Source organism: Aegilops tauschii, chromosome 4 (assembly GCF_002575655.3).
Source record: "Aegilops tauschii subsp. strangulata cultivar AL8/78 chromosome 4, Aet v6.0, whole genome shotgun sequence".
Classification (NCBI taxonomy): Eukaryota; Viridiplantae; Streptophyta; class Magnoliopsida; order Poales; family Poaceae; genus Aegilops; species Aegilops tauschii.
In genome coordinates, this window is record NC_053038.3 from 447,301,060 (window position 1) to 447,373,148 (window position 72,089).

Here is a 72,089-nt window from a genome sequence, read left to right on the forward strand (position 1 = left end):
ACGCACCTAAGCATTTTCCTAAGCACCTACACTAAGCGCAAAAGAGCTCACTCCAGACCCATGGCGGCGATGCGCGCGAGCGGCCAGCGGCTGTGCCAGATGGTCCACGACGTCGCCCTGCGGCATGGCACCGAGGATCGTCTCCAGATGGTGTTGGAGACCGGCTGGTGGATGGCCACCGTCGACGCCAACTACGACTCTTAGTTGGACCAGATGATCGTTGCCACCACCAACAAGTTCACCGTCCTCAAGAAGCTCGCGGACGACATCGCCGTACTCCTCCAGCCCGCGCGCCCGGGCTCCTCATTGCCTACCACCCTAATCGGCCTCCATGGCCAGAACCTCTTTCAAGCACTGGTGGCCCGGCGACTGCCCGCCGACGCCACGAAGAATGTCCACCTGGAGGTCGCGCTCGCCGTGAGGCGCCTCGCCCTGCAAAAATTCGTCGACCTACACATCCACGTGTACGAGCAAATCATGTACATAGGTATCTACAAGGCAAGTGAGGACACTACGACGTTGGCCTTCCTCAACCGGCTGGAAGCCTTGGATGCCTTTGCTGAGAAGCACCCCGACCTCGCCACAAAAGCCGCCGCTCCTTAGCCACCGGTCGGTGGCCCGGCGCACTAAGTTGAGGAGGAGGAGGTCGTTCGTTGATGGATGCATCTTTCTTCTTGCCTTCTGTAACCACCACTGCGATCGCATCATCATCGTGGCCTTAATTCTTATTGTGGTGTTGCATTCTCGTTCTAGTCAATACCGACATGTGCGATCCCTTTGCTTAATTATATGCATCGCTGTAACTAGTACTCCATCCGTCAATTTACAAGTTGTGCTTACCTTTTCCATCAACTTCGTGCAACGCGCGGGCATCTTGCTAGAAACACTAGAACATGTCGGACCGCGTGTGACCAAACCAACGATGCGCCAACCTAGCTACTACGTACCCTGCTTATCTGGCGGAAATAGCCCCGCCCTAGCGTTTCCAATCGTTATTTCTATCTATCGATCATGCCAAGGAGCAGAACCAAAATGTTACAATTTATACATGTTTCTCTACTCCTACTCCTACTCCTATACAAGACTCAGTTGATGATGGTGGTGTGTCTGCCATCCGTCGTTTCTGACCATTAGATCTGCATCTAGCGGCTGTGAGGTAAGTTGTGGCATTTTAGCAACAATAGCCCACTTCTCTGCTCCAATTTTTAGAAAACCCCTTATTATCTTGAAAGCAACCACATCCCTCCCTCACCTCATCAAAACAGCCTGAGAAATATATACTCCTATAAAAGATTCAGTTGGTGATGGTGGTGTGTCTACCATACGTCGTTTCTGACCATTAGATCTGCATCTAACGGCTGTGAGGTAAGTTGTGGGATTTTTGCAACAATAGCCCACTTCTCTGCTCCAATTTGCAGAAAACCCCTTATTAACTTGAAAGCAACCACATCCCTCCCTCACCTCATCAAAACAGCCTGAGAAATATATTTTGAGTGAAAAGTACTCCCTCCATTCCTAAATATTTGTCTTTCTAGAGATTTTTCAATAAGCGACTACATACGGAGCAAAATGAGTGAATCTACACTTCAAAATATGTTTATATAATCCGTATGTGATAGTCCATTTGAAATCTCTAAAAAGTCAAATATTTAGGAACGGAGGGAGTAATATATTAGGAGTATATCAAAACAAGAGTGATTTCTTTCAAGTTTGTGAACAAGTACTACTATTCTACTACTTTGGATCCGTCGCAACACACGGGCACATTGCTAGTAAAAGGAAAAGGCCTGTCGCGTTCGCGTCGCACTCCCCCCACACACTCCCGAGAATCGGGACTACTCCACGGCCCGTCCGGCACGACACATAGCTTAGGGAAGGCGTGTTGCCTAGCATTTTCACTTTCATGTGGGACCGCCGTTGGGCAAACCGACTATTGGCAAACCGCACCCCGCCCGCCGCCAGGTTGGAAAACAGAAACGAGGGGAAGATCAAGCTGTAGCACAGAAGCCAAGAAACTTGGTGTCAGATGGGGCTCATTGATAGAGTAGGAGCATTCCGTACTACTCTGCTCCTACTAGTACCAAGTTTGTACTATACAACTAGTACTACCACTATACAACTAGTAGGTACGTGCACGGCACAGCATCGTAGGAACAAAAAACGGAAAGATCTTGTTTTGGGTGATTTATCTTTTTTTCTGTCAACGTAGTATGAATAATATGATGTGGGGGCACCCATGAAGCTTATGTGGCTTGGTTGCATGGCTACGAAAGGTTAGAGAAAAATAAATAGATAATGTGTTTAGAGTGCACTCCACTAAACAGATATACTTTGGATCCATTGCAACGGGCCGGCACATCTATATCTATACCCCCTATATAGTGTGTGAATAACTTTGAAAGTTGGTCGTTGGATGAAGCCAATATGACGGTACAAAGATGGCAAATCCGAGCACTACTGGCCGTTGGATATCATCTACATTCCACCAGATTCTGCCACATGTCGAATCTAGAGAGACTCCATGGTTGAACTTCATTCATGACTAACTTTGCCACAACTAAGCTTAGGCAAAGTGTGTCTGAAACAAAAAATGTGGCTAACAAAATGTCCACCACAAGTGTGGCAAGATTTGGCAAGAAGTTGAGTCTATGACATGTGGACCATGTAGCTAGAAAAGTGTGGCAAGCCACAAGTGTAGCAATGAACCAAACACATGCCTGGTGTGTTTGGTAGGGTGCATGATCCCAAGAGTTCCCTTCTCGACCCATTTGTGGGTGTTTGGTAGAGTGTATGGAGGGTGCATGAGTCCACACTAGATTAGCACAAATACACTAGAAGCATGCATGAAGAGAGCATACATGAAGAGGGGTGTTGAGTTGAGCATGCATGAAGAGGGAACAACTATGCTGAGACGAGAACGCAACCAAACACACTTGTGGCACGCCTAAGCTTAGGCGTGGCCACCTTAGGCTCCAAACCAAACCATAACTTTGAAAGTTGGTCGTTGGATGAAGCCAACCCGACGGTACAAAGATGGCAAATCCGAGCACTACTGGCCGTTGGATATCATCTACATTCCACCAGATTCCGCCACATGTAGAATCTAGAAGACTCCATGGTTGAACTTCATTCATGACTAACTTCGCCACAACTAAGCTTAGGCAAAAAGTGTGTCTGCCACAAAAAATGTGGCTAACAAAATGGCCACCACAAGTGTGGCAAGATTTGGCAAGAAGTTGAGTCTATGACATGTGGACCATGTAGCTAGAAAAGTGTGGCAAGCCACAAGTGTAGCAATGAACCAAACACATGCCGGCACGCCTAAGCTTAGGCGTGGCAACCTTAGGCTGCAAACCAAACCATAACTTTGAAAGTTGGTCGTTGGATGAAGCCAAACCGACGGTACAAAGATGGCAAATCCGAGCACTACTGGCCGTTGGATATCATCTACATTCCACCAGATTTTGCCACATGTAGAAGCATAATGCACAAACCACCACAATCTCATGCGTGCAATGCACGTGTACCTTACTAGTAGTTGGTAGTAGTAAGAAACAAATTCCGGGTTTGGCACGAGCTCGTACTACAGGAGCACCACAAGGCCTGTCGTAGGAGTTACATTTCCCTCTCGGGGCCCACAGGACCGAACTTCAGTGGCTTAGTGCCCGGCCTATGAGAGCAAGTACAATAAGGTGATGTAGGCGGGCTGTAAGACATTAAATATTATATTTTTGCTTAGTTGGACGAGAGAGAAGATGAAAGAGAAGAGAAGCGGGCTACTAGTTAACAACCGGCTGCAGCACGTGCTCCTAGGCATTTTATGAGAGAGCGAGGTGGGTCATGTAACAACAAAGTAGTACATATTAATATTCAACTATTGTACTTGCTGGCTACAAGCTTGGCTATATGTGACGTGGCAACATCATATAGCCAGCAGCTGGCTATATTATTAACCATGCTCTGAGTCAATGACATGCGGACGTTAAATGTGGCTGGCCCACATGTCATTCTCATGGTGGTGGTGTGGTTCGCGACTCACTCGTTCGAGACGAACCGGCCGGTGGTGGCGTGGCCATGGCGAGGGTGCCACAGCTGGGCGTCGGGGCGTTACGAGGCGTAGATGGCCACACCGGCGGGTACTACCTGTAGTACAGAAGTACTCCAGCTGAGGATTGATGCCCGGGACGAAATGTGTCACAGCCGCTGGATGAAAATTCGATGGTGCGGGACGTGTGGTGTCATGGGTTCGTGCGGCGTCGTGGGAATCGCGTGTGGCTGTGGTAGAAACTTGATGCTCGCCGCATTTAAGGTGGCCCACATGTCATGCACACAAAGGCAGAGGGCGGTGCGGCCGAGAGGGGTGAGGCGCACGTCGGGGGATGTGGTGCCGTGGGTTGGAGCGGCGTCGTGGGAATCGCGAGTGGCAGTGGATGAAACGTGATGGTCACCATAGTTGAACTTCCATGGACAAGCTGTCTTGTCTATGGACACATGCATTGCATACCGATCACTAGAAGGAGTAGTAGAGAAAGCTAGGCGGATAAATAGTTCCTTACAGTCAAGCGGACCCACGCTACTACTTGTTCCAAAGACATGCACACCATCGAAATAGTCCATCTATATCAATATACATAGAGAGGGAATATTTTTTTGACAAGAGAGGAAGTAGTTCATCCATCCATAATGCCCTACTGCTGGTGCAACATCTTCTTCTTCTTCTTCTTCTTCTTCTTCTTCTTCTTCTTCTTCTTCTTCTTCTTGTTCTCATTTTCTGTGGGAGACGGCTTCGCAACAAGCTCTCTGGACCTTGCAGCTATCTCGAAACTCACACAGGCATTGAGGGCAGCATATTTTATCCGCTCGTACGTCAAGGGATAATTCTCCCATCTAGACGACCTTAATGCCAGCGTCTCGTCACCCTTCTGAAGATTTGTTCCTAGCACAAAATTTGCTACGTCGAATAGGGATGGTGTCGATTTATCACAATCTTCTACAGGAATTTTTATTCTGGTTTGTAGGTCAGCGATGCTTCTCAAATCAAGGTTGTACGGCTCCAACTTCTGTTTGTCCCCTGTGATGGCTGCCCCACAGAAGTATATGTCCTCCCGAGACAAGAAATCGTGAAGCTCACCTGGTATGGAGGGCGCGTGTATGATGTGGTACACCAAAACATCATCTTCGAGGCACAGCTGAAGGACAGCGGCGCGTTGGATCTTCCCAGTGGCACGCTCCATGTACTCTGCGTCGAGACCGATGACATTCATCTCCACCTTTTGAAGGGAGTTGGATACATTGTTGATCCACTTCCGAACAACCCTTGGGTGGTCGGTGACTGTGGAAACTATGAGCAACGAGCCTTCGACGAGGACATGTTGGACGCTAAAAACCTGCATCTCGATCTCTTTCGCCATTTGGAACCGCTGGACCGGAGGGCTATGGTTTGGAGAATTAGGATTAGATGGCTAATCTAACTGAAGAAGATGATTATTTATAGGGGCTTCGGAATTACTCCAGGAGGATGTGAAGAGGTTAAAACAATGTGAATGCAGTGTGGTTTGGATGCAAATGAAGATCAAGGAGTAGTGAAAAAGCCGAGGAAAATCGGTTCCCAATGGAGAAGTAAATGGGAGAAGTTATGCGCATGCATGAGGAGAGGTGCGGTGGTTTGACTGCTGCATGCAATGGATTGGACGGGCTCTTTGGTTGCCTTTTCTCTCTCCCATGCGCACAGAGTGGCCCACTTGCATGCTACAGTTTATTCGCTGGAGTCGGGCTGCGGCTGCTCATGCGTACGCTAATTAATGCTGTGAATGCGGGGCATGGTGGGAAATGGGCGCATGCAAAAGGGTATATATGCAGACTAATTAGAGAAATACTGAAAAAAGTTATGCGCAGACAAAAGAGGACCGGAGGGAGTACTACTCATGTTCCTACTACGGTTAAGGAATATGCGGTTATCCTCAAAAAACAAAAGTCCTTCTTCGCGCTTCCGCATGCACGAGAATTTGGTTCTGCTCGCGATATGGATGATAGCTGGAGGATGAAGTGAACCCAGAGGCATGCTAGCACGCGAGTGTACTCATGTTCCTACTACTCCTACTACTACTAGTAGTACAACTGTGATACACTTGATGGTCAAAATACTATTATTCATTCGGTCCTCACAGTGAAGTGACAAGACCCTGCGCTCGAGGTGACACCAGTCCAGGCGGCATGTCCGGGTTACCAAAGTCAGCCTCACCTTGTCACTGTCACCGCCGCAGTATAGCATGCCTCGCCTCGTCTCCCTCTCCCCTAGCACCACTCCATCTCCATCTCCGTCTCGCCGGAGATCCTGAGGTCACTCTTCATTATCTCACTGTGCCCCCGCATACCCTCACCTCGCTCGCCTCCCCCAGTACCACTATTCCCTCGCTAGCCGCTCCAGCACCGACAGCCTTCTCCCCCGTAAATCAAGCCCCCCAAAACCCCACCTTCCAAACTCCACCATGACCGAACGCGAACCGCGCAGGATCCATATGAGCCGCGATTGGAGCTATCGTCCTCGACCTCTGTTGTTCGTGTATGGATATGTTGAGCGCCATGCGGCTGGCTGCATGCTCGAGGGGCATGCACACGGCCATCGTTGAAGCGAGGCCTAAGCTTTTCAAGACACCCTGCTTGCTGCTATCTGGTCTTGCGAGATTGGCTCACCATGATACGGAGGCGTACATGATGCCCCTCGACTTCAATCCGATCTCCATTAGCCGAAACTTCTTTGCAGGTATGTAGTGGGTCGCCGTACATCATTTCCCTCGACTTCCATCCGATCACCATCGCCCGAAACTTCTTGGCAGGTATGTACTGGGTCGGCATGAACTCCCACTAGATGGCTGCCGTCAGATAAGACGGTAAAAAGTTGGTGCTCGTGAACTTCCAGACCTCCCATGAGATTATCCTTCCTCCGTTGGATTATATAGAGTATTACCATCGCGGTCCTAGTCATCTAGATTACCGCGTCAGTTGGCTGGACCTTGTTTTAAAGAAGATTGTAACCTACCAAGTGCCCACACGACATGCAGATTACGCAGACTTCAAGCTAATTGCCTTGTTCGACAAGGGACTCGCCTATCTTTACGCCGGTGCCTTCTTTAGATGGAGACAACTCAGCTCGCAGTGGATCGTCGTCAAAGCTGATACACACTTCTGTGATGCTATTGAACACAATGGCATCATCTACGCGATGGACAAAGCAGATGGCACCACGTATTGCTGGGACGGCGCGTGTAAGTTGTTTCTGTCTCATGTTAATGATGACGCCATGACACTGTTTGAACTTTTTGTGATGATTGGCATATCCCTGTTTGAGCAGAACTATGGCAATGTATTAGAGACGCCGTAAATCAGCTATATTTGGAATGAGTTAATTCATGTGATTGTGATCATGTCATTACAGCCAACTAGCAGGGTGACCCGCGCATTTGCGCGGCTAGATTTTCTAAATATATCTATATACTAAGTGATATTATATTTGGATTATGTCTCAAGATCAAAAGTTTGAACATTATTTTCCATATGAATTAGACAATATAAATATTACCAATATGCAAGCAACTAACTTTATAAAATTTGATAAGACACATTACTCTCGGTCTATTTTTACTATACCTCATGAGTTGGCAATCACACCAAAGGAGGCATAATACTTAATTTAAAAAAATTATGAATAAATTTGACCAAGAACTAAATCTAAGTATTCATGTCTTTCGTTTCTGTATAGTTTTTTTTCTTCCATCAGATGATCATTATCATTGTGGTGGCTTACCCAGTCGTGCCTTCAACCCTAATTATTATCTGATTATATTTAGCTTTTCATTGGCTTTTCATATGGCCAAAATAGATAAATTTATATGAAAGTTATATTCAATGGAACCACCCTAATTAGCTTCATAGAATCAATTTATGTATTCAGCCCATGTGGTCAAATGTGTTGGCTTGTCTTTTCCCACTTCTCTCACCCCTTGGTCATTGGCACCGTTAGCTACCTCATATGTCATTGAGGTCACCAATCGGTGTATTCAACGTAATTACTACTGCAAATCAAACTTATCGAGCATAAATGATTGAGATATTCATAGGAACTCTAGAGTTGTGCATTTTTTTCATGATAGTTGTATGTGTTGCTCTTTCACCTCCCTCACTTCTTTCCAGAAATAACTCAATAGTTCACTCGTCCCTCCTAGTCTTCGACATAATTTCTACAACAAATTATGCTCATCAAGCACACACGATCGGTATATTCAAGAGATGCTACTTTTCCATGATGATTGTACGTGCCATCTAATATAATAATAGTGTTCCATATGTTCCAAAATGTATGGTACATTTTATTATTTCTAGTTTGTAATTCACCATTTTATCTGCAATTTTCATTTATAATACATCAAAAATTTAGTAAAATGATATACGACAAAAGTATTTTTCAGTCAATACGACTGTTGTCATTCTCACATCTCCGGTCCATGTACTTGTGTGTATGGTAGTGGTGAAAGTTTTTAAGCATGTCCTCACAAAATGTTTTAAAACATCTTCGAGCAATAAAATGTTTTAAAACATCTGGTTGCATGTTTAGTTATGCACCTCATATTTTTAAACAGGTGGGTTATTTTTCTTATACATGTACATTCCAGATGTTTTAATCCCGTGGTCCTTCTAGTAACATTTTTCATGAGGAATATTTAATGTAAACTGAAGCATTTGCGTGCCTTATTTCTTTGTATTGGTTTTCAATAGAACGAAAATACATGTTGTCCATTCATGATATTTACGGAAAACATCATATTGTAGGCATACTCTACTAATATTAGGCAAAAGTATTTTGCTTATATCTTTGCGTACACCTCTATTTTAAGTCAGAATAGATAGTCGTTTTTTTTTTTGACATGTGCTGGACGATGCACGCTGCGCCAGCCATATCCTCTGAAGCTCAGCTTGACTTAGTCACAAAAAAACAGCTTGGCTCATTCACAAAAAAAATGCTTGCCTTATATTTACATGATATATGTTCGCTGGACTTACAACCAACGTTTGTCTACTAAAATAGTAGATGACACATCTTTTTCTAAATCGGACACAGCATCTCTTTTGCTGGGCGCTCCTGCTTCATAGTTTTCTCCGAATAGGACTCCTAATTAGTAGGCTGTCGTACTTTTCCATACCAAAATTATTTATACGTGTTCAAAAAAAAAATATTGGTACGTGACATGTGACATGTCAAAATTTTAGCTCTGAATTCATATAATAAATCAAAAATTCAAAAAATAACATATGGCAAAAGAAAATGTGTATTTTGAAATCAATACTATGTTGTTAGTTTACTATAAAAAAAGTATTCTGATAATCTCTTGGCCCCACTCTCTTTGGTATGTATATACGTACATTTTTTATCAAATCTATTTTTCAGTCTGAGTAGGAAAAGTTTGTTATCCCAACATGGAGCACTAAGCGGCAGTACAGATTGCTCTTTTGTTTGTGCGTGAAGGAGTCTGTATTAATTACTTTGCTAGACCATGATGCTTTTTTTAGGGGACGTTTTTTTTTTTGGTTGGCAGGACGCTTTCTTTTATTGGGTGGAGTTGCTATGATCGGTCTCTTCCCTACTATTCCGTTTTGTGAACTGGGCACTTTCCTAGTTGTCTTTTGTATCTTTTTTGGTTGCCGTACTTTGCTACACCAACGAAAGGCAGTTTTTTTTATGCAGACCTTTTAGTAGAAACGCATATGAATTAACCAAAGACGTGTTGGTTCTAAGAAAAAGACTTGTTGTACGTGACATGTCAAACTATTTGTTCCTGGTAATATTTGCATGTAACGCTGCCTCTTTTAAATCTTAGCCGTGAATCTCTAAAATTTACGGTCAACATAATATAATCTATGTGGACTAACGTGATGGCTTGTTTTACTTTTGTCTTAAGTATATAATAGATAGATAGATTTGTACCCCTGAATAATCAAACGGTTAGGAATATATGGATATTCTCCTATTTTACAGTAATCTATATACTACTACTAAATATGAGTGTGTATCAATGGCTATGTTAGTTTCCTCATTTTCATGATGTAGAAACATGCATCACACTGTTGGTTTCATCTAACCATACATTAGGGAAGTAAATGTGCATATGAAAAACTCTATATTTGGAAGTAGTGAAATCCTGTAATGCTTACCATGTGTACATACCTATATTCGCCCTTCAGCAATCAATGGCTAGAATAATATCCTCACAAAAAATTTGCCCACAGAACACGAGTATATAACAATGCATGGTCTGTTAGTTACCTTAAAGAATTTGTTTGTGAGGACAGAACATGATTCCATAACATGCATGACATGGTAGTTCCCTGTGAAGAATCAATTATAAGATAACATGAGTATAACCATGCATGGCACTTCTATATTTTCGAACCCAATATACATTTCCCTGTATCCCCCCCCCCCCAGTTCCAACAGGGACATATCAATGTTGTTTCTTGCATTATCCTACTCATACTCTGAACAATGTTGATCTTACATTAACAATGCCTGTCCTTTTTGATATGATGCAGTGTCCCTACAGTTACTGCCCTTTGTAATCACACCACCTTTGCCAAAAACAGAAAAGCACAATTGGTTCCTCGCTTGATCAGACGACGGCAAAAGACTGATGATCATTCGGACACATGAGCCGGAAAAGTTATATTGCAAAAACCCCACTGTATATAAGCACCGTGAAATACGTGAGTATCCGGACAGTGGCTGTACGTCTATGAGCAGGATACCAGCTTGTTGGGGCCTTCAGGATTTTTTAGTTGGAGGCGGGTAAACAGCCTTGGTTCACACTCTCTGTTTCTCAGACTCAATTATCCGATTAACCAGGAGATCACCGTTGGCAAGGACCTTGATGGCAGAGAGGCTCTGTTTGCTATGGAAAACTGTGTCTACACGGCGAGCCCTAGGAGTTCGGGAGCAAACTCCCCTGATTGTCAACGATACAGCCTGCAGCCAAAAGAAGGTGAGAATGACAAAGGCATCCGGATTAACTTTGATCCTTGGATGTCTCAATTACGACAGGCAGTGATGTGGTTCAAATCTTCAGGTTGATAGGTAATTGGGCTGTTGCGTCGAAAGGGTGGAGTATTGGTATCTCCGGATCATTGGTCGCTGAAGCAGGGCTGCAAATTATGATGGTGTTGGATCATCTCTTCGAATGACTTTGTTGTCTTTGCTGCTTGTTCTGGATGGGTAGTTCTTTCTTTTGTTATTCATATTCCTTGTCATTTGGTCATCCTCCTCTATGTCACTCTTACTATGTAATAGTTGGCTCTGTTTAGAATGTCATTCTCGTCTGGATCACGAGAGTCTGAGCGCTGCAGATGGGTACGTTTTGGTGGTGTAGCAAGACTTCTTATGAACTATCATGTCTTGTTGTTTATGTCAGTAGTAGTCACTAGTCAGTGTTTGAATGTTGTATATATCGTTGTTTCGAACTGTTTATTATCTCGAACTACTGGTGGGCTAAATGAGGGCATCACCATTCTCCAGTGTTCAGAGTGTATCTCCTTTTTTCAAGTTATAATTTGAGCTCAGTGTCTTTTCGATGATGTACACTTGTTTGGGCCAGTGAGGTGTCATTGAATATGGGCCAAGTAGTAACGCAAGCCAAACAGGTCAATTATGACTCTCAGGTCGGGCTCTCAAAAGATCCTTCAAAAGGCCGGGCTCTCCAAAAAAGAAAGAATAAGGACTCTTAGGCCGACATGTGGGCGCCACCGGTGTTTTCGTGCGCTTGCGCGCCGAGAGCATATTGGCGCATGTTCGAAATGCAAGCTACCTTTTCATCCCCAATCTCCCGCCCCTCCCCCACCTCTGGAATCTCGATTCCTACTCCAGTTCCCCCAAATCCCCCTCCTGTACTCCCCGTACTCAAGCTGACTATCATGTCGCCGGTCAATGCGGATCTCCGAGCCGGAGATCCTGAGGTCCGTCCTGCCTTCGGTCGCTGCGTGCTATCGCTCAACAGTGGCATGTCGGCGCTTGACGACCAGTTTGCCGGCAAAGTGTTGATGCTAACCATCAACGGCGACCGGCCTCCCGTCTCGCCAGACGACCTTGTCAAAGCTCTTGGCATTACGCACGGCATCCAAATAAGTGACTTGCTCGTCGAAGTCTGTCCGCTACCGGCTGATTTCTTCGTCAGGTTCCAGACAACTTTCGACTGCAGTCGTGTGTTCGAATCTTCCCGGCGTTTGTTCTGCGATGGCGCGCTGGTGAGCTTTGATCGGTGGCACCCAGGATGAGGCTCGATGCCCTCTGAGCTTGAGTTTTTAACAAAGCTTACCTTCCACGGCATGCCTCGACGTGCTTGGAACAGCGAGTCCATGAATGAGCTTATCAATGACCTTGGAGGTGAGCTCGTAAGTATGTTTGTTCCTCCAGACAGCTGGGCTCTGACGGTTATGGCATGGATGAAAAAGCCGTCCACCATACCGAAGGTGATTGGTGTTGAGATACCGGTGCAGGAACCGGGGTTGTACTATTCGTCGCCACCAAGGCTGCCGCGGACCACATTAGGGATGTACCTGTATCGAGTGTTCGTGCATGTCGAAGAAGTGGTCAATCCATCAATCGAAGTCCTGCCGCAGCCGCTGGTGCCAGGGTCCGTCGACGACGTCCATTACAGGAGTCAACGTCAGACTTTCCCCGTGTTGCTCGGAACGATGGATGGCACAGGGCCTACTCCATCGCGCTGCAGAGGCCACTGCTTCTTTGGGAGAAGAGGCAGGGCTGGCTGCCTGGATGTGCTCTAATTTGAGGTAACAACTAAATCTTGTCAGATACTAGTTAAATCCGAGCTATGGGTGTGAAGCACTGATGTGCCAGTAAATTTGATTGTGACCTGTTCTAATTTTGTGCCTGAACTTTGTTTAGAAAGGGCCGTACATCAACTTAATGTGCTAGCAGAACTTATTGTGTTGTCTGTCTGTTTTTTTCACAGCATTCAAGATATTTCCCTGTCATTGATAAAGTAGATGGAACATTATGTACGAGTTCGTTGGTTTCAACATAGCCCTACCCGTAGCAATCCACTGCTTCCATCCTGATTGTGCCGCCTGCGTGAGATTTTTGTATGCAAGTTAAGTGTGCTATGATGTTCTATATGATTGTGTCAACTATATAAGTTTTTACTGAGCATCAGCAATGCATATGGCTGAAAGATGTATTTACAAGCATCAACCGATGGGTCTCTCTCTCACACACACACACGCGCACAAGTGGGACCCGTTGAATTATTTCTTTGCTCGTGACAGCTTTTAATTAGGTTCCACTGTAATCTAACTTTTTTCTTAAGTTATTAATTGAGCTCAGTGACTTCAAAAAGTTATACAGAAGCCTTGTTTGGGCCTTTCCGGCGTCGCTGAATGTGGGCTGAGTAGCCATGTTAGGTTGTACTGTACTACACATGCCTTTTTTTCAACATCAGCAATGCAACTGGGCCGACAGTTGTACACAATATCCGGGTCAACTTGTTATTCTCCGCCCCGCTGGGCTGCAAACTTTCTTAGGAGGTATGCATTAGGCTTAACAAGAAAATGGACTTTAAGAAATAATAAATGGGATATAATTATAATAACTGGGCAGTAACTATAAAAAGATGCACCAAACGCGTAATTAGTTTAAAAAATATATTATTTTCGGAATTTGAAATTTTTAATTTCATTACTTGTTGTGCGCGCAATATTTCGTTGGATTTTAACGTAATACAACTTTATTTTGAAATTATATTTAATCTGACTAGAAATTTCGGATAAAAATATTTGGGATCCCATAAAAATGTGGGAATTCTTTTTGAATTCTGTTTTGAGCAGTTGGTTGAAATTATTAATCGTTGTCCTAGCTAGAAAATGGGTTGTACTTTTAACAAACTGTAAATGGGCTGTAGTAAATTCTATTAGAATTAAAAAATGGGTTGTACATTCTTACAAATCGCAAATGGGCTATATGTTCTCTGTCACACACTTGTTGGCCTTCTAAGTTGACGCGTCCCCTAAAAGAAAAACTAAGTTGACGCGTATGCAAGGCTTTGTCAACAACACACGGTTCTGGCAGTTGTGGCCGTTGGATGTCCATCCAACGGATGTCGTGCTTCTTCTTCAATCTCGGATATTCTTGCTTCAGCCGCCCAAAAAATGGTTCCTCCCCCTGACATCTGGGGCGCACCGTTTCGGAGGCTGACCTGTGGGTCCACTAATTTGACGCGTACCAAGGGCTTTGTCAACTTAGTCAATATAAACGATTCTAGCTGCAGTCACCGTACGATGTCCATCCAACGGCCGTAGTGCTTCTTCAACCTCTGGTCTTCTTGCTCCAGCCGCCCAAAGCAGCGCCGGTCGTGCCGCGTGCTCCTGCCTCCCGTCGCCGGCTGTGATGCCGCGGAGGCCTCACCGCCCCCTACTACTCCCACCGCTGGCCAGGCCATCCCTCTACTCACTCACACCCCCTATTATTCCGCAGCGACGGCAGCCTCACACCGCAGCCGAACCAGTGAACCCTCGTACTCCTCTCCGCACGGGCTTCCACTGCCGCGTCTTCCCCGGCTCCGCGTCGTCCCCTTCCTAGGCCTCGCCGTCGTCCACCGCCCTGGTGCTCTCGGCACGGTGTGCTCAATGTGGTCAAGGAACGACTTCCATCGGAAGAGTACTGTCGTGGAGAGGCTGACAGCTGGGTCCACGGCAGCCGCAAGGAAGTGCCTCCTTATTACGTGGGAAATAATTATTCCTCCACCCGACAGCAGGGACCCACCGGACGGGCAACTGTATTTCACGAAAAAAACGTTTCCCCTGACTGCTGGGACCTACCAGCTACATCTTCGCACGCAAGGAAGTGCGTCCGGGCAAAAAAATGATTCGCCCCCCTGACTGCTGGGACCCACCAGCTACATCTTCGCAGGCAAGGAAGTGCCTGACAGTCAGGACCCACTTGGTCGAAGCGTACGTAACGTTGTCATTCTGGTCGCGAACGTGTACGTACATACTGGTCGATGTAGAGGTGCGCACGTGTCGTCGTAGAGGCGCCCACGTAGCATGTACACGTACGTACAGCGGCCAGTGTTCAAGAAAGAAAATACGGCCACGTACGTACATACGGGCAGGGTCTCGAACGCCTGCTCGCGCATACGTACGGCCAGGGGTCATGTACATGGCTGGGTCGGAATGGAGAAACAGCGTCGTCGTCGTGTTCATGGGGAGCCAACTAGCTGGGTCAGAACAGAATGCGTCGTCGTGTTCATCGGGAGGGCTTGGACGGAACAGCCGATGGAAACGAGGTCTGGCGTACCGCAGAACGGAGGAAACGGCCTTGTGTTCGACCGGCCACGCGAAACGGGATCCTATTCATCGGGAGGGGTCTAGCGTACCGCAAAACGGAGGAAACGGACCTCATACGGTCGAAACGGGGGTCCTGTTGATCGGGAGGGGTGTGGCGTACCGCAAAACGGAGGAAACGGACTTGTGTTGGAGCGCTACGGTCGAAACGGGGGTCTTGTTCATCGGGAGGGACCGCAAAACAGGACTCCACGGGATACTGTTCATCTCCACCGTCGACCCCTCCAGCCTCCACGGGCTACTGTTCATCCACCATCAACCTCCTCCAGCTTCCACCTACGACTGTTCATCCACGGGCTCCTGTTCATCCAGCCTCCACCGCGCGCTACTCCACCGGCTACTGTTCAACCATCCCTCTCCACGGGCTCCTGTTCAACCACCCCTCCACGGGCTACTGTTCATCCCGCCCTCCACCGTCTACTGTTCATCCTGCCCTCCACGGGGTGGTCCTGTTCATCCTGCCCTCCACGGGGTCCTGTTCATCCAGCCCCAAACGGCTCGAACGATCGGGGTCCTGTTCATCCACCCCCACCGGGAACTGTTCATCCAAACCCCCCAGCAACGCTCACTGTTCATCCAAACCCCCCAGCAACGCTCATTGTTCATCCAGAGGCAACGCCACGGGGTCCTGTTCATCCACCCCTACCGGGAACTATTCATCCAAACCCCCCAGCAACGCTCACTGTTCATCCAGAGGCAGCATCGATCGGCTTCAGTTAGCAGCAGTAGCGAAGGAATCGCTCGATCGGGTTCAGTTAATAGCCATCGATCGATCGCTCGGGTTCAGAAACGCGTAGCCTACAGTGCAATCGCTCGGGTTCAGTTAGAGCCCAACGCCTCGCACACACGCGCGTACGTACGAGAGAAACGCGCATCGCTCGGCCCCCGACCATCCACCGTAACCAGGGACTCCCCGATATTTTCCGCGCCCTCAATTCTACCACGGTTTTTTCCGTCATGGACGGCCCAAAGAATGTCATGCAGCTGCGTCTCCGGCCCGCCCAGGACGAAAAGCCCATTTTCTGTCATGATTTTTTGTCATAGAAGTAGGACCCCACCACATCTATGATGATACCGGGTTTTGTCACAATTATCATCATAGAAGTGTCATAAGTATGACAGAAAAGATTTTCGTTCGGCCCAAAATGTCACGGATGTGTCTTTTTTTTGTAGTGGTGGGGAAGAAGAGGAGCAGAGTGGGCATCAGGCTGAGGATGACCTAGCGATGGTGGTGGCTGACCAAGGGCAAGAGATGGTGGTGGCTGACCATGGGCAAGAGATGGTGGTGGCTGAGGATGACCTAGCGATGGTCGTGCCATTTTAGTTAAGTATGCTTACTTCTTATTGTCTTCTTCTTCTTCTTCATTTTATTCTTCTTCTTCTAACATCTTGTTTATCATTTTGCAGATTTGATTTAATTCACGGAAGCTTGCATGGATGGAGTGCTTCTTTTCCATTTGTGCTTTTATTTTGTATCAATGAACTTGCATGGTTGGAACTTGTTATATGGATGGATGGATAACGGTGTTGGATGAACAATGTGAAACTTTTGTAATATGTAAGGATGGAACTATATATGTGTTGGTTATGTATGTATATATGATGAAACTAGTGTGTTGGATATGCTTGTTGTGTATATATGTATATCTGTGTATATCCGTGAATTGCTGTCAAATTGAATGAATTAAATTAAAAACAGGGTTGTACAGGCTCTTTGCCGTCATCTAGATGACGGCAAACATGCCACGTGGTAGCTACCTGTGATTCCTGGGACTGGCATGTTTGAGCACTTTGCCCAGATTTAATGACACACCCATACCCAGATCACGAGTTAACCTCTTCCGAGAGATGAACGAATGTCACCAAGTTGCTCCTCGCAGGCACTTACCCCAGATCAGTCGGGAAGCGCAGTGTCGGAATCCATTGAGATTTCGTTCAAACCTTGGTTGTCTGAAAGCACGATGACAGGTACCGAGTATTTCCGTAATCACTCGGGCCAAATTGTGTCTTTCACAAACTCGTTTTGCAAAATCTCAACTGATTCAGGGGCTAATGTTGGGGATACACATAACAGGTAGGCCCACGAAGGGCCAATATATATTAAAGCATGGGGTCCACACAGCAGGTGGGTCCAGATAAATTTCATACAGACATACTATCCACTCGGACAAGCAACGTACTACCCACTCGGATGACAGTCGACCACTTGGTCGTATGACTCACTCAGATATGCGAAGACCAACAGTCGACAAGGCACTCAAAGCATCATCTTAGTAGTAGACTGACATTATGGCATCAATGCCCCACTTTGTAACATAGGAGGTGAGGGGGTGGCGCACTCTATATAAGCCACCCCCCCCCACACACACACACCACTAGACTTGGGGGGAGGCCCTCATTCTTCTCCTCTAACTCTCATCTCTCTCACCACTAGTCTCAGGACTTAGCTCAAGCATGGGGATCCGTTCTCCTCTCTCTCACACATTGTAATCTCTGGATACATACTCAGATAAAACAAAGCCTCTCCGGAGCACGAGACGTAGGGCTGTTATCTCCATCACGAGAGGCCCGAACTCGCTAAAACTACCGTGTCACCCATATGCACCTCGATAGATCATGCTCCTTTACCATATCCCTTATTATTGTCGCAATCATTCCCACGACAGGGAGTTCATACGTCTCCATCGTATCTACTTTTACTAACGCTTTTGCTCTTATTTTGGACTCTAATTTGCATGATTTGAATGAAACTAACCCAGACTGACGTTGTTTTTAGCAGAACTACCATGGTATTGTTTTTGTGTAGAAATAAAAGTTCTTGGAATTGGACGAAACTTTTTGGAGATTTATTTCAGAATAAATAAAAATACTGGAACCAAGAGCCACCGGAGGGGGTGCCCTGGCTGCCCACAAGACACCATGGCACGCCACCCCCTGGCGTGCCCTGGTGGGTGGTAGGGCCCTCGGGGCTCTGCTGACCCTAATCCCGACACTAGAAAATCGTATTTTTAGAGAAAAAATAGGAGAGGAAGTTTCATCGCATTTTACGATATGGAGCCGCCGCCACCTCCCATTTTTTGTCGGGAGGCCAGATCTGCAGCCCATTCGGGGCTCTGGAGAGGGGGATCTTTAGTCTTCATCATCGCCAACCCTCCTTCATCACCAATTCTATGATGCTCCCCACCGGGAGTGAGTAGTTCCTTCGTAGGCTCGCTGGTCGGTGAGGAGTTGGATGAGATTCATCGGGTAATCGAGTTAGTTTTGTTTGGGCTTGATCCCTAGTATCCACTATGTTATGAGATTGATGTTGCTATGATTTTGCCATGCTTAATGCCTGTCACTAGGGCCCGAGTGACATGATTTCAGATCTAAATCGTTTATGTTTTCACCATTATATCTATGTTCTAGATTCGATCTTGCAAGTCATATGCACCTATTACGTGTTATGATCTGTAAACCCCAGGGTGAAAGTAATTGGGATACTTTCCGGTGATGAACGTAGTTTGAGGTTTCCTTATGGACCCGCTGCCACGGGAGGGTAGGACAAAAGATGTCATGCAAGTTCTTTTCCATAAGCACGTATGACTATGTACGAAATACATGCCTACATTATATTTATGAACTTGAGCTAGTTCTGTGTCGCCCTAGGTTATGATTGTTATATGATGAATATCATCCAACGAATTCACCGATCCAATGCCTATGAGTTTTCCACATATTGTTCTTGTTAAGTTACTATTGCTATACTATTGTTACAACAGCTACAAAATCATTGCTATCACTGTTACTGTTACTATTACCATTGCTATCAAACTATCATATTACTGTGCTACTGCTCGCTTTACTGCAGATATTTAATCTCCAGGTGTGGTTGAATTGACAACTCAACTGCTAATACTTACAAATATTCTTTGGCTCCCCTTGTGTAGAATCTATAAATTTAGGTTGAATACTCTACCCTCGAAAACTGTTGCGATCCCCTATACTTGTGGGTTATCAACCCCATCACCGTCCACAAAGCCTACGAAGGAATTACTCACTCTCGGCGGTGAGCATCATGAAATTGGTGATGGAGAAAGGTTGATGATGACGATGACATCGAATCCCCCTCTCCGGAGCCCCGAACGGACTCCAGATCAGCCCCCCCCCGATGAAGAACAGGAGGTGGCGGCGGCTCCGTATCATAAAACACGATGATTCCTTATCTCTGATTTTTTTTACGAATAGGTACTTATGGAGTTGGAGTTAGGGTTGCGGGAGCTGCCAGGGGCCCACAAGCCTGCTAGGTGCGCCCCAGGGGGTGGGCACGCCCCCTGGGCTTGTGGTGCCCTGGTGGCCCCCCTATGGTAATTTCCTTCGTCAGTATTTTTTATATATTGTGAAATAATTCTCAGTAAATTTTCAGCTCAATCCGAGAAAAAAAATTCTGCACAAAAACAACACCATGGCAATTCTGCTGAAAATAACGTCAGTCCAGGTTAGTTCCATTCAAATCATGCAAATTAGAGTCCAAAACAAGAGCAAAAGTGTTGGGAAAAGTAGATACGTTTGGGACGTACCAATGACGTTTGAGCAACCCCAAAGTCCATCCTACGGTAAGAAGTGACTATGATATTTCCATGGTCTAAAGAACTAAAGCATATGTTAACTCTCCGTGCTTTAAGGACTGACTTGTGTCGGTTGTATCTCAAAGTATAACAAACAAGTTTGGGTCAATTCAATATGACCATTCTTCTAACGTCACATTCTCATAGTTATTTTAGGACCATCGTTACATTTAACGATATCCTAAGATCTGGAAAACATGATCATAAACAACACTTCACCTACTCTTAGAGGCGAGACTAGGAATCAGGTTTTACCTTTTATCATTCCATAAGTGCATATGAGTTTTCCAGTGAATAGCATATTCCAGGATTATAGCAGTTATAGCATAGAATATAAACAGTTGATTATAGACATGGAAATATAATAATACAAATTAATTGCCTCCAGTGCATACTTTCAACAACATAGTCACATGTCATCCATTGGATGGCGACACTTGTTCCAATGAAGAGCCGACGTGTGGCTCCATTGGCAAGTGAGAAGCCAGCGCATGGAGGATCTTCATTGGTGAACATCGTTAATGGGTATCAGATCCGGAACATGTTCCCGATAGCTTAATAGTGACCCCTTATAGTCACACGTGTCAGTTATCCTTGCCGAAAACACTTAGATGAAAAAGTGATTATTGCCACGGAACACATCTACGACAACACAAGTACGACTATCTTGATGCTGTCATAAAATACAGATGTGTCGTTTTTTATAGTGTGGACAGTTACATTCATCCAAAAGCTTTCTTCTTATAGTGTGCTCCAGTGAAGTTTGTACAGGTTCGACGATCACCTCAAGACCAACCACTAGTAGACTAAGTTCCTTCCTTTGGGGTGAGCACCGAGAAGAATAGAGTCAGCCTCGATGGCATTCGTAAGCTTTGGTTCTTGCAAAACATGTGCTTCTAGATTTTCCATATAGGTTGTTCTTACTTTGGTTGTGTATCTAGAGAACTCATCCACTCCCATCCCTAAAAATTGTTAGGAAAAGCTAAAATCCCTACCCACCCTCTCTTTTCGACCTCTTTGATCCTTTCATGCTTGACTCTAGCTACGATGTTCGCTTCGTTTCTTCCTCGTTTTTTGGTCTTTTGTATTTTGCTTCTCTTTTTCCTTCCAGTTTTTTTGTCGTTTCTTCTTTATTTTTACTTTCTCCTCATTTTTCAGTTTTTATTTATTTTATTTGGTCTATTTTCTCATTTTATTCATTATCTTTTTTATAATATGTGCTGAAACTTTTCAAAACATACTATGAACATTTATCAATATGCAAATACTTTTCCTATATATTTTTATACATTAAATTCTGTAATAAGTGATTAAAATTTAAATGTACAATTTTTTATGTAATATGCGGGAAAAAATTAGATACACGATGACCATTTTTCAAACACAAGGTGAGATTTTTTTTAAATACTCGTTGAATCACTTTTCAAATACATGATGATCATTTTCTATACACACAGTCAACTATTTTTAATACATGGTGTTTTATTCAAATACTATAAGTGATGAACATTTTTCAAAATACAAATTCAAGAAAAATTATGAATTAGTACATATTCAGACAAAACAAAATAAGTCCGAAACCTATAGTGGGCCGGGCCACGTGGTGAGCGGCGTGCGCGTTACCGAGAACGATACTAGATTTTTTGCAGCACATGAACCCAATCCTATATCCCTCCAAAAGAAAAAACATGAACCCATACTAATTCGTCTGGAGGCAACCCTAACATTATTTAATCCGTAAACAAAAATCCGGAAAATATAATTTTCCCTCGTAAAGAATCAGGAAATCTTAACAACTAAGGCTAGATTCAGATTTTTTTTTAGGGTGGCTGGATTCAGAATTATATTGTTACGATTCCCGCAAAAAAAAAGAATTATATTGTTACGAAAAATCCTAAAAATCGGTTAGCTTCTCCATATTGTTTCGCGCTATATATATTGCCCTACAATCCACATCAAAAGCCCTTGTTACCAGAGAGCGCGCGAAGGAAACACACGCACGCGAACGCGCAGCTCATCTAGCCCTAACCCATCCAGCCTCCACCGCCTGCCTCCCATGGCGGCTCTACTAACGAGGAGCATCGCCGTCTTGGGGTTGGTGCTCTGCGCCACCACCGTCGCTGAATCATGTAAGTACAACACACGCCAGAGCTTTCAGAGGTTGCTTTTGTTGCGCATCTAGTTCGATCGCTCGTCGTGTACTTGCATCTGCCACATCGATCTATTACTTAGATCGTTGTCACTGTCATCGGCGACGGAGATCAAGCTTAACTTTCTCTTTCATTTTCCCCGTCGTTGCAGTCAACATTCCCGTGATGTTTCACGACATGTGGTTCCGTCGCAGCATTGCGAGGTCCTCTTTCCAGGAGAAGGCCGCGTCGCCTTCCACCGCTCCGTCGAAGCCGCCGGTGCCGGCGCCCACGTCACGGTCAGCAGTCCCGCCCGTTCTGCCGACGCCTGCCATGCCCTTGCCGCCCACTACGGCTCCGTCGTCCAACGCGCCCATGCCGACGCGCACCCTTCCGTCGAATGCGCCCGCTCTGGCGCCTATGATGGCCGTGCCCCCCGTGCATGCGCCCTCCGGCGGTCCTGCAGCGGCGCCCTCTTCTGTCAGCTCCGGGCCAGCGCCCGTGCCGGCGTCGTCTCCCATGGCCGCTGCTCGGGTTCTGCTCGTGCCGCCGACCGCAGCGCCGGCTCTTGCTCCGTGGATGCCCGCTTCCGCACCGAGATCCAGCGCGCCATCGCCGATGCCCACGCTTCCCACTACGCCAGGTACGCTTCGTGATCGTGTGCCGCGGTTCATTGTTAACTTTGTCCGACGGTCTGCGTAGCCCGCGTCCGATCGGTTTGTGAGATTGGGCTCATGCTGAAATGGCCCGTGGCTATCCATCTTGTACCAATAGACGGCCTGGAGTGGCCCAGTTAGGGTTCCCATTTTGTCTGTTACATTTTTTAATCTGAAATCTTTTTGCGATGTTTAATTTAAAGTTGTTGTTAACCCTAATTTTTTTAGGATTAATCCAATCGTATTTTTATTAAACTCTATAAAATCTAGATCTGTTACACAAATCTTAACAGAAAGGAAAATATCAAATCTTGGTGCATTTTTAACCGATTTCCTGATTACTATGCTTGTGCAGCTCCCGTTTCGCAACCACCTGCATCGGCACAACCCAAACCTGGTATGTACTCATCTTCGACGACGAACTAAAAATGGATCCACGAAATTGCTCTACTGTGAAATAATTTTCTCGAACTGAATAAATACGCTAGCTGTTCAGTTGATTATTGGATTTGTTTTTTCTAAACCGAATTGAAGTAAGAATGTTCATCACTAACGGCTAGCGCAAAATATTGCCTGCAGGTCCAGTGCTCCCGTTGCCGCCGACCCCAGCGCCCGCCGCCATGCTGCCCGCTGCCATCAGCTCTCCGTCTCCTGCGTCAACGCCGGCGACCTCCCCGACCGCCCCGCCGGCTGCTTCTGCCGCTAATTCCGTCGCTCCCATGGGAGCCATGGTCGTTGGCGCGGCGCTTGCCGTTGCAGCGCTATTTTAGGCCCCTCCGTTTTCAAGTTAGCTTAGCGGACTGGCTTTGTAGTTAGCCTTCTGTTATAGCCAAGCGGATTCAGTTTGTAGTTAGCCTTATCACGGGATACCAACTGAAGTACTATTAGGTACCTTTTGTTAGGATCGATCCACTCTAGAAATTTTTACTCCGGTTGTACTCTGCTACGTACGTGTGTTAGCCTCGGCTCTATCTATCTATAGAAGAAAAGTGAACCCCCCGTTCACAATCATTCGTTATTTGCTGTGTTTCCTTGTTGTCAGCGTTTTTGTTGTAATCGCATACCGCAACTTGCAGTCGATCGAACACGTTATGCCTTGTATAATGCAAAGTGCTTAAAGAAATAAACCATTTTTTCTTAAGCACCGTTGCTTATTTCTACATGGAAGCACCTTGTATTGTACTCCATTTGTTCGGAAATATTTGTCGAAAAAAGGATAAAAATATATGTATTTAAAACTAAAATACGTCTAGTAGATACATTCATTTCTCTGACATCTATTTTCGGACTGAGGGAATACAAGGCCTAGGCTAGCGCCGTTGCTTGGCCGTGACGTGAGCAATTCGACGCGGCGGCGTAAGCAGCCATTAGGCCATACATCGTGGATTGCATTCAGACCTAGAAAAAGGAGGTTCATACCGGCGTTGGTAACATTGCTCGGTCGACGTGTGGCCCAGCTCTCGGAAAGTCTCGATTCCACTGCCCCCGTGCGGTCGTGCGCTCGGTTTCTTTTATTTTCTCCCGTGCAACCGCCCACCCAGCTACCCAAGGCTTTCCCTAAAAGGCTTCCGGCCCTTTTATCATGGTCGCCGGCCGACCACGGCGACGGCCGACGGCGGTGACCTTCTTTTGGCTCACCCCCACAGCCACAGGCCACTGCCACCATTCGAACTTCATCATGTCGGCACACCGCCGCTTCGGAAAAGGAATGACACGCCGAAGCCGCCCTTTCACTAGCTTCTCTAGTGGCTGGGACCAGAAGGGCGCATCAATAGACCGATCCAAGGCCTACAGACGCCATGATTTCTCAAGCACTTCGCAGCCGTGCGCAGACGTCACTGTCTCGGCCAGAGAATCGCTGCTATATGCCGCCATTTTCTTTGACCTAGGATGAGGAGGAGCAATGAGTTCCATTTCTGTGTCTTGCCAGTGCCAGTGCCAGCACAGTGCAACACTAACCAAACTTCCCACTGATGCAGTGGTGCATGCGGTGCTGGCAGCCCATCGCAAACATAAAAACGCCCTCCACGCACCCCCTAGCAATCTCACACCACATTCCACAGACCATATCACACGTTCTGAAACCACTGTTGTAGATAGCTCTAGTGCATCGTGCACACAAGTTACAGCGGCAGCCGGCGAGAATGGCAGCTAGGACGTCGATCACGGCCACGAAACGGCCATGGCTGCTGCTTCTCGCAGCACTGGCCACGGTGGTAGCGCACGTCGACGGTGCGACTGTAGCCGCTCCGGCGCCGGCTGTTGACTGCAGCGACGCCTTGATCAGCCTGGCGGGGTGCCTGAGCTACGTGCAGGAGGGGAGCACGGTGGCGACGCCGGAGGGGTCGTGCTGCTCGGGGCTCAAGGACGTGGTGAAGAAGGAGGTGGCCTGCCTCTGCCAGGCCTTCCAGGGCGGCCAGGACTACGGCGTCACCCTCAACATGACCAAGGCCCTGCAGCTGCCCGGCGCCTGCAAGGTCAAGACGCCTCCCTTCAGCAAGTGCCACAGTGAGTAATTTTTTTTCTTCTTCTTCTTGTTTTTTCCACAGCTCGCAAATGCAAAAATACGACGCCTATCAATAGCTGACTGAGAAAGAAATTCTCTTCTGTCGGATTAAGCCATAGTCACTCCATTTTCTGGTCCATTTATGTGCGTCTTTGGTGGAGAAGTCGTGTGCATAAACTGAAGTCAACTACCTTGGAGCATCGGTCATGTTTTCTTGTCTTGCAAATTCTTTGAAACAGTTAGTTGTTGTTGGGTCCGTGTATGTGCAAATTGCAACTTTAATTTTAATTTAGTGACCAAAAGAGTAATCTGCACTGTTCAGTCGGTTATAGTACTCTATCTTTCAGAATCAGAAGTAAAATCTTAGTCGAATGACACCTTTTTTTTTTGCGGGGTTAAAAGGGATTTTCATTGCTCAATGGGGAACCAGGTCGTCCATACAAAGTTGGGGTACATCCGTAGGGCCTGACCTCAACCAAACTAACATAATTAGTCGAATGACACCTAGCAAAACCATTGTTAAATACTGAACCTGACATAATTATGAACTGAGAAAAAACTGACGGAACCATATTCTGACGACCTCTCTCTTCGCTAATGCAGTTTCCATTCCGGGCGTGGCCGGTGGGTCTCCAGGTGTGTTCACTAACCACTCTTTCTCTTCCCCTTCTGATTCCGCATATATCATTCGACGATATCTCAGCAAAGTACCAACATATATTTATTTATTTTTGCGAATAAAATACCAACATATATAATCCTTTCTTTTTTGGGAGTAAAAAAAAATCGCAACTCTTTTAGTACTCTACTGACGTTGCCATCATTCCAGCACCTGCACCTGCCCCGTCTTCCGGTGCTCCGTTCTTCGGGGGCTCGCCGTCACCATCCATGCCATCGGCGGAATCACCAGCCGAAGCCGGAACCGGAAGTGGCGACTCCACCACCGCTCGAGCTCCATCCCCGTCGGCCTCCGCCGCGGCCACCTTCCCCGCTTCAGCAGACGTCCTCCTAGCCGCAGCGACTGTCGCCGCGACACTGCTCATGTGAGCAGCTGGATGCGCCTGTAATTCAGCAAACCTGTTCGTCGTTCATGCGACCATTACCGCTGCACCCGCCCGACACAGCTGAGAAAGCGCAGACCAAGCCTTGTTGCTGGCTTGCTGCATGTACCGAGATGTATCTTATCTGAGAGTTTCCATTCCATTTTTATACAGATATATTATTTATACACGTTTAAACGAGTGTCTTTCATAAACATGACTCATTTTTTCATGCATGGTGACACTGCTTGGTTTGATCCCAATATTTGGCACGCAAAAGCTCATGTGTTGTGTTGGCTACTCTAAAAACTGACTACCAATTTCTCTTGCCAACCTCTATAAAGCACACCCTATGTTCCCAAATATAAGACGTTTTTGGAGTTCAATTTAAACTGACAAAACGTCTTATATGTAGAAATGGAGGTAGTAGCCAAAATTTGGTTTTGCCAAATGCTGGCATCAAACCAAGCAGCCAGAAATGGGGCGAGATTGTAAGAAGTGTCACGGCGAGCATCTCATTCAGAACAGAAACGGGGTGATTAGTATATGTCCATTTTCTGGAGGCCAGAAACGGGGTGAGATTGTGAGAAGTGTCACAGCGTGCAGCTCTCTCAGAACAGAGAGGAGCGTGAATATCCTTTTTGTTTATATTGTTGCTTGGTTCTCTATTCTTTGCTTAAGCTATTGTGTCGTGTAGATGGATGACATCTCCCTGTTCACACATCCCGGATATGATTAATGCATGGAATCTAAAGAACTGGGTCATTCTTCAGCTCAAAATGCAGGCATGGAATTGGGTCATTCTTCAGCCCAAGATGCAGGCATTTGGACTCCATCCGAATATGGCTCGCAACTTGCTGCGGCCATGGCCATGAGATATAGAAATACAACTTATCAACAGTCTATAGTTCAGATTTCCGAACAATGGACACGACAACTGTTACATCATCCAACTTGCCCCCGGAGTAACCCAGGTAGCCTTCTGCGAGCGCCGCGTCCGAGAACGGGCTCCTCCCGGACCCGGACCTGCCCACCTCCTTTGCTCTCGCAGCCAGGAGCTCCGCGATCTCCTGCACAAGTTACGTGAAACGAATATGTCAGGATGGTTCTTGGTTGACTTCCTTCTGTAGGTGGGTTTATTAGGTTGCCTTCTTCCCAACAAGAAAAGTTATTAGGTTCTGACCGTAGGCTTGCGGTCGGCTTCTAGAGATTTCGAGACAATCGCTGCTGCCTCATGGTCGTAGACGTTGTCGAACAGACCGTCTGACGCTGTTATGATGGTATCACCTTCTTGTAAATCGATAGTGTAATTCTGTGAATAAAGAGAAATTCATATATTAAAATCTTAGAAACCTAAAAAGAAACAAAATAGTAACAGGATTAATATATAAACCTAACAAGTGCTCTGTCACCTGTACAAGTCTTGAAGGATCAACACCATTTTCTATTTGCAACGGGAAATTGAAACCGTATGTCATCGGCTTTGTTTGTGTATATACTTGTCCATTTCTTATCACCAGTAATCCTGAATCGCCAATATTAGATACATGAAGGACCTGCCATACCAATCAGTTGATGAGAAAAAACTACATGTACAATTAACCACCAAGAAATGTGACAGTAAGTGTTTAGGCATTTTAAATCTTGATGAAAGAATTCACATTTTTTTTGTTTGACAAAAGAACATACCTGCCCATCAAAGTGAGCAACCAAGACAGTTGAAGAACCAGGGGACCGTGCTTCAACTGCCGCCATAGCAAGAACTTCCTCGGTTCTCATCCCTGGTGGCCCTTGATTCTCCATAACAATTTTTTTGGAACTATCCATTAGCTCTCTCGCATACAACCCCGCATTGATTCCTGAGGAACAAAAGTCAGATCCACAGTTCTGAGCGATCATATTCCCGAGAATAACAGTGTATGATGAGAGCTTAGATCCATCAAAATTAATGAAGACAAAGACGGCAAATAATTAGATATGGACATCTGAAACACACTGATGTTAACTGCTAGCTAACAGACACTTTCAAAGAGTGAACGCAATAACATAAACAAGGTGTAAAGCGAAATTCATACACCCAGGAGTTCAGTTCACTCACAAGATCACACAACAGTACTCTAGCAGAGAGGGTATGGTTTACCTTCAAATGACCACTGACCAACTCCATCTGCTACACCAAACCAGCCGTCGCAAGCTATGAAATAAGCATCTTCACCACCTGTGCGCACCTGTTTTTTTAACAGATGTCAACGTTAGAGAAACTAAAGAGCAGCATGAATTGATTGCATGCATTTTATTTTTAGCACATAATATAACAGAATACAAGCACATGGAGAGTAAATATCCCTCCATGTATAGTGGAGTATCTGCATGAAGGAACCAGTAGATGCAGTTACAACTGTATATATGTCTGACAGCAACCTAGAGTTGTTGTTTGTTGTCGGCCTTCTAGGAACTATAGATGGCATATACTAACATTTGGAAGCACACTAAATATGAAGTCAAGAAAAGCAAACATATGAGTCCAGATAAGTATGTGCAGATCCAGATGCCAAAATCTTCACAAAGAGTTGCTTATACCACTACATGAGTTAATTGAGTAATGTTGAGCCCAATTTAATCTCAAATTATGAGCAGAGAAGGATCCATGTAACAAGTGCCTCAGTTCTTTACATTTAACTATTTGACAATGCCTTAAACAGCAACTTCCAGAACATTGAGAGCAGAATGAACATGACAGTATTTCCACTGATCTACTGGGTAGAATAAGTTTAGTCAAATAAACGGTACCTACAACAGACTGAAAAGAACAACTATTAGGTCCATTACCTTTGAAGGATGAGGTAACATGGCTGCACCTGAAGCCAGTACAAGTGTTGATACAGCTACTGAATCCATCCTGTATATGAATTAAGCATGTCAAAACACGAATAAACCACCTTCCCAGGCTTCAAGGGTTAGAAAGGCTAAAGAAAAAAAATAACAAGGGACATCTTGAATAACCCTGTGCATGTGTGCCAAACAGATCAAGCTATACTCAGCGCAAGGTGCTTATATAAGATATAAAGAAAAATAATAGTACCTATCAGAGCTCTTCGTCTCTGAAGCGTTGTTCTCCCTGGCCACCTCACAGGTCACTTGTTCCTACAAAGGGGGAAAAATACAGGTATCGCCTAATCAGAAGAATTCCACTATAGCAAACATAGATCTTCATGTAACAGCACAAGCTAGGTTTACAGACACGGCTGCAGTATTGGACAAAGTCAATGCTAATTTTTTTTGAGGAACCAAGTCAATGCTAATTTGCCTTGAACAATCCATGTGCTGTTAATTTATGCAAACAGGGGTGCATCCTTTTCATGTAGTAGGACCTAATTTCCTCAGTTAGCTGAACAGAAGGCCCTTTTAGTACAACTGTACAAGCGTGGTCCCTTGCTCCATTACTAGGATATAAATGAGCATATCAAAATAGCATAGCCAAATACTAGTAAGTAACCAGAAACTGAAACTAAATATCAACACATAATGCAGATTGTATACAGAAAAAAGGAAGCATTGCTACCCTGCGCCCAGCCGCCCACTGCCTAATTTCTTCAGTTAGCTGAACAGGTTGTCCATTCGTACAAGCATGGTCCCTTACTCAATTACTAGGATATATAAATGACCATATCAGAATAGCCCAACCAAATAAGAAACCAGATACCAAATATCAACGGAAGAGCAGAGCACCACATAAAGCAGATTCTTCTACAACGAAAAGGAAGCATTGCTACCCCACGCCTACCCTCTAATGTTCCACAGATTGCAATTTTTTGCAGCTTGAGTGTGTTAGTATACAGAAAAAGGAAGCATTGCTACCCTGCGCCCAGCCGCCCACTGCCTAATTTCCTCAGTTAGCTGAACAGGTTGTCCATTGGCACAAGCATGGTCCCTTACTTAATTACTAGTAGGATATAAATGACCATATCAAAATAGCCCAACCAAATAAGAAACCAGATACCAAATATCAACAGAAGAGCAGAGTACCACATAAAGCAGATTATTCTACAACAAAAAGGAAGCATTGCTACCCCACGCCTACCCTCTAATGTTCCACAGATTGCAATTTTTTGCAGCTTGAGTGTGTTAGTATCGCGGACAACTGTCAAAAAAATCCAAATGAACTAACTTGGAGAAATCAAAAGGCAGATTAACAGAGTAGTATACATCATCGGATCATCGGTGTACCGACGCTAAGCGTATAAACGTGGATGAGTAGCACACAGCTCAGATGAGAGGTTTGCACGGAAGTCGTACCATGAGTGGGACGTGGACGCCATATCCCGTGTCCTGTTCCTCTACGCTGGAGCTGCTGGACTCCGTCTCCACGTCGGTGTCAGAGTCCTCCTGCGTGGTCGAGCCGTCCGAAGCCTCGGAGTCATCCAAGCTCGTCTCCATCCTGTCCACTCCTTCCTCAACCTGCGTCGTGGAGGCCTCTGCCCCTTCGCCACGCAAGACGCCGCCGCCGCGACCAGCACGCAACCCCAATTCCCCTTGGATAAGGCCGTTTTGACCGTCGAAATCCCCTCTGGACTCGACTGCGAGCTCGCTAGAGGCCACCGCAGCTGCAGCGGCAGGCGTCCCACGCGCGCCCGTTGGCTCTTCGTGTGCTGCCTCTGGCTCGCGTCCTCGAGAATCAGCTGCTTCTGCTTGGGATAGGGACAGGGACCCGTTCGCAGGGGAAGAAGCACCACCACCGATGGCCCCAGTGGTGGTGTTGGTGTCTGAATTCGAACTGGCGTCTGACGAGGACGGCTCAACCGGCGAGGGGATATGGCTGATTGCGGCAGCTTCATCGGAACCCGTACTCCCGCAACCCAAGTTCTGCCCGTGGATTCGCGCCGCCGGAGCTTCTAATCTCGCATCCGAAACACCCGGCTCCGCCGATTCGAGCTCGGCGCCGGAACACAGACCAGCTGCCTTGTCGGCGTCAACGGCGCCGCGGACCTCCGAACCTCCAGGAACCTCCTTATCAGCATCTACATAAATAAACCAAAGTAAAACTCAAATCGAAGAACGAAACTCATAAAGGAAACTATCATCGATCAGCAGTAAACCGCGGCGCCGTCCAAGGAGGATGCCTTACCGACGGCGGAGCAGAGCTCGCGGGACGGAGCAGGCGCGCGCTCTGGGGCGTCCACGACCTCCCGGGGTGGGGAGCCGACGGCGCCGGCAGCTCCAGGGACCTCGGCCATGGCCTCGCGCAAGGGGGTGCCGAAGCGGGAGGCTAGACAAAACCAAAAGGCTGTGCTCTGGCCAGAAACAAGAAACGATTTTGCGGGGAGCAGCGGCGAGCGAGCGAGCTAGCTAGGGGCCGGAGCGCGGCGGCGTTGGTGGGACGGCAGTGAGGGGCGGGCGAGCTGAGATTGGGGCGGAGGGAAGGGGGAAGCTTAATGGGGAGGGGAGGAAGCTCGTGTCCGAGCTTTTGAGGTGGTGTGTCTCCTCGGGCGGGGGCGCGGCTCGGGGGGTGCCTGCGCGTGCGCTGCTCGGCGGCCGGACGGCGTCGTTTTCTAGGGAGGAGCTCGTCTCTGCTTTTGGGGCGGTGGAATACCGATTATCTCTCCCGCATAGTTTGGCCCGTCGCTCTCGGCGTCGTCGCTTTGGGACAAAGGGCCTCCTGGAAGTTTGTATTTGGCGGGTCGGGTGCGTCTGCGTGCGCGCACCTCCTTTGGCCGGCTATACCGCAGCTCGCTTGTCCATGGCCTTGTTTTCTTGGTCGGGTTTGGAAGGACTACGGGGAAACGGGGGAAATGCTTGTGGCGTCGAAATGCTGGAAAGAGTAGGTGAGGGGCAGGTAGCGCAAAGTCTTGGTACTATTTAAAAAAAAATCGGTTCACATGTGTAGGACTGTAGGTCTAGTAGTTTTACCAATTGGTTCAAATAAACTAGACGAAATTTATTGAAAATGCTTACAAATTATATTTTGGATCCACCAAAAACAAGAACAAGTCTCGGGGTTTATCATAGATCGTTCTGAGCTGACTTTCAGTTAAGAAAACCATCTTTGTTCAATTGGTTAAGTTAACTAGACAGCATCGAATATAATGTTTAATTCAAAGTGCTTACAAAATTTAAATTTACACCTTTACTGGAAAAAAACAAGTCTTGACCCTAACCGGGGAGCTAGAATAAAGGTAATGTTCGAAAGCTGGCTAACAATTAAGAAAAACATCTTGTTTCACATGAGATTGCGAGCATTTTTTTCTTGTTTACTGTAAATTGATGGTTCTAGGTGTTTTGTTAAGCGCATGGCAGTATTTTGAACATCTCTCTTCAGAGAACCTTTCATTTAGAGGTAGAGTCGTGGAAGTGAGGACATGGAAAAGTTCATTTTGGCTAGATCGTGCAATAGTTTGGTTTGTATGCACTTAGTGCGATGCCATTACTTCTTGTCATGTCGACATTTTATTATAGGTAGTAAGCGTTCTATCGCGTAGTTTAGAGTCACTATCAGTAGTTAATGTGGTGAAATGTTCTCTCTTTTTTTTGGCAAATGTAGTGGAAGTTGCGTTGCTTGTGTGTTGGCGATGTTTTTTTTTCTTCCAAAAAGGTTTGTTAGAGATGATGTGCACGTAAATTGTTCTGGCCATGTGTGCAATATAAGAGGACGGGAAACTATAACTAAAATGTACTCCCTCTATACTAGTTTACGGAGGGAGTATCAAAAGTTGGATTGGAGTATGAGCATACACAATGAAATGATTACTTGCAGCGTTTTGTTTTTAGCTCTATACATATCGTTATTTTGTGAAATGAATTTGTTTATTTATAATGGCATATAATGCCTGGCTATACCGCAGCTTGCTTCTCCATGGCCTTGTTTTGGTTGTTGGTTGGGTTTTGCGGGACTTGGGGGAAATGTCACGGGGATTGAAATGTTGTTTGGAAGAGTAGGTGAGCAGCAGGTAGCGCTAAATCTTACTATTTTTAAATTTTTTGTTCACATGTGAAGGTCTAGAATTTCTATTCAATTGGTTGAAATAAACTAGGCGGCATCGAGGTAATGTTATTCGGATGCGCTTTCAAGAAATACATTTTAGACCTTTGTGAAAACATTAATATGTCTCAACGCTATCCGGAGAACTAGAAAGGTAATGTTCCAAAGCTGACTTTCAATTGTTTCTCTAAAAAAAGGAAAGCTGACTTTCAATTAAGAAAACCGTCTTGCTTAACATGAAGTTGTGAGTGCTTTTTTTTCTTGTTTACTATCAGATTGATGGTTCTGGTTGTTTTGTTAAGCCCATGGCAGTACTTTGAAAACCTTTTTTGAAAGAGCTTTTCATTTAGAGGTAGAAATGAGTTCTTGGATAGGTTAGCATTGGCTAGATCGTGCAATGGTTTGGTTTGCATGTACTTAGTGCAATGCCATAACTTCTAGTCATGTCGACATTTAATTATAGTTAAGTAAGCATTGTCTTGTGTAGTTTGGAGTCACTGTCACTAATTAATGTGGTGAAAGGTTCTTTTTTCTTTGACAAATGTGGTGGAAGTTGCGTCATTCGTGTGTTAGATATTATTATTTTTCCCCAAAAGGTGGGTTAGGGATGATGTGCAGTAAATTGCTCTAGCCATGTGTGCAATAACTATAACTCAAATGTATGGAAAGTTAGATTGGAGTGTGAGCATACACAAAGGAAGTATCATTTGCCTCGTTTTCTTTTTAGCTCTATGCATTTCGTTATCTTGTGAAATGAATTCGTTTATTTACAATGGCATGTAATGTAGTATATCATTATTTTTCCTTGAAAAATATATGGCTGTATATTCACTCAACCACTAAATTAATATTCTTTTACCCACTCGCTGGCATCTCAAAACGCAATGTTTAAAAGCTATATATTTTGGAACTCCACAGAAACAAAAACAAGTCTTGAGGCCAATCGGAGATCTCCAATCCAAACATGAGTGAACAATGATATAAAAAAACTCTAAGTTGACTAGCAATTAACAAATCCTCACAAAAAATATCCTTTTACCTAAGCTCAAGTTGCAAGTTTTTTTTGTCTATTATCAAATATATGGCTCTATTTTATCGCAAAAAAGGTCGTTGTGCTTTGTTAAACCCGTGGTAGTAGTATGAAAACCCTTTTTAAGAATCTTGAAGAGATGGAAGTTAGAAAATGGTAATGTTTGCATTGGTTAGATTGTGCAATAGTTTGGTCTGTAATACAAATTTGAAAATGAAGTGTGTACTTAGTGCATGCCCATAATTTGTTCTCATGTCGATATTTAATTGTAGGATAATTAATTGTCCACTATTTATGTGATGCATATTAATAAAATTTCATTGTTTGCTAGTTTTTGAAATGGTGTGCACGTGAATGGTTCTCCATAGGTGTAGCATAATAGGACAAGGAATTGTGAACCAAAGATACCAAAAGTCGAGTGGAGGTGCTAGCAAAAAATTAAAGAATTAGTTGTGTCCTTTTCTTTTGGAGCTACATCCATTTATTATGGAGAGCACCCCCTTATTGCTCCTTTGGGGCGACTCAGATGAAAACCTAGTTGTCGCCACCACCCCCTCCTCACCCCCTTCCTCTCATGGCCGTCAAGCAAATCCTGCTAGGGGGATGCGACGGCCTTCCTCGGATGCTCGACCTCCATGGTACATGACATGTGGTGGTCTGCCTCGGATCGTCGGCCTCAAGCAGTGCTCGAGTGTGTGTGGTGGCTAGTATAGCGTTCCACATGTGTCGCTCGAGGCGACTAGGCGGTGTGGCATGCATTGGCACTTGGTTGCCCCTCGACCTTCCCTTTCGGTGGGGAGGCAAGTGTTGTTGTGTGCTGCTTCAACGTTGTGATGGTGATGGGGTGGATCAAAGTGGTCGCAACGTCGGGCTCGCTCCGGCGACCTTTAGGGCTCGACCCAAATTTACCTCGGGTCTAGTTGATGCATGATACGATTTGTGAGATTAATCCTAACGAAAGCCCCGTCATTGGCACGACCGAAGACGACGATGACACTCTTGAACTCCACCGCCTCCTTGATGCATCATCATGGCAAGGAATTGAACCTCGACTTGTAAACACAAAAATATGTAGGATAGGAATCAAAAACCATCATCATTGCTATCATATGAAACATTTGGAAGAAGAGGAATGCTTGTATTTTTCGCAATGATCGAGAAGATGTTCACGCCCGATCAAACGATGTGCGAATGATCCCATGTCATGGTCTAATCGCTGCTACAACCTGCTGCACCAGACGTCTTCACGACTAGAGTGAAATGTTATTCCACATGGCAGCAAGAATTTAGCTACTCCCCCGATCCAAATTAATTGACGTAGTTCTAGTATGACTTAATTTGGATCAGAGGGAGTAGTTATTTTAACCTCTCCAAATCCGGGTCGTTTTCTGTTTCTTCTTCTATTTTCTTTTAATCTTCAAGTTGTAAGCGCTAATCTACTGTATGTACTTTACACCAGCGGCCGCCACTGCCGATCTCCCTGGCGCGTATCTCGGCAAGGGCTGGCCGAGGGATCCATAGCTCGACCTCCACACCAACCTCGAGTCAGGGGGTGTGGGACATGCTCCAGAATTTCGAGTTGTGGTGGTGGAGGCAAGGGACGACTGGATTTCCTCGTCAATCTAGCACCTCCCACGACATTTCTCTAGTTGTCGCTGCGGCTGCTTCCCGTCGTTGCCCGGTGAGCTCTCTGGCCGTGGAATCGCGCCCTGCTCGTCTATCTTCCAGGCCGCCGCCACCAACTGCATCCTTCCCTCGCCATTGCTGGTGTGCCACTAAGCAAAGCCCTCGCCGTGGCTAGCGGCGGGCCATCCGTTGCATCTGGTTTCGGCGACGGCCACCATGTTGCACATGGGAAGGCGGCAGCGGTAACGGTGGGTCTGTGGGGCATAAAGGAGGATTTGCCGGATGCGGCAGTTGGGCCTATGTGCGGCTTCCGGTCGGGAGGCACGACGGCGGGTGTGATTACGATGGCCACTGAAAGGTCTTCGTGAGGTTTCTTCATCCAAATCTCGTGGTTGACTTTCGGTGGGGAGATGCAAACTATGGACTACAACTTGACACAGAGGGATAGTTGTACAGTGGCGGCGATCGTAGGTCGCATGTGGCTGTTGGGATCGCGATAAAGTGGTGGTGACAACACTTGTGGCGTCCATGGTGATGCTACTCAAGCACCCGGTCTCGAGCTCTGGGGTGTAAGTCAGGTTTGACCAGAGTTGGTTATACCTGTCAATAGCGGCGTTTTTACGTCGTTACCTTGTTGAAGGCATTGCTCCGATATGCTTAGACTAATTCTTTAGCATGAAAACCTAGATTCTGACCCTGGTTGGTTAAATCCAGACATCCAATGACAACGGCACTTGAGCGTCATTTCCTTTCTGAAGGCGTTGTTGTTGTAGAACCACGACGTCTGTTTGGTTTCACGAGTTGGTTGGTGTGGATATGACCAATTGCTAATCACTTTTGTTTTTTCTTCTTTTTCCTTGCCTACGCAAAGCTATGATCTTTTATGATTTGCTATTTGCTGACGTGTTTTTGTCTGTGTCAGTGTTGGCTGTGTGTATTCTAACTATGCAGAGGCCGGACACGTGTTCATTGTGTTTGTTTGATACTTCGTTTTAAGCCAACAAAATTCACCCTTTAAAATGTACATAGTCTTTGGAATGAAAAGTTCGGGCAGCAATGGATAAGCATTGGCAACGATGAGGGCAGCCACCATCAAAGACGAATATACGAGCCTGGCACGGGCAAGACTGCAAAACAGGGGAGCCACCGTCGATTAGTCGTCGCCGGTCGAGTTGTTTTTGTCCGTGGATAATTCTGCGGATATCAAAACGGACAGCGCCGCCACGTGGGAATGGGATCCACCGCAGGCCCACATGCAAACCACTCGCGCCGCTCCACGCGTCGCCACCGCCCGACCTACGTGTCGCCCCTATCCCCGCGAACAGCAGCTCGCGCCGGGCCCAGCTGACAGCGCGGGAACCGCGTCGTCGCGCAGCGCAACTCGCTGATGGGCACCCCGCGACCAACCGAGCAGACGCCAAATGGTTGCCAGGTTCCGATCGATCGATCCGACGATCACCGCTGCTTATCTGTTCTTCGTCGGATCGGATAAGGCCTCCTTGATTATTGTAAGTAATTATTGGGCCACGATGGCAATGGGTGCCACTATATTTTCGGCCGATTAGTTAACGAGTTGTTCTTGACGTCGTGGGCAAGGATGGATCGATGCGATCTGCACTACCACTGCATTATTTTTATTTATTTTTTGAGATGGATGTGATCTGCATTGATATACACCGGGAGCATTGTGTGCATCGATCATCATCATTGAGATATATATCCCGGCTTGATGGATAAGTTGCAATCATTGGGCTTCTGTTCCCTTTTCCTTTTCATGCCGATTCAGAAATCTGTCGGTTGTACGGTGGAAATAGAGCAGATTTTGGGTTCATGTGACGAACACAGAATTGTTAGGTCGAATACAGATTTCGGCGCTGATCAGAGTATAGACTTTGTGCAAGAATAAGAATTCGATTCTCAATTATGGGACGGAGGGAGTAGATTTTTATTTTATTTTTCCAACCTGATCTTCTCGTCGAGATTGATAACAATTTTGCAAAACTAGTGCGTAAGAATAGCATCGCTCATCTACCAGTGAAGGTTTTCGAGGTAGTTTGCACTGCGGTTTCGAAGCAGTTAGCATCGTGAGATGATGACCTTCAGAGTTGAGACAAGAAGCTGCCCTCGTGAGCCTAGCAAAAGGACAGCCAACTAGGTACGGTGCCGCGATCCTCGTAACCCGCAGCGCTAAAACGTCGGTTCATGCGAATTAATGTGGGTGTAGGGTTACCATCGCATCGCTGCATCAATCAGAATCAGGTCGATGAACTCGGCGAGAGCGGCAGTGCACTGGACAGACATGACATGACACAAAAGGCATCCGGTGGCGAGATCTCTGTGGTACTCCAGTACGGACCGATCATTTCACTGCTCCACGATGCCGCATGCCCGCCCAGAGATTAGCCACCGACTATTCCTTGCTGTCACCGGGAGTGAACCTGATTCTTCTGCGGCATGAGGCTGCTGCAAGTGCGCGAGGCACGCCCGCCACTGGATCACGATTGCCAATTGGCGATTTGGCGACTGCTCCTCTCATGTAGTAATAAAGTGAGGGAGAAACTTCCACTCGCGAAGTTCTCTCTCCACTCACTGACGCCAGTGGGATTTAAGTGCTCATTTCAACTTGCAAAGAATCATTTCAACTTGCAAAGAATATTTGCCTTGTCATGGAAGATGCACCGCCGGTTGATCACCTGTCCTCGTGATGGTCATGGTATTATATGTGATCGTGGTAAAAAGAAAGTCAGAGAAATGTTTCTTTCTTGACTAACTTGGATCTGGGCTTGAAACTCATGCCCGTCGCTTTGCGACCCTGCTTTTTATCTTTGGTTGCGAGTTGTAGTGATAGCCAGGATAGGAGGTAAAGTCTGTGCACATGCTCATGTGATGAAATCCTGCTTACGGATTAAGTCGGAACGGAGAAGCAAAATTTAAAATCCAGGACGACCTGTGGTCTGACAAGTTATAGATCACGATCTGAATACAGAATTTCTGTTTGCAGAGAATCAGAATAAAGACATGATACACACTATCAGTTTATGCAGTTCTTTTCCATGGATCTGTCCATCCGAGAAAGAAGAAAAAAGCATAGGAAGGAGCTCCTGACATGATCTGAGCATTGTTGAACACAAACGATCTGAGCGTTCTTGACCGAGGACGAATAATCTGACTAACAAAAGTTGTGTTGAAGGTGAAGTGGAAAGACAATGCAGTGAAAGTCTTCTTCCAAGAGGTAGCTCCTCTGCATCTGTTTGTCGGTGGACAACAACAGGCAGAATTCTCTGACCGCCTTCCTTGTTTGATCACACTGCACTTGTACTGGCTTGAGCAACAGGCAGAGAAGGTGCCAAATGGTTTGTCATTGAAAATCAGGACGCTCTTTTTGTTTCCTTTCGTATGGTTTCCAATTTTTTTTTTGAGGTGTAACTAGGGATTTATTCAAAGTTCAAATGGTTTGGAATACAAATAATGTCCAAGTGTAACTGTGTAATACGGGGAGGCGCATGGTTTCCAATTAATCAGTACTGTATTATTAGTCACCACTGGGCCTCTGGGCCGGCACCAATCATTCACATGTCCAAGTGTAACTGTGTAAGGTGTAACTAAGAAACATGTTAGCCCTGTCAATTTTGGTAGAACTGTACCCAGTTGCTCATTATTTTACCCATGCCTTGTGTTTATTGCTGTACATCAAGGAATTGCTTGAGGTTAGGCTAATATTATGGGATGGGTTCACACTAGTATCCTTTTACTTCCATTTAACTTCTGGATGGCATCATAATACAACAATATAACTTAAAATCCCAAAGAAAGAAAGCTAATGAAGGACTGAGAATTTCCAGAACACTGATTTGTTGACCACTTAATCGCTATGGCATATTCCCAGACTTAAATTTTTTTAAAGAAATTGGAGGGCTGAGCTACGTCCAGGGATCAGCTTCAGAACAAACATTTCATTCTAAACATACTATACACGATATCTTAACTAGTACGGTAAATGTAGTTTGAACGTTTTGCTTTCTTTCTTTTTATGAGATATATAGGGATTAGGGAATACGTACCTTTTCCACATACATGCAATTTTGTCACTCTTAAATTTTCTAGTTAGTTCTGACACTACCTTCATATCTTGGCTCAGAATTTACACACGCATCCGTGAAATACAGAAACAAAAGAAGCATAATTATCAACAGCTGAACTCACAAATCACAATGAAATCCTGCTTACTGTCGCAGTCGGAGCGGAGGAGCAAAATATAAAATTCATGTCCAACTGTGGTCTGACAAGCTATAGATCACGATCTGAATACAGAATTTCTGTTTTCAGAGAATCAGAATAAAGACATGATACACACTATCAGTTTGATGCAACTCTTTTCCATGGATCTGTCCATCCGAGCAAGATAAAAATACATTTGGAAAGAGGCTCCTGAATGATCTGACCATTGTTGGACAGAAACGATCTGAGCATTCTTGACTGAAGACAAATAATCTGACTAACAAAAGTTATATTGAAGGTGAAGTGGAACGACAATGCAGTGAAAGTCTTCTTCCAAGAGGCAAGGCCTGAATATCAATAGCTCCTGTTCGTCGGTGGACAGCAATAGGCAGCATTCTCTGACTGTCTTCCTTGTTTAATCACACTGCGCTTGTACTGGCTTGAGCTACAGGCAGAGAAGGTGCCAAATGGTTTGCCATTAAAAATCAGGACCCTCTGTAATGGCCGGCACCAATCATTCACATGTCCAAGTGTAAGGTATAAGTAAGAAACCTTAAGAATACCCAGTCAGTTTAGGTAGAATAGTACCCACCTGCTTGTTATTTTACCCATGCCATGTGTTTATTGCTGTACATCAAGGAATTGCTTGACGTTAGGCTAATATTGTGGGATGGATGCGCATGTATCCTTTTACTTCCATTTAACTTCTGGATGGCATTATAATACAACAATAACTAAAAATCCTGAAGAAAGAAAGCTAATGAAGGACCAAGAATTTCCCGAACACTGATTTGTTGACCACTTAATCGCTATGGCATATTCCTGGACTTTACAAAAGTAAAGAATTGGAGGGCTGAGCTATCTCCAGGGATCAGCTTCAGAACAAACAGTTCATTCTAAACATAGTATACACAAACTAATACGTTAAATGTAATTTTGCTTTCTTTTAACGAGATATATAGGGATTAGGGAATATGTACCTTTTCCACATACATGCAATTTTGTAACAGCTATTTTTCTAATTAGTTTTGGCACATCCTTCATATCTTGGTTCAGAATTTACACACGCATCCATGAAATACAGAAACAAAAGAAGCATAAGTATCGACAGCTTAACTCACAATAAGATCCAAAAGTTTTATTAGTTTGCTGGATGTCAACTTTCTGAAGTGGCATGTTCTATCTTGTACTTCTGGATCTTAATGTTCTCAAGTGGTATGTTGTAGATACTCAAGATGTCCAAAACCTTGTGAGCCCTCCCATCATGTTCGTCACATTTGATCTCAACGATCTTCAGATGGCTGCATGCAAATGGTCGCTCTGACGGAGTGTAACTTCTTTGTGTTTTCACTGGAACTTTAGGTACCTAAAACACTCAATATTTTACTACATGAATTAATCATGGATGGTAATCAACTTCAGTAACACACGGTTCTTCATGTACAAAATATAATACCTCAGAAAGCTGGAGAGTGAGCTTCTCCAGAATTAGTGAATGTTTGAGGAAACAACTCAAGATATTGAGGTCACCAGCAATGCCAGGACACCATTCGCTAAGCAACAAAGTCCTTAACTTGCCAAATGTTGGGCAGATTTTTAAATCCCTGTTGACAATAAATTGTGCAAAGAAACAAGATCATATAACTAATTTGCTAAAGAAATTACAGTACAATATGCGAGTACACTATGTGATCGAGTGGGGAATAATTTGCTAAAGTAACGCAAGAAGTTTAGAGAACACACACACACACACACACACACACATATATTATCTAGACTCACTATATATTATTGCTAATACCTATTTTTTAAATTGCATGAGGCGAGAAGCTTAGAATTAGTTAGGTAGTATAAATTGCATCGCAGCCTATGTGAGCAGCATACTACTACTACTATGGTCATAAGGTCCCAAAACTGAACCTAACTGAAGCAGGTGCAAGCAAGCATGCATACCACTTCGGAATGAACTGACAACTCCAATTCTGCAACCTGCGATAATCCTTTCAAAAGCACAGACCGGCCAGGCCGATCATCAGCAGGCAGAAATCACATATTTGACCTGAGGGCGAAATCAAATCACGAACTGACCTGCTTTCGAAAAAATTTCACTCGGCTGACCCTTTCGTGTGGCGCCCGACAGCTAGGCGCCGCACACTACCATGCAGCGCCTCTGCCTTAGGCGTCGCACCTCCTGCCAGCGTGGCAGCCCTGGTCCAGTTGCGGCCCCACAGACAGCACTGCATCGCCTAAGGCTTAGGCGCCACACTGTGTAAAGTGCAGCGCCTATCGCTTGGGCGCTGCACATTGACTTAAGCCGCATCGGGCCAGCCCCTCCCAGCAGTTCTTCCCCCTCTGAGGAAGTTGCTCTGTTTACAGAGAGCGGCGGCGGCGGCGCCCCCTTCGGATCCCCCCCACGCCCCTCTCAGATCTGAAGTTTTGAGGCTCGGATTCGATCTCCAATCCCTCCTACTAGGTAAACTCCTCCATTCTCTTTCTTTTCCTCCGTAAATGCGTTGCAATTTTAGGCTCTTGGAATTGGCCGGTGCCGTATTCTCCACCGCCACCACGGCCCCATCCGTCCATGTCACCTCTAAGACGCTTTGTCTTACGTCTTCCCCGTCTAACGACCTTCAATTCCGGGTCCGGCCATAGTTGAACTCCATGATACTCCGGCCATTGTGATTGGTCCAAGTATGGCTGAAACCGGGGAGCCCATGTATTCTTTACCGTCATGATTGAGAACTCGGACTCCCTCACGGTAAGAGGGTGATTGACGTCCACATTCCTAACACGGGATGCATTTAACAAGTGCGAGCATGTGAGATGAAGCAACGATGGCCTCATGCAGCTGCAATCACACCGTGTTAGGGAGACCTTGAAAGCGCGGCCTCCGTGTTGGTGGCCATCGTTTGTGGTTCCTCCAGGCTCTTTCACTTCATACTTCCACTCGTTGTCGTCATATAGTACAACTTCTTGGGAGTCTGCCTTTCGTGATTGAAAGTCCAACCATTCTTCAACCTTTGGTGGGAAATAGTACTTGTGCTTATCCTTGTTCTCACCAGCAATCTGCTTATCCGTCTTCATTGAGTACTTTAAAAAGTATCCATTCATCTTGTCAAATGTGTATTGAACTATTGCCGTCACGGGTAATGCACGCACACCCTTGAGCACCTTATTGAAGCATTCTGCCATATTGCTTGTCATTTGACCGTACCTCCGGCCATCTTCATCGAAAGCACGTGCCCACATATTCCTTTCGACAATGTTCTTATTGAGAAATTCAAGACCACCGGGGTCAAGTTTCTTGTGTCTGAGCAATGCATTGAACAATGTGGCAAACCGCTTGTGGTGAAAGCGAGACAACAATCTTGAAGATCATCGGCCAACTCCTTGATACCACATGCCCTATAGAAGTTTGCACAAAAGTGCCTCATGCACCATCGATGGTGCAACTTTGTATGTCCGGGAATGTCAACCACCACCGCGTTTAGAATTCCTGGATGGCGATCCGATATGACACAAATTTCCCTTTCAGCCGGTAATACCCTTGTTCTCAATTGACGCAAGAACCACTCCCAGTTATCATTGTTCTCCACCTCAACCAAAGCGAAAGCCAAAGGCAACACCCGGTTATTGGCATCACTTGCTATTGCAACCAATAAAGTGCCCTTGTATTGTCCGGTCAAGAACGTGCCATCAATGGCGATGACGGGCCGACAATGCTCAAAAGCCCTCACGCATTGCTCAAAGGCCCAAAATGCACGGCCAAATACTCGGATGGTCCTCCCGTTATGAATCAATGTTTGGTGCCCATGAGGCTCAACCACGTGAACCATGCGTGGGTTTGTGGCGGCCATAGCTAACAACAACCTAGGGAGTCGGTTGTATGCTTCCTCCCAATTGCCATACAACATCTTGAATGCGGCTTGCTTCGCCTTCCATGCCTTGCCGTACTTCACCTTGTAATGAAAGATGGCTTTCACAAGGTCAATGACACTCTTGATGCTCATTATTGGAAGTGTGGATATTTGGTCGGATAACCTGTAAGCAATGAACTCGGACGTGAGTTGTCTGTGTTGTTGGTACACAAGCTCGCCATCCGCATTCTTGTGCCGGCACATGTGAGTTGGTAGACAACTCACTATGCGCCAAGTGGGACCTCCTTTCCATGGCCTCGCACGCACAATCTATGGACATCTTGTCACTTCATATTTGACCGTGTAACGCACATTGACGTCCGAGTTGGCCACTTTATGTGGAGGATAATGTGTAACCGAATAGTTGTCAAGCCACATCTTCAATTCCAAGAAGGATTCAAACTCACCGGGATATATCCCGTTCTTACCATCTTCCAAATCACGGTGAGAACTTGGCCTAGCTCCAAGAGATATGCATTTGCCACCATCCACAACGGCTTCATCCGCGAGACTAAGATCCTTGAACAATGGTGTCTTGTGATCCTTCCCGAATACCTTCTTGAATGCTTGGGCCTCCTTCGGCGTGAACCCCTCCTCATCAACTTCTTCATCGGGACCATCGTCATCCGAGTCCGATGCATATGCATGGGAAAAAGGGATGGATTGGTCCATTGTCTCTTGCACATGATATTGGTCGAGATCACCCACATTGTTGTCATGGAGATCAACTTCGTTGTCATCCTCCTCGTACTCATCATTCTCCTCTTCAAAAGCTTCATTTTGGTTGTTTGGAGTCGGGCTCAATGTTGGCCAATCTTGTTGCATGAAATGAGGTTCACTCATTTGATCTTGCTTAATGGGTGAGGGAGTGCTAGCAACCAACGGGGAGGGGTTCCGGTTCAAGTCCAAATTCAAAGTAGACTCAACCTTCTTGGAGGCAAATAACTCAAGAACCTTGTCTAGAGATTCGGCAACCGTCTCCTTGTATGCAACCCAACGTTGCTCGGAGTTCACACGCATTGTCTTCCAACGGATGTGCATTCCAAAACCAACATTATGCCTTCCCTCGAACTCAACAACGTCACTTGGGTCCATCCAATTCAAATCCTTCCTCACTTGGTCCAAGAGCTCCGCGTAGCTAGGACTACTCTCAAACACCATGTCAAGCTCATCCGGGTCCGGCTCAACATTGCCTTTCAAAAAGGCCTCTTTATCCACATGATGAACATAAACACATGTTCTCCCCATCCCTACAATAATCAAAAACACACATATATCAAGTAAGTACTTAACAAAAATATTTGCACAAAATACATATGCCATAACATATATATGAATTAATAACCATAACCCCCACTTAACAATAACCACAATCCTAACCATAGGATAACCCTAACACCAACATCAAACACACATAACCCTAACCCTAGCATACTATGAAAGCCTAACCATACCAAATTAGCAAAGAAACATAACATCATTCAACACAAATTTGCAAATCCAAGCCAAAACTAGGGTTTCCCCAAAGTAGCAAGATTTGAGCAAATGTGACAATTCCTATGGATGAAAACGAGGGGATCGGAGGAGATTACCTTAAGGGAGGGGTTGGCTTCGAAATCCACGGTCAAATACTCCGGATTTGCAAGATTTGAGAGGGGGGGAGAGGGGAAGAGAGGAGGGGCGCAAGTCTAAGGGTTGGGTGGGATGGGGGTGTGTGGGGTGGGGGTGGGAGGGGAGAGAGGGTGGGGCCAGCCTAAGTGGAACACAGTGTTGGGGATCGTAGCAGAATTTTAAAATTTTCTACGCATCACCAAGATCCATCTATGGAGTATACTAGCAACGAGGGGAAAGGAGTGCATCTACATAAACTTGTAGATCGCGAGCGGAAGCGTTCAAGTGAACGGGGTTGATGGAGTCGTACTCGCCGTGATCCAAATCACCGATAACCGAGTGCCGAACGGACGGCACCTCCGCGTTCAACACACGTACGGAGCAGCGATGTCTCCTCCTTCTTGATCCAGCAAGGGGGAAGGAGAGGTTGATGGAGATCCAGCATCACGACGGCGTGGTGGTGGAAGTAGCGGGGATCTCGGCAGGGCTTCGCCAAGCTTCTGCGAGAGGGAGAGGTGTTGCAGGGGGAGAGGGAGGCGCCAGGGGCTGTGGTGCTGCTGCCCTCCCTCCCCCCACTATATATAGGCCCCCTGGGGGGAGGGGCGCCGGCCCTGGAACCCATCTACAAGGGGGGGCGGCGGCCAGGGGGGAAACTTCCCCCCCAAGTCAAGTGGGGCGCCCCCCACCCCTAGGGTTTCCAACCCTAGGCGCAGGGGGAGGCCCAAGGGGAGCGCCCCAGCCCACTAAGGGCTGGTTCCCTTCCCACTTCAGCCCATGGGGCCCTCCGGGACAGGTGGCCCCACCCGGTGGACCCCCGGGACCCTTCCGGTGGTCCCGGTACAATACCGATAACCCCCGAAACTTTCCCGGTGGCCGAAACTTGACTTCCTATATATAATTCTTCACCTCCGGACCATTCCGGAACTCCTCGTGACATCCGGGATCTCATTCGGGACTCCGAACAACTTTCGGGTTTCCGCATACTAATATCTCTACAACCCTAGCGTCACCGAACCTTAAGTGTGTAGACCCTACGGGTTCGGGAGACATGCAGACATGACCGAGACGCCTCTCCGGTCAATAACCAACAGCGGGATCTGGATACCCATGTTGGCTCCCACATGTTCCACGATGATCTCATCGGATGAACCACGATGTCGAGGATTCAATCAATCCCGTATGCAATTCCCTTTGTCAATCGGTATGTTACTTGCCCGAGATTCGATCGTCGGTATCCCAATACCTTGTTCAATCTCGTTACCGGCAAGTTTCTTTACTCGTACCGTAATGCATGATCCCGTGGCTAACTCCTTAGTCACATTGAGCTCATTATGATGATGCATTACCGAGTGGGCCCAGAGATACCTCTCTGTCATACGGAGTGACAAATCCCAGTCTCGATCCTTGCCAACCCAACAGACACTTTCGGAGATACCCGTAGTGCACCTTTATAGTCACCCAGTTACGTTGTGACGTTTGGCACACCCAAAGCACTCCTACGGCATCCGGGAGTTGCACGATCTCATGGTCTAAGGAAATGATACTTGACATTGGAAAAGCTCTAGCAAACGAACTACACGATCTTTTGTGCTATGCTTAGGATTGGGTCTTGTCCATCACATCATTCTCCTAATGATGTGATCCCGTTATCAATGACATCCAATGTCCATAGTCAGGAAACCATGACTATCTGTTGATCAACGAGCTAGTCAACTAGAGGCTTACTAGGGACACGTTATGGTCTATGTATTCACACATGTATTACGATTTTCGGATAACACAATCATAGCATGAACAATAGACAATTATCATGAACAAAGAAATATAATAATAACCATTTATTATTGCCTCTAGGGCATATTTCCAACAGTCTCCCACTTGCACTAGAGTCAATAATCTAGTTACATTGTGATGAATCGAACACCCATAGAGTTCTGGTGTTGATCATGTTTTGCTCTAGGGAGAGGTTTAGTCAACGGATCTGCTACATTCAGGTCCGTATGTACTTTACAAATATCTATGTCTCCATTTTGAACACTTTCACAAATGGAGTTGAAGCGACGCTTGATATGCCTGGTCTTTCTGTGAAACCTGGGCTCCTTGGCAAGGGCAATAGCTCCAGTGTTGTCACAGAAGAGAGTCATCGGGCCCGACACATTGGGAATCACCCCTAGGTCGGTAATGAACTCCTTTATCCAGACTGCTTCCTGTGCTGCCTCTGAGGCTGCCATGTACTCCGCTTCACATGTAGATCCCGCCACGACGCCTTGCTTGCAACTGCACCAGCTTACTGCCCCTCCATTCAAAATATACACGTATCCGGTTTGTGACTTCGAGTCATCCAGATCTGTGTCGAAGCTAGCGTCGACGTAACCCTTTACGACGAGCTCTTCGTCACCTCCATATACGAGAAACATATCCTTAGTCCTTTTCAGGTACTTCAGGATATTCTTGACCGCTGTCCAGTGTTCCATGCCGGGATTACTTTGGTACCTTCCTACCAAACTTACGGCAAGGTTTACATCAGGTCTGGCACACAGCATGGCATACATAATAGACCCTATGGCCGAGGCATAGGGGATGACACTCATCTTTTCTCTATCTTCTGCCGTGGTTGGGCATTGAGCCGTGCTCAATTGCACACCTTGGAATACAGGCAAGAACCCCTTCTTGGACTGATCCATATTGAACTTCTTCAATATCTTGTCAAGGTACGTACTCTGTGAAAGACCAATGAGGCGTCTTGATCTATCTCTATAGATCTTGATGCCTAATATATAAGCAGCTCCTCCAAGGTCCTTCATTGAAAAACACTTATTCAAGTAGGCCTTTATACTTTCCAAGAATTCTATATCATTTCCATCAATAGTATGTCATCCACATATAATATGAGAAATGCTACAGAGCTCCCACTCACTTTCTTGTAAACACAGACTTCTCCATAAGTCTGTGTAAACCCAAACGCTTTGATCATCTCATCAAAGCGAATGTTCCAACTCCGAGATGCTTGCACCAGCCCATAGATTGAGCGCTGGAGCTTGCATACTTTGTTAGCATTCTTAGGATCGACAAAACCTTCCGGCTGCATCATATACAATTCTTCCTTAAGAAAGCCGTTAAGGAATGCCGTTTTGACGTCCATTTGCTATATCTCATAATCATAGAATGCGGCAATTGCTAACATGATTCAGACGGACTTCAGCTTCGCTACGGGTGAGAAAGTCTCATCGTAGTCAACCCCTTGAACTTGTCGATAACCCTTAGCGACAAGTCGAGCCTTATAGATGGTCACATTACCATCCGCGTCTGTCTTCTTCTTAAAGATCCATTTATTTTCTATGGCTCGCCGATCATCGGGCAAGTCAGTCAAAGTCCATACTTCGTTTTCATACATGGATCCTATCTCGGATTTCATGGCTTCTAGCCATTTGTCGGAATCCGGGCCCGCCATCGCTTCTTCATAGTTTGAAGGTTCACCGTTGTCTAACAACATGATTTCCAGGACAGGGTTGCCGTACCACTCTGGTGTGGAACGTGTCCTTGTGGACCTTCGAAGTTCAGCAGTAACTTGATCCGAAGCTTCATGATCATCATCATTAACTTCCTCCCCAGTCGGTGTAGGCACCACAGGAATATCTTCCCGCGCTGCGCTACTTTCCGGTTCGGAAGGGGTGAGTATCACCTCATCAAGTTCCACTTTCCTCCCACTTAATTCTTTCGAGAGAAACTCTTTCTCCAGAAAGGACCCATTCTTGGCAACAAAGATCTTGCCTTCGGATCTGAGGTAGAAGGTATACCCAATGGTTTCCTTAGGGTATCTTATGAAGACGCATTTTTTTGACTTGGGTTCGAGCTTTTCAGGTTGAAGTTTCTTGACATAAGCATCGCATCCCCAAACTTTTAGAAACGACAGCTTAGGTTTCTTCCCAAACCATAATTCATACGGTGTCGTCTCAACGGATTTCGACGGAGCCCTATTTAAAGTGAATGCGGCAGTCTCTAAAGCATAGCCCCAAAATGAGAGCGGTAGATCGGTAAGAGACATCATAGATCGCACCATATCCAATAGTGTGCGATTACGACGTTCGGACACACCATTTCGCTGAGGTGTTCCAGGCGGCGTGAGTTGTGAAACGATTCCACATTTCTTTAAGTGCGTACCAAATTCGTGACTTAAATATTCTCCACCACGATCTGATCGTAAGAACTTTATTTTCCTGTCACGTTGGTTCTCAACCTCACTCTGAAATTCCTTGAACTTTTCAAAGGTTTTAGACTTGTGTTTCATTAGGTAGACATACCCATATCTACTTAAGTCATCAGTGAGAGTGAGAACATAATGATATCCTCCGCGAGCCTCAACACTCATTGGACCGCACACATCGGTATGTATGATTTCCAATAAGTTGGTTGCTCGCTCCATTGTTCCGGAGAACGGAGTCTTAGTCATCTTACCCATGAGGCATGGTTCGCACGTGTCAAATGATTCGTAATCAAGAGACTCCAAAAGTCCATCTGCATGGAGCTTCTTCATGCGCTTGACACCAATGTGACCAAGGCGGCAATGCCACAAGTATGTGGGACTATCGTTATCAACTTTACATCTTTTGGTATTCACACTATGAATATGTGTAACATCACGTTTGAGATTCATCAAGAATAAACCATTGACCAGCGGGGCATGACCATAAAACATATCTCTCATATAAATAGAACAATCATTATTCTCGGATTTAGATGAGTAGTCATCTCGCATTAAACGAGAGCCAGATACAATGTTCATGCTCAAAGCTGGCACTAAATAACAATTATTGAGGTTTAAAACTAATCCCGTAGGTAAATGTAGAGGTAGCTTGCCGACGGCGATCACATCGACCTTGGAACCATTCCCGACGCGCATCGTCACCTCGTCCTTCGCCAGTCTCCGTTTATTCCGCAGCTCCTGTTTTGAGTTACAAATATGAGCAACCGCACCAGTATCAAATACCCAGGAGCTACTACGAGTACTGGTAAGGTACACATCAATTAAATGTATATCACATATACCTTTGGTGTTGCCGGCCTTCTTGTCCGCTAAATATTTGGGGCAGTTCCGCTTCCAGTGACCACTTCCCTTGCAATAAAAGCACTCAGTCTCAGGCTTGGGTCCATTCTTTGACTTCCTCCCGGCAACTGGCTTACCGAGCGCGGCAACTCCCTTGCCGTCCTTCTTGAAGTTCTTCTTACCCTTGCCTTTCTTGAACTTAGTGGTTTTATTCACCATCAACACTTGATGTTCCTTTCTGATCTCCACCTCCGCTGATTTCAGCATTGAATATACCTCAGGAATGGTCTTTTCCACCCCCTGCATATTGAAGTTCATCACAAAGCTCTTGTAGCTCGGTGGAAGCGACTGAAGGATTCTGTCAATGACCGCGTCATCCGGGAGATTAACTCCCAGCTGAGACAAGCGGTTGTGTAACCCAGACATTCTGAGTATGTGCTCACTAACAGAACTATTTTCCTCCATTTTACAGCTGAAGAACTTGTCGGAGACTTCATATCTCTCGACCCGGGCATGAGCTTGGAAAACCATTTTTAGCTCTTCGAACATCTCATATGCTCCATGCTTCTCAAAACGCTTTTGGAGCCCCGGTTCTAAGCTGTAAAGTATGCCGCACTGAACGAGGGAGTAATCATCAGCACGTGATTGCCAAGCGTTCATAACGTCTTGGTTCTCTAGGATGGGTGCTTCACCTAGCGGTGCTTCTAGGACATAATCTTTCTTGGCAGCTATGAGGATGATCCTCAGGTTCCGGACCCAGTCCGTATAGTTACTGTCATCATCTTTCAGCTTGGTTTTCTCTAGGAACGCGTTGAAGTTGAGGACAACGTGGGCCATTTGATCTACAAGACATATTGTAAAGATTTTAGACTAAGTTCATGATAATTAAGTTCATCTAATCAAATTATTCAATGAACTCCCACTCAGATAGACATCCCTCCAGTCATCTAAGTGAAACATGATCCGAGTTAACTAGGTCGTGTCCGATCATCACGTGAGACGGACTAGTCAAGATCGGTGAACATCTCCATGTTGATCGTATCTTCTATGCGACTCATGCTCGACCTTTCGGTCTTCCGTGTTCCGAGGCCATGTCTGTACATGCCAGGCTCGTCAAGTCAACCTAAGTGTATTGCGTGTGTTTCGAGGCCATGTCTGTACATGCTAGGCTCGTCAACACCCGTTGTATGCGAACGTTAGAATCTATCACACCCGATCATCACGTGGTGCTTCGAAACAACGAACCTTCGCAACGGTGCACAGTTAGGGGGAACACTTTCTTGAAATTATTATAAGGGATCATCTTACTTACTACCGTCGTTCTAAGCAAATAAGATGCAAAACATGATAAACATCACATGCAATCAAATAGTGACATGATATGGCCAATATCATTCTGCTCCTTTGATCTCCATCTTCGGGGCGCCATGATCATCTTCGTCACCGGCATGACACCATGATCCCCATCATCATGATCTCCATAATTGTGTCTTCATGAAGTTGTCACGCCAACGATTACTTCTACTTCTATGGCTAACGCGTTTAGCAATAAAGTAAAGTAATTTACATGGCGTTATTCAATGACACGCAGGTCATACAAAAAATAAAGACAACTCCTATGGCTCCTGCCGGTTGTCATACTCATCGACATGCAAGTCGTGATTCCTATTACAAGAATATGATCAATCTCATACATCACATATATCATTCATCACATCTTCTGGCCATATCACATCACAAGGCACATGCTGCAAAAACAAGTTAGACGTCCTCTAATTGTTGTTGCAAGTTTTTTTACGTGGCTTCTATAGGTTTCTAGCAAGAACGTTTCTTACCTACGTAAAACCACAACGTGATATGCCAATTTCTATTTACCCTTCATAAGGACCCTTTTCATCGAATCCGTTCCGACCAAAGTGGGAGAGACAGACACCCGCTAGCCACCTTATGCAACTAGTGCATGTCAGTCGGTGGAACCTGTCTCACGTAAGCGTACGTGTAAGGTCGGTCCGGGCCGCTTCATCCCACAATACCGCCGAAACAAGATAAGACTAGTAGTGGCAAGAAGAATTGACAACATCTACGCCCACAACTGCTTTGTGTTCTACTCGTGCATAGTAACTACGCATAGGCCTGGCAACGAGGGGAAAGGAGTGCATCTACATACCCTTGTAGATCGCGAGCGGAAGCGTTCAAGTGAACGGGGTTGATGGAGTCGTACTCGCCGTGATCCAAATCACCGATGACCGAGTGCCGAACGGACGGCACCTCCGCGTTCAACACACGTACGGAGCAGCGACATCTCCTCCTTCTTGATCCAGCAAGGGGGAAGGAGAGGTTGATGGAGATCCAGCATCACGACGGCGTGGTGGTGGAAGTAGCGGGGATCTCGGCAGGGCTTCGACAAGCTTCTGCGAGAGGGAGAGGCGTTGCAGGGGGAGAGGGAGGCGCCAGGGGCTGTGGTGCTGCTGCCCTCCCTCCCCCCACTATATATAGGCCCCCTGGGGGAGGGGCGCCGGCCCTGGAACCCATCTACAAGGGGGGCGGCGGCCAGGGGGGAAACTTCCCCCCAAGTCAAGTGGGGCGCCCCCCACCCCTAGGGTTTCCAACCCTAGGCGCAGGGGGAGGCCCAAGGGGAGCGCCCCAGCCCACTAAGGGCTGGTTCCCTTCCCACTTCAGCCCATGGGGCCCTCCGGGACAGGTGGCCCCACCCAGTGGACCCCCGGGACCCTTCCGGTGGTCCCGGTACAATACCGATAACCCCCGAAACTTTCCCGGTGGCCGAAACTTGACTTCCTATATATAATTCTTCACCTCCGGACCATTCCGGAACTCCTCGTGACGTCCGGGATCTCATCCGGGACTCTGAACAACTTTCGGGTTTCCGCATACTAATATCTCTACAACCCTAGCGTCACCGAACCTTAAGTGTGTAGACCCTACGGGTTCGGGAGACATGCAGACATGACCGAGACGCCTCTCCGGTCAATAACCAACAGCGGGATCTGGATACCCATGTTGGCTCCCACATGTTTCACGATGATCTCATCGGATGAACCACGATGTCGAGGATTCAATCAATCCCGTATGCAATTCCCTTTGTCAATCGGTATGTTACTTGCCCGAGATTCGATCGTCGGTATCCCAATACCTTGTTCAATCTCGTTACCGGCAAGTCTCTTTACTCGTACCGTAATGCATGATCCCGTGGCTAACTCCTTAGTCACATTGAGCTCATTATGATGATGCATTACCGAGTGGGCCCAGAGATACCTCTCCCTCATACGGAGTGACAAATCCCAGTCTCGATCCGTGCCAACCCAACAGACACTTTCGGAGATACCCGTAGTGCACCTTTATAGTCACCCAGTTACGTTGTGACGTTTGGCACACCCAAAGCACTCCTACGGCACCCGGGAGTTGCACGATCTCATGGTCTAAGGAAATGATACTTGACATTGGAAAAGATCTAGCAAACGAACTACACGATCTTTTGTGCTATGCTTAGGATTGGGTCTTGTCCATCACATCATTCTCCTAATGATGTGATCCCGTTATCAATGACATCCAATGTCCATAGTCAGGAAACCATGACTATCTGTTGATCAACGAGCTAGTCAACTAGAGGCTTACTAGGGACACATTATGGTCTATGTATTCACACATGTATTACGATTTTCGGATAACACAATTATAGCATGAACAATAGACAGTTATCATGAACAAAGAAATATAATAATAACCATTTATTATTGCCTCTAGGGCATATTTCCAACACACAGACTGTGCAGCGCCCAAGCGATAGGCGCTGCACTTTACACAGTGTGGCGCCTAAGCCTTAGGCGCTGCAGTGCTGTCTGTGGGGCCGCAACTGGACTAGGACTGCCACGCTGGCAGGAGGTGCGACCCCTAAGGTAGAGGCGCTGCATAGTAGTGTGCGGCGCCTAGCTGTCGGGCACCACATGAAAGGGTCAGCCGAGTGAAATTTTTTCGAAAGCAGGTCAGTTTGTGATTTGATTTCACCCTCAGATCAAATATGTGATTTCTGCCTCATCAGCACAACCTTCAGAACCATAACAGCCATCACATCGATCATCGCAATCCTCGCAATCATTCTTACCGCAAGAATCATGGCACCAACCAGTTCTTACAACCGCTGAAACTAACAGTGGCATGCTCTCGACAAGTACCGGAGTCCGACGCAGAAAATCCTTTAGCTCAAAGGTAACAAGGCCCGGCAAACAGATCCGGCCGCGGAAGGGGTCAGTGTGGAAATAACACTCCGTGATGCTGAGATGTTTCAAGAACGGGGATGAGATGTTCCCCGCAATCTCGCAGTCCTCCATCTTGAGATGGAGCAGCGTTGGACAGCCCGAGAAATCCAGCGTGTTGCTGTACACATACACCGTCTCAAGCTCCAGCCTTGTGAGGTGCCGGGATACGAGAGGGACGTTGGGGAGCCGGCGAGCCGCTGAGGGTCGTCGTCCACCCCGTGCCTGTAGATGCCACGGGTGGTGCGCAACGCCAGCAGCGCGCGAGGCCCGCACATGGCGGCGTGCCGGAACCACATGTTCACGTGCGCCTCGTTGGCGGGCAGGAACGCCTTGCAGCCGAAGTCGCGGTCGAGCTCGAACGAGTCGAGGCGCGCCATGGGGTCGCGGAGGAGGAGCAGGTTGTGGAGTGTGGACGAAGTTGACGAACCACGCGGGGTTGGTGCACCGCTTAACGCCGGTGACGCGCAGCGCCGGGGCGGGGATTTCCAGGGGTGGCGCCAGCGCCGCGCGAGGACGCAGGTCCGCACCGCTTCGTGCGCGGGGAGGAAGGAGAGCACGTGGTGGAGAAGCTCGTCGTAGAGGCCGCTGATGCGGTCGGCCCCGCTCGCCATGGACGCCTTCTTGGTCTGGCGGCGCTCCACAGATGCGAGGTCGCGTATCACAGATACGGGTTATGGTATATTCTGTGGTGAAATCGGCGCGGACACGGACATGAAAACACATCCACGACCACTGACTACACCTCAGTACCTGAAATTTTTTCATCCATCGGTCGCTTTCACATAAAACCGTTAGATCTTGATCCAATGGTCCAAAATAGATCATAGTACTGTTCATCATCTTCCCCATGCCGGCCTGATTTGTAGAAACAAACAACAACAAAATAATAACACACATGATTAGTGTTATTTTAGCAGGGAAATCTAGAATTTTCGTAATTAAACTTAGTACGTAAACCATGAATTGTATTCGAGTTCTCCGGAAAAGGAGTAAACAGCTTTTTAGAGTGCAACATAACCAATTGATTATCAGATAGTTACATACTCTCTTTCTTTTATAAGGTGTACTGTTTTTTTTTGGAGTCAAAAGTTAAATTTTTGCACCTTCGACTAAGTTTATGAAAAAAAAAATCAAGATTTACAATACCAATTATTAGATACAACAGGAAATGTATTTCCTATTGTTATTCAGTATTGATATTTAAACTTAGTTAAAGATATAATAGCTTAAGTTCCTCCATTTAAAAAATAACTTTAAATAATTAATTTATACTCCCTCCGTCCCAAAATAAGTGATTCGACTTTGTACTAAAACTAGTATAAAGTTGAGTCACTTATTTTGGGACGGAGGGGTATTATATAAAGGGAAAATGGAGTATGATTTGTTAGCCCTGCCTGGTTGACGTGTAGTACTTGACATCGATGTGATTATTGAATGGATTTTCCTTTATCGAGTCAGAAAATATACTCCCTATGTTCCTAAATATAAGTCTTTTTGATATTTCAAATGAAATACAATATACAGATATATATAGACATATTTAGAGTGTAGATTCACTCATTTTGCTCTGTACGTAGTCACTTGGTGGAATATCTAGAAAGATTTATATTTAGGAACGGAGGGAGTAGTTAACATTTTGACAACACCGAGTAATAGTGCCACTGCTAGGGTATATTTGCCCAGAGGAATGAGAATGGGTGGGTAGGGGCTTGGCGCCACCATATGACTGCTATTTAAGCAATCAAAGTTGCATGTTCGGCCAGATGGGTGAGACGAGTCCATTTTTCATGTTTGGTTGAAGAAACATGAATGTATATACGTTATATATAGTTAAATAACTAGAGACACAAGGGTGAAAATTCTATGTCCGGTCTTCACTGGTTGTACTTGGCGATGTGGAGCTTACCCAGCCCTTCTCTTTTGGGTGCAAACCCACAATATGATCTATATGGTTCGATCTGACGATGCAGATGTTCATGCACCATTTATTTATTGAAGGCGTCGTTGTTGCGGAACACATTCCTACAATGGGTTGTTCGCCTTGCCTTGACCGCTTGAATCCATGGGTCTTTTTTTTTCTTTTATCTTGTCGACAGTGCACGTCCTAGTCATGCAGAGACAATTGTGCACTCATTATATTTGTTCCACTTGATGCGATATTACGAGTCAACAAAAAGCGATCTTTACCAACTAGTAGACAGATTACAATTTTTTTTCTAGGTGACAAGGTTGCACATATTAGAGTTGGCTTAAAAATAGATACTGCATGAACATATTGATCATACTTTAATCGGGGTGGCAAAATTCACACCACCTTGATCCAGGGTCTAACGTATTAAGCTCCAATTAGTGAATCTATGCTTCCTTTTGTGCACCAATTTAAATAAAATCTGGTGTGATAAAATCCAAGGCCACATCTATCAACTTTTTCTAGTACATGTATAAAAATGAAAACTTAAACAATATGAAAGAAAAGTATGTTTTTGGTCCCTCAAATTCGCCGAAAGTATACATATAGCCCCTCAACATTTTTCAGGCGACATTTCATCCTTCATGTTTCAAAACTGGTCACATTTCGTCCAAAACTAGAAACAAAGTTGTGTTGGGCTACATGGGGGCGTGACGACGAGTGCAACAACAAGACATGGATCCATGGGCATAGCTAGCCGCGGTAAGTGGCCCGTGGATCACAATGGATGGAGCGGGTCTCGCCATCCCCTCCTCCATCAAATTCTGCCGGCCAAGGTGCGCGGCACGCCTAGCTTGGGAAGGAAGGGAGGCGCGCAGCGTGGCGTCGAGGGTCAAGGGCCGTCATGTGGTGGTGGTGCATCGAGGGGGGGGGGGGAGGCGAGAGATAACAGACAAAAAGAAAGACCCATCTGACCTGGAAAATGATGAGAGAGAAAAACGGTGACACATGGACGACTTTCCACAGAAAGCAGGAGTATGACGAAACTTGCCCGATTTTGAGACTTGAATGATCAAATATGTTCCAAAAATTATTAAGAGACCAAATGTATTACTTTTGAGGAATCTGAGGGACAATAAGCTAAAAAAAACATACTTTTTGTTGGAATATTAGCCAAGTTCATGATTAATTCCAGTAAATAATTCATGACTAGAAGAGATACTAGCATGCAATAATCTAGCAAACTAGAAGAACAACAAGACATGCATAACAGCAGCAAACACGTAACAATAGCTGTAGAAACAGACATGAACAGAGGATGTTGGACGTACTGATCGTTAGCTATTATGGGTGCGACAGTGTTGATGACGATGTTGGCGACGATCTGCTGCTGACGGCGATGAATACGACGATGAGTAGCACCGCCCGACTTGGACGGAAGACGACCCGTGATGACGAATTTGAGCAGTCGCGCACAGCGCTTCCCAAAAACCTAATTCGTCCTCTCCCGGTGCAGGATCGCAAAGACGAACGGTTCCGGAGACCTGCTCTCCCACGCGCCGATGCACGCCGGCGTTTGGGATGGAGTAGACTACGATGGCGGCGCAAGTTGTGAGATGAGGCAAAACCCTAGGTGTTTTTCGGCGTGTCTCTGGCCGCAGCCGGTAGCTGTATATATATTAGGACCAGAGGCGGTATTGTGTCGCGACCACAATCCCAAACCGACTCGGTTTCTAATTCGTATACTTACCGGACAAGAAATCAAAAACTTGTCTGCCAAGACATAAAAATAAAACGGCAAAAGGAAGCTGCGCTCCTGCAAGGAGACGGACCGGATTTCGGCGGACCATTCACGCGCATATCGCATGTACGCGCCGCCTCGCCTCGCCTCGCCACGCCACGGCCCGGCCCGGCCAGGTGAGGCGAGCGAGCGCGCGCGTGTGGTTTTCCCTTTCTCTTCTCACACACCACTTAGAGTGGTGGAGAGAACCCACTATATAAAGAGGTCCGACTCTTCTTCAACTTCCAAGGTGGGACTAAACTTAGCACCACCACTTGCCATTTTACACATGGGCTTTGAGATTTCAGAAATTGCTATGGGCCTAGCCCATTAATTCTAACAATCCCCCACCAGATCTCAAATACCCATTTAGAGATTTGCCTTCTCTCACCACTTGTTTAATATACCAGTGTTTCAGCAGAGACTGTTAAGTTGAACTTCTGCCTAGAACTTTAAGCTACATCCATTCACAACTTGACAATGGACTATGCCTTGAATTGCTAGTTTTGTGTGAACAGGTTTCACTCAAAGTCTTAACCAGTACCTGACCGCCAGTAGGCTACCCCGCGGTTTGGAGCTTATACGTCATACTCCCTGGTCTCTTCGTGAGCTTACTAGAGATCACCCAAATCTCATAGACTGCGACGTTTACAGTCAGAACTCATATAGGTGTGTTCTTTCAAGACTGCTCTGTAGGACAGCATCTTTGCTAATTATAGCCAATAGAACCACATTAAGGCATGTTGCCAACCTGCCTTACAGATCTGAGCCTTACAGCTCTGAGAGTTTTGCATCTTCACTTGTAGACGATCATAAGTTATTACTCTCCTCAGTTAACCAATAGCTTGTTCTTCCCAGATCCTAATTCACGGGATCTCCGATCACAAAGGTTGGGTTACTACTATGGTGTAACATCTATGGGTCTCATACCCATCTCCCTCGATGCAATATCTATCACATTTCGTGATAGTCCCTTTGTAAAGGGATCTGCCAGGTTTTTGTCTGTTTGTATATACGTAACAGTTATTACTCCGGAGTTTCTCAACTTCCTGACAGACTTCAAACGTCTTTTCACGTGTCTTGATGACTTTGCATTATCTTTAGAATTGTTCACTTTAGCGATAACCGTTTGGTTATCACAATTCATAAGAATAGCCGGTACAGGTTTTTCAACAACCGGCAAGTCCATCAAGAGCTCACGCAGCCATTCTGCCTCAACAGTAGCTGTGTCCAAAGCAGTTAATTCTGCTTCCATAGTTGACCTCGTCAATATGGTTTGCTTGCAAGACCTCCATGACACTGCGCCACCACCATGAGTAAATACATACCCACTTGTTGCGTAAAGTACATCAACATCGGAGATCCAATTTGAATCACTATATCCTTCTAGCACAGCAGGATGCCCTGAATAAGTAATTCCGTAACTCATAGTACCTCTCAGATAGTGCAAGACCCTTTCTAGTGCATGCCAATGATCATCACCCGGGTTGGACATGAACCTACTCAGTTTGCTCACAGCAAAAGAGATATCTGGTCTTGTAGCGCTAGCTAAGTACATGAGTGAACCGACAATTTGAGAGTATCTTAATTGATCTCTCGTTTCTTTCTTGTTCTTTCTGAGTGTCACGCTGGGATCATAAGGTGTTGGAGAAGGCTTGCTATCCATAAAACCGAATCGGTGCAAGACCTTCTCAACATAGTGAGATTGCGTTAATGTAATCCCACTCTCATCCTTAATAAGTTTGATGTTTAGAATTACATCGACTTCTCCCAGATCTTTCATGTCAAAACTTTTTGATAGAAAAGACTTGACCTCATTAATTGCATTAATGTTTGTACCAAAGATCAGTATGTCATCCACATACAAACATGATATGACACTATTGCCCCCACCATGGCGATAGTAAACACACCTATCAGCCTCGTTAATGACAAATCCTGCAGAAGTCAGAGTTCTTTCAAACTTCTCCTGCCATTGCTTAGGTGCCTGTTTCAGACCATACAAAGATTTTAACAACTTGCACACCTTTCTCTCTTCACCCTTTAACACAAACCCGTCAGGCTGATCCATATAGATCTCCTCTTCCAACTCTCCATTGAGAAAAGCTGTCTTTACATCCATTTGATGAATGATAAGACCCTAAGAGGCAGCCAAGGAAAGTAACACTCGAATGGTGGTCATTCTAGCAACGGGTGAATAGGTGTCAAAGTAATCTTCGCCTTCTTTCTGAGTGTAGCCCTTGGCCACTAGCCGCGCCTTGTACTTATCAATAGTACCATCAGGCTTTAGCTTCTTTTTGAACACCCACTTACAACCCACAGGTTTACAACCATATGGTCTATCAGTTAGTTCCCAAGTTCCATTAGAAAGAATTGAGTCCATCTCATTATGAACAGCTTCTTTCCAATCATCTACATCCGGAGATGCATATGCTTCTGCAATCGTCTTGGGTGTGCCGTCCACAAGGTATACAATGAAATCATCACCAAAGGATTTTGCAATCCTTTGTCTCTTGTTCCTTCTAGGAACTTCATTGTTATCCTTCTCAAGGACTTCCTCATGTGATTGTTCGAAATATTCATCAGTTGTACTAGATTCAGGAATTATCTCAGAAGGAAATCTAGCAATGCTATGCATATCTTTCATAGGAAATATGTTCTCAAAAAATGTTGCATCACGAGATTCTATTATAGTATCAACATGCATATCAGGTACTTCAGATTTTACCACTAAAAACCTATAAGCAATGCTCCGTTGAGCATACCCTAGAAAGACACAATCCACTGTCTTTGGTCCAAGTTTCGTTTCTTAGGAATAGGAATATTGACCTTTGCCAAACATCCCCAAGTGCGCAAATAAGAAAGTGATGGTTTTCTCCCAACCCACTCCTCATAAGGGGTTTTCTCTTTATTATTGTTGGGAACTCTATTCAGGACATGACATGAAGTCAATAGAGCCTCCCCCCACCATGCCTTAGATAAACCAGCAGTGTCTAACATGGCATTCACCAAGTCAGTCAATGTGCGGTTTTACCTCTCGGCCACTCCATTTGATTGAGGTGAATAGGGAGGCGTCCTCTCATGAATAATACCATGTTCCTCACAAAATTCATCAAAAACTTTTGGAAAATACTCTCCACCACGATCGGACCTAAGACGCTTGATCTTTCTCTCTAGTTGATTTTCAACTTCAGCTTTATAGATTTTAAAGTAGTCTAATGCTTCATCTTTAGTTTGCAACAAATAAACATAGCAAAATCTAGTCGCATCATCAATCAGAGTCATGAAATATCTCTTTCCACCTTTTGTCAACACACCATTCATCTCACAAAGATCAGAATGTATGAGTTCTAGAGGTGCCAAGTTTCTCTCCTCGGCAGCCTTATGAGGCTTTCGAGGTTGCTTAGATTGCACACAACTATGGCACTTAGAACCTTTGGCAACTGTGAAGTTCGGAATTAAACTCATGCTGGATAGCCGAGACATTAAACCAAAATTAATATGACATAAACGAGAGTGCCAAATACTTGCATCATCATTAACATTAGCACAAATTTGGTTTATTGACTTATTGCAAAAATCTGAAAGAGAAAAGCGGAACAAGCCTCCGCACTCATAGCCTTTTCCTATAAATTGTCCAAATCTTGACACGATTACTTTATTGGACTCTAAAACTACCTTAAATCCATCTCGACATAGAAGGGAGCCGCTAACTAGATTCTTGTTCATAGTAGGGACATGCTGCACGTTCCTTAGTTGCACGATCTTTCCCGAAGTAAACTTCAGATCCACCGTGCCAATGCCACGAACAGAAGCATGTGACCCATTCCCCATTAGGACGGAAGAATCCCTTGCGATCTGATAAGAAGTAAACAGGGAGATGTCAGCACACACATGAACGTTAGCACCCGAATCAATCCACCACGAAGATGATTGAAATACTGAAAGCACAATAGGTAAATTATCATACCCATCAGTATTGCTAGCGGTCACCATGTTGACAGTCTTGGAGCTTGTTTTCCCTCTGCGGTCTGCACGTTCAGGGCATTCCTTGGAAAAGTGTCCAGGCTTCCCACAGGCGTAGCACTCTAGCTCAGCCTTGTTGAACTTCTTCTTCTTGAAGGTAGTAGTCTTGGTAGGCTTGTTGAAAACAGGTTTGTTCTTCCCTTTGTTCTTGTTCTGTGGGTACCTCTGCACCATGTTAGCAGTAGGCTGAACCTCACCTCCTTTTTCAGTGGTATCTTTAGCCCGAGCTTTTTCTTCAACATCAAGAGATGCAATCAGATTTTCAACTGATATCTCCTGTCTCTTATGCTTCAGAGTTGTGGCGAAATTCCTCCATGAAGGAGGCAACTTTGCAATCATGCACCCAGCCACGAATTTGTCGGGTAGAACACATTTAAGGAGTTCAAGTTCCTTCACATTGCACTGTATCTCATGAGCTTGTTCAACCACAGAACGGTTATTCACCATCTTGTAGTCATGAAAACTCTCCATGATGTACAGTTCACTGCCTGCATCTGTTGCACCGAATTTTGCATTCAGTGCATCCCACAGAATTTTTCCGTCGTTTATGTGCATGTACACATCACACAGACGGTCAGCAAGAACACTCAGAATGCATCCCACAAACATAGTATTGGCTTCCTGGAATTTTCTCCGATCTTCGTCGGTCATTCCCTCTGGAGCACCAACACTAGCGTGGAAAACTTTCAGAGCAGTAAGCCAGAGCGTGGTCTTCACCTGCCACCTCTTAAAGTGCACACCGGTAAACTTATCCGGCCTCAGTGCATCAGCGAATCCAGCCATAGTTAACTCAGGAAATTGCCTATAATTAGGTTTTTGGATTGTTGGAATATTAGGCAAGTTCATGATTAATTCCAGTAAATAATTCATGACTAGAAGAGATACTAGCATGCAATAATCTAGCAAACTAGAAGAACAGCAAGACATGCATAACAGCAGCAAACACGTAACAATAGCTGTAGAAACAGACATGAACAGAGGATGTTGGACGTACTGATCGTTAGCTATTATGGGTTCGACAGTGTTGATGACGATGTTGGCGACGATCTGCTGCTGACGGCGATGAATACGACGATGAGTAGCACCGCCCGACTTGGACGGAAGACGACCCGTGATGACGAATTTGAGCAGTTGCGCACAGCGCTTCCCAAAAACCTAATTCGTCCTCTCCCGGTGCAGGATCGAAAAGACGAACGGTTCCCGAGACCTACTCTCCCACGCGCCGATGCACGCCGGCGTTTGGGATGGAGTAGACTACGATGGCGGCGCAAGTTGTGAGATGAGGCAAAACCCTATGTGTTTTTCGGTGTGTCTCTGGCCGCAGCCGGTAGCTGTATATATATTAGGACCAGATGCGGTATTGTGTCGCGACCACAATCCCAAACCGACTCGGTTTCTAATTCGTATACTTACCGGACAAGAAATCAAAAACTTGTCTGCCAAGACATAAAAATAAAACGGCAAAAGGAAGCTGCGCTCCTGCAAGGAGACAGACCGGATTTCGGCGGACCATTCACGCGCATGTACGCGCCGCCTCGCCTCGCCACGCCACGCCACGGCCCGGCCAGGCCAGGCGAGGCGAGGCGAGCGAGCGCGCGCGTGTGGTTTTCCCTTTCTCTTCTCACACACCACTTAGAGTGGTGGAGAGAACCCACTATATAAAGAGGTCCAACTCTTTTTCAACTTCCAAGGTGGGACTAAACTTAGCACCACCACTTGCCATTTTACACATGGGCTTTGAGATTTCAGAAATTGCTATGGGCCTAGCCCATTAATTCTAACAATCCCCCACCAGATCTCAAATACCCATTTAGAGATTTGCCTTCTCTCACCACTTGTTTAATATACCAGTGTTTCAGCAGAGACTGTTAAGTTGAACTTCTGCCTAGAACTTTAAGCTACATCCATTCACAACTTGACAATGGACTATGCCTTGAATTGCTAGTTTTGTGTGAACAGGTTTCACTCAAATTCTTAACCAGTACCTGACCGCCAGTAGGCTACCACGCGGTTTGGAGCTTATACGTCATACTCCCTGGTCTCTTCGTGAGCTTACTAGAGATCACCCAAATCTCATAGACTGCGACATTTACAGTCAGAACTCATATAGGTGTGTTCTTTCAAGACTGCTCTGTAGGACAGCATCTTTGCTAATTATAGCCAATAGAACCACATTAAGGCATGTTGCCAACCTGCCTTACAGATCTGAGCCTTACAGCTCTGAGAGTTTTGCATCTTCACTTGTAGACGATCATAAGTTATTACTCTCCTCAGTTAACCAATAGCTTGTTCTTCCCAGATCCTAATTCACGGGATCTCCGATCACAAAGGTTGGGTTACTACTATGGTGTAACATCTATGGGTCTCATACCCATCTCCCTCGATGCAATATCTATCACATTTCGTGATAGTCCCTTTGTAAAGGGATCTGCCAGGTTTTTGTCTGTTTGTATATATGTAACAGTTATTACTCCGGAGTTTCTCAACTTCCTGACAGACTTCAAACGTCTTTTCACGTGTCTTGATGACTTTGCATTATCTTTAGAATTGTTCACTTTAGCGATAACCGTTTGGTTATCACAATTCATAAGAATAGCCGGTACAGGTTTTTCAACAACCGGCAAGTCCATCAAGAGCTCACGCAGCCATTCTGCCTCAACAGTAGCTGTGTCCAAAGCAGTTAATTCTGCTTCCATAGTTGACCTCGTCAATATGGTTTGCTTGCAAGACCTCCATGACACTGCGCCACCACCATGAGTAAATACATACCCACTTGTTGCGTAAAGTACATCAACATCGGAGATCCAATTTGAATCACTATATCCTTCTAGCACAGCAGGATGCCCTGAATAAGTAATTCCGTAACTCATAGTACCTCTCAGATAGTGCAAGACCCTTTCTAGTGCATGCCAATGATCATCACCCGGGTTGGACATGAACCTACTCAGTTTGCTCACAGCAAAAGAGATATCTGGTCTTGTAGCGCTAGCTAAGTACATGAGTGAACCGACAATTTGAGAGTATCTTAATTGATCTCTCGTTTCTTTCTTGTTCTTTCTGAGTGTCACGCTGGGATCATAAGGTGTTGGAGAAGGCTTGCTATCCATAAAACCGAATCGGTGCAAGACCTTCTCAACATAGTGAGATTGCGTTAATGTAATCCCACTCTCATCCTTAATAAGTTTGATGTTTAGAATTACATCGACTTCTCCCAGATCTTTCATGTCAAAACTTTTTGATAGAAAAGACTTGACCTCATTAATTGCATTAATGTTTGTACCAAAGATCAGTATGTCATCCACATACAAACATGATATGACACTATTGCCCCCACCATGGCGATAGTAAACACACCTATCAGCCTCGTTAATGACAAATCCTGCAGAAGTCAGAGTTCTTTCAAACTTCTCCTGCCATTGCTTAGGTGCCTGTTTCAGACCATACAAAGATTTTAACAACTTGCACACCTTTCTCTCTTCACCCTTTAACACAAACCCGTCAGGCTGATCCATATAGATCTCCTCTTCCAACTCTCCATTGAGAAAAGCTGTCTTTACATCCATTTGATGAATGATAAGACCCTAAGAGGCAGCCAAGGAAAGTAACACTCGAATGGTGGTCATTCTAGCAACGGGTGAATAGGTGTCAAAGTAATCTTCGCCTTCTTTCTGAGTGTAGCCCTTGGCCACTAGCCGCGCCTTGTACTTATCAATAGTACCATCAGGCTTTAGCTTCTTTTTGAACACCCACTTACAGCCCACAGGTTTACAACCATATGGTCTATCAGTTAGTTCCCAAGTTCCATTAGAAAGAATTGAGTCCATCTCATTATGAACAGCTTCTTTCCAATCATCTACATCCGGAGATGCATATGCTTCTGCAATCGTCTTGGGTGTGCCGTCCACAAGGTATACAATGAAATCATCACCAAAGGATTTTGCAATCCTTTGTCTCTTGTTCCTTCTAGGAACTTCATTGTTATCCTTCTCAAGGACTTCCTCATGTGATTGTTCGAAATATTCATCAGTTGTACTAGATTCAGGAATTATCTCAGAAGGAAATCTAGCAATGCTATGCATATCTTTCATAGGAAATATGTTCTCAAAAAATGTTGCATCACGAGATTCTATTATAGTATCAACATGCATATCAGGTACTTCAGATTTTACCACTAAAAACCTATAAGCAATGCTCCGTTGAGCATACCCTAGAAAGACACAATCCACTGTCTTTGGTCCAAGTTTCGTTTCTTAGGAATAGGAATATTGACCTTTGCCAAACATCCCCAAGTGCGCAAATAAGAAAGTGATGGTTTTCTCCCAACCCACTCCTCATAAGGGGTTTTCTCTTTATTATTGTTGGGAACTCTATTCAGGACATGACATGAAGTCAATAGAGCCTCCCCCCACCATGCCTTAGATAAACCAGCAGTGTCTAACATGGCATTCACCAAGTCAGTCAATGTGCGGTTTTACCTCTCGGCCACTCCATTTGATTGAGGTGAATAGGGAGGCGTCCTCTCATGAATAATACCATGTTCCTCACAAAATTCATCAAAAACTTTTGGAAAATACTCTCCACCACGATCGGACCTAAGACGCTTGATCTTTCTCTCTAGTTGATTTTCAACTTCAGCTTTATAGATTTTAAAGTAGTCTAATGCTTCATCTTTAGTTTGCAACAAATAAACATAGCAAAATCTAGTCGCATCATCAATCAGAGTCATGAAATATCTCTTTCCACCTTTTGTCAACACACCATTCATCTCACAAAGATCAGAATGTATGAGTTCTAGAGGTGCCAAGTTTCTCTCCTCGGCAGCCTTATGAGGCTTTCGAGGTTGCTTAGATTGCACACAACTATGGCACTTAGAACCTTTGGCAACTGTGAAGTTCGGAATTAAACTCATGCTGGATAGCCGAGACATTAAACCAAAATTAATATGACATAAACGAGAGTGCCAAATACTTGCATCATCATTAACATTAGCACAAATTTGGTTTATTGACTTATTGCAAAAATCTGAAAGAGAAAAGCGGAACAAGCCTCCGCACTCATAGCCTTTTCCTATAAATTGTCCAAATCTTGACACGATTACTTTATTGGACTCTAAAACTACCTTAAATCCATCTCGACATAGAAGGGAGCCGCTAACTAGATTCTTGTTCATAGTAGGGACATGCTGCACGTTCCTTAGTTGCACGATCTTTCCCGAAGTAAACTTCAGATCCACCGTGCCAATGCCACGAACAGAAGCATGTGACCCATTCCCCATTAGGACGGAAGAATCCCTTGCGACCTGATAAGAAGTAAACAGGGAGATGTCAGCACACACATGAACGTTAGCACCCGAATCAATCCACCACGAAGATGATTGAAATACTGAAAGCACAATAGGTAAATTATCATACCCATCAGTATTGCTAGCGGTCACCATGTTGACAGTCTTGGAGCTTGTTTTCCCTCTGCGGTCTGCACGTTCACGGCATTCCTTGGAAAAGTGTCCAGGCTTCCCACAGGCGTAGCACTCTAGCTCAGCCTTGTTGAACTTCTTCTTCTTGAAGGTAGTAGTCTTGGTAGGCTTGTTGAAAACAGGTTTGTTCTTCCCTTTGTTCTTGTTCTGTGGGTACCTCTGCACCATGTTAGCAGTAGGCTGAACCTCACCTCCTTTTTCAGTGGTATCTTTAGCCCGAGCTTCTTCTTCAACATCAAGAGATGCAATCAGATTTTCAACTGATATCTCCTGTCTCTTATGCTTCAGAGTTGTGGCGAAATTCCTCCATGAAGGAGGCAACTTTGCAATCATGAACCCAACCACGAATTTCTCGGGTAGAACACATTTAAGGAGTTGAAGTTCCTTCACAATGCACTGTATCTCATGAGCTTGTTCAACCACAGAACGGTTATTCACCATCTTGTAGTCATGAAAACTCTCCATGATGTACAGTTCACTGCCTGCATCTGTTGCACCGAATTTTGCATTCAGTGCATCCCATAGAATTTTTCCGTCGTTTATGTGCATGTACACATCACACAGACGGTCAGCAAGAACACTCAGAATGCATCCCACAAACATAGTATTGGCTTCCTGGAATTTTCTCCGATCTTCGTCGGTCATTCCCTCTGGAGCACCAACACTAGCGTGGAAAACTTTCAGAGCAGTAAGCCAGAGCGTGGTCTTCACCTGCCACCTCTTAAAGTGCACACCGGTAAACTTATCCGGCCTCAGTGCATCAGCGAATCCAGCCATAGTTAACTCAGGAAATTGCCTATAATTAGGTTTTTGGATTGTTGGAATATTAGGCAAGTTCATGATTAATTCCAGTAAATAATTCATGACTAGAAGAGATACTAGCATGCAATAATCTAGCAAACTAGAAGAACAGCAAGACATGTATAACAGGAGCAAACACGTAACAATAGCTGTAGAAACAGACATGAACAGAGGATGTTGGACGTACTGATCGTTAGCTATTATTGGTGCGACAGTGTTGATGACGATGTTGGCGACGATCTGCTGCTGACGGCGATGAATACGACGATGAGTAGCACCGCCCGACTTGGACGGAAGACGACCCGTGATGACGAATTTGAGCAGTCGCGCACAGCGCTTCCCAAAAACCTAATTCGTCCTCTCCCGGTGTAGGATCGCAAAGACGAACGGTTCCGGAGACCTGCTCTCCCACGCGCCGATGCACGCCGGCGTTTGGGATGGAGTAGACTACGATGGCGGCGCAAGTTGTGAGATGAGGCAAAACCCTAGGTGTTTTTCGGTGTGTCTCTGGCCGCAGCCGGTAGCTGTATATATATTAGGACCAGAGGCGGTATTGTGTCGCGACCACAATCCCAAACCGACTCGGTTTCTAATTCGTATACTTACCGGACAAGAAATCAAAAACTTGTCTGCCAAGACATAAAAATAAAACGGCAAAAGGAAGCTGCGCTCCTGCAAGGAGACGGACCGGATTTTGGCGGACCATTCACGCGCATGTCGCATGTACGCGCCGCCTCGCCTCGCCACGCCACGCCACGGCCCGGCCCGGCCAGGCGAGGCGAGCGAGCGCGCGCGTGTGGTTTTCCCTTTCTCTTCTCACACACCACTTAGAGTGGTGGAGAGAACCCACTATATAAAGAGGTCCAACTCTTCTTCAACTTCCAAGGTGGGACTAAACATAGCACCACCACTTGCCATTTTACACATGGGCTTTGAGATTTCAGAAATTGCTATGGGCCTAGCCCATTAATTCTAACAATCCCCCACCAGATCTCAAATACCCATTTAGAGATTTGCCTTCTCTCACCACTTGTTTAATATACCAGTGTTTCAGCAGAGACTGTTAAGTTGAACTTCTGCCTAGAACTTTAAGCTACATCCATTCACAACTTGACAATGGACTATGCCTTGAATTGCTAGTTTTGTGTGAACAGGTTTCACTCAAAGTCTTAACCAGTACCTGACCGCCAGTAGGCTACCCCGCGGTTTGGAGCTTATACGTCATACTCCCTGGTCTCTTCGTGAGCTTACTAGAGATCACCCAAATCTCATAGACTGCGACGTTTACAGTCAGAACTCATATAGGTGTGTTCTTTCAAGACTGCTCTGTAGGACAGCATCTTTGCTAATTATAGCCAATAGAACCACATTAAGGCATGTTGCCAACCTGCCTTACAGATCTGAGCCTTACAGCTCTGAGAGTTTTGCATCTTCACTTGGAGACGATCATAAGTTATTACTCTCCTCAGTTAACCAATAGCTTGTTCTTCCCAGATCCTAATTCACGGGATCTCCGATCACAAAGGTTGGGTTACTACTATGGTGTAACATCTATGGGTCTCATACCCATCTCCTCAGTTAATCAAAAACTTGTCTGCCAAGACATAAAAATAAAACGGCAAAAGGAAGCCGCGCTCCTGCAAGGAGACGGGCCGGATTTCGGCGGACCATTCACGCGCATGTCGCATGTACGCGCCGCCTCGCCTCGCCACGCCACGCCACGGCCCGGCCCGGCCAGGCCAGGCGAGGCGAGGCGAGCGAGCGCGCGCGTGTGGTTTTCCCTTTCTCTTCTCACACACCACTTAGAGTGGTGGAGAGAACCCACTATATAAAGAGGTCCAACTCTTCTTCAACTTCGAAGGTGGGACTAAACTTAGCACCACCACTTGCCATTTTACACATGGGCTTTGAGATTTCAGAAATTGCTATGGGCCTAGCCCATTAATTCTAACACTTTTCTCACATGACAATGCTGGTACACAATTCCCCATCCACCATAACGCAAATGATTGCCATCCGGCTGCTGAATCTTCTCACAAAACGACCCACCACCTCTTCCCAATCTTTACAGCTACGGAATGTTTCTGAGGTATTTGGAGACGGCACAGGGATGATGCTCACAATGTTTCCCATCAGCAACATAAAACACAAATTGCACTGGATCCCCCGTCGCGTTGATAGCAGCGAGCCATTTCACAGGGTTAGGGTTATACGGCGGCTTCATGAAAAATACACCATCGTCCATGCTCAGGGTGGGAGTAGTGCAAACGAGCTTGTTCAAAGACATCTTCTCGGCCTTCACTAGTAGAAAAAGAGGCTTCCATACGCCCCCATTAGTCCCCAAAATAATCGAACCGCGACCAAAAGGGTCTTTAGTCGCGGTTCGGGAGGAGACCCGCGACCAACTATCTGAGCCCAGCGCGCTCGGTCGACAGCTGGCGGACGGGAGGGGCTTTAGTCCCGGTTGGCCTGGCCAACCGGGACTAAAGGTCTTCAGGCTGGCCCGAAGGCCTTTAGTCGCGGTTGGCCAGACCAACCGGGACTAAAGGTTAGTCCTTTAGTCGCGGTTGGCCAGACCAACCGGTACTAAAGGGCCCATCAAACTCTACCCCCCCCGGTGGACCGCCTTTTCAGTTTTAGAAAAACCAAAAGAAAATGATGGAAATGTCAAAAAAATAAAATAAAATAAGTTTCTCATGTGATATGTGGTCTAGTTGTTGGAAAAATTAACAAATATGAATTTCGACTTTATTTGCAAAATCTCTCTGGAATTTCTTAAAATGGGCATAACTTTTGCATACGAACTCGGATGAAAAAGTTTTTTATATGAAAAATCATCTACTCGAAAAGTTACATCCGAATTTAACCGGGAGAACCCCGTTAAACATTTTCAAAATCCTCAAAAACCTAACAGAAAAAAAGATACGGGGCTTTTAAGATCTGGAGAGGCAAAAAAATTCAAAAAATTTCAAATTGTGGTCAAACAATGGTCAAACAATGGTCAAACTAATTATTCTAGAATATTAGTGTTACTAAATAATTATTTCATTTTTTTTAAATTTTGGTC

General features: G+C 45.7%; 3 protein-coding genes across 3 annotated transcripts; 1 reads left to right on the plus strand and 2 right to left on the minus strand.

Annotated features, from left to right (window-relative positions):
* Positions 1 to 24,723: 24,723 nt before the first annotated feature.
* LOC109744622 (non-specific lipid transfer protein GPI-anchored 31) lies at positions 24,724 to 26,527 on the plus strand. The gene is made up of 3 exons (XM_020303779.4): positions 24,724 to 25,299; positions 25,901 to 25,933; positions 26,127 to 26,527. Exons 1-3 carry the CDS (start codon positions 24,936 to 24,938, stop codon positions 26,342 to 26,344), a joined length of 615 nt encoding a protein of 204 aa, XP_020159368.1. The 5' UTR covers positions 24,724 to 24,935; the 3' UTR covers positions 26,345 to 26,527.
* A 634-nt stretch (positions 26,528 to 27,161) lies between these two features.
* Positions 27,162 to 32,168, minus strand: LOC109744612 (probable protein phosphatase 2C BIPP2C1). Its single transcript, XM_020303767.4, has 9 exons — positions 31,463 to 32,168; positions 30,634 to 31,355; positions 29,420 to 29,481; positions 29,167 to 29,236; positions 28,478 to 28,565; positions 28,027 to 28,196; positions 27,750 to 27,893; positions 27,521 to 27,649; positions 27,162 to 27,407 (listed from the first exon to the last, which is right to left on the minus strand). Exons 1-9 carry the CDS (start codon positions 31,569 to 31,571, stop codon positions 27,240 to 27,242), a joined length of 1,662 nt encoding a protein of 553 aa, XP_020159356.1. The 5' UTR covers positions 31,572 to 32,168; the 3' UTR covers positions 27,162 to 27,239.
* A 22,616-nt stretch (positions 32,169 to 54,784) lies between these two features.
* On the minus strand, positions 54,785 to 55,644 carry LOC109744593 (F-box/LRR-repeat protein At3g58900-like). The gene is made up of 3 exons (XM_020303754.1): positions 55,202 to 55,644; positions 55,003 to 55,151; positions 54,785 to 54,822 (listed from the first exon to the last, which is right to left on the minus strand). The coding sequence occupies exons 1-3, from the start codon at positions 55,642 to 55,644 to the stop codon at positions 54,785 to 54,787; spliced, it is 630 nt and encodes a 209-aa protein (XP_020159343.1).
* Positions 55,645 to 72,089: the final 16,445 nt, after the last annotated feature.

Bases quoted from the DNA above. Each gene is read 5' to 3' on its own strand.
- LOC109744622 (XM_020303779.4), top strand. From the start codon at position 24,936: ATGGCAGCTAGGACGTCGATCACGGCCACGAAACGGCCATGGCTGCTG. The intron at 25,300-25,900 runs GTGAGTAATTTT...TCGCTAATGCAG, and splicing joins TCCCTTCAGCAAGTGCCACA to TTTCCATTCCGGGCGTGGCC. The intron at 25,934-26,126 runs GTGTGTTCACTA...CCATCATTCCAG, and splicing joins CGTGGCCGGTGGGTCTCCAG to CACCTGCACCTGCCCCGTCT.
- LOC109744612 (XM_020303767.4), bottom strand. From the start codon at position 31,571: ATGGCCGAGGTCCCTGGAGCTGCCGGCGCCGTCGGCTCCCCACCCCGG. The intron at 28,566-29,166 runs GTAATGGACCTA...TTAAAAAAACAG, and splicing joins TGTTACCTCATCCTTCAAAG to GTGCGCACAGGTGGTGAAGA. The intron at 27,408-27,520 runs GTCAGAACCTAA...TAACTTGTGCAG, and splicing joins AAGCCGACCGCAAGCCTACG to GAGATCGCGGAGCTCCTGGC.
- LOC109744593 (XM_020303754.1), bottom strand. From the start codon at position 55,644: ATGGCGAGCGGGGCCGACCGCATCAGCGGCCTCTACGACGAGCTTCTC. The intron at 55,152-55,201 runs GTATCCCGGCAC...GTATGTGTACAG, and splicing joins GGCTCCCCAACGTCCCTCTC to CAACACGCTGGATTTCTCGG. The intron at 54,823-55,002 runs GTTTGCCGGGCC...ATGGTTCTGAAG, and splicing joins CCCCTTCCGCGGCCGGATCT to GTTGTGCTGATGAGGCAGAA.